Consider the following 72089-nt stretch of genomic DNA (forward strand, 5'->3'; position numbering starts at 1 on the left):
AGTAAACGTAAGGAAACTGAAAGAACATTGCATGTGTGCTCCCCTGTACGGCTGGATAGGAGGAGAGGCGGGGAGGCCACACATAGAGGCACCGATCTCTCCATGTTCCTCCTGCAACCACTGAATGCCTGCTTCTCTTCCTCTCCCTCCTGCAGGCATTGAGCAGCTGCAGAAGGAAACTGGAGAGATTGATTCTATTTGGAGCAGCCCCTCTTATCCACCTTCCTTCTGCTGCCCCCCCTGCTCTCTTCGGCTTCCCTTGCTCTCCGCCCCACCATGCTCCTTGGCCCCCTCCTGTGCTCTTTCCCGTCCCTCCTCCCCTGCAGCACTGCCGGGTTCCCCACTCCCACCAGCTGCTGTGGGGAATCTATCACGATGTAGAGCAAATGTGTAATTTACTGGCCCCATCCTTTTCTGAATGGACAGTCATTGATTGGTACTGATCACTGACTGTTCATTTATAACTGAAACATAGTAAACTGTGTTTACTATGCTTCAGTTTATGAATGGACAGGAAGCTCTGTACAGAGCTATTCCTGTCCATTCATTCAGTGCAGCTGAGGCTGCAGAGATGGAGATTGAGGGCTCTCCTTTCTCTGTCCCAAAGGTGGAACATAAGAGGTCTGCTTAGACCCCTGATATTTCACTAAAGCCCCCCCAATGGGGCTCCTAAAAAATTGTAAAAAAGTAATTAAATAATAAAAATATTGTAAAAGAAAAAAAATAGTAAAAAAAACAATAATAATAAAAAAAAAATAACTACACCAATGTCGGAACTACCAGGTTGCACTTGCGACCGGGCCCTGGCATTCTGCCACAGGGCTAGGAGGGAAGGGACCCGGATGGGAGGTCAGATGGTCCCTTCATGGTTTCTTGCACCAGGGTCCTAGTTCTAGTTATGCCACTGATTAATACTGTTCTTTTCTGCATTGTCTCAGCCCAATACTTCTGCCCTTTCTTGCAGTAATGGCCGGAATCTCGTGCAATCCAAGCCTCATTTTCAGTCCAGGATTACTATGGCAACAAAGCCCGGCATGTCTATGATTTTCTGTGCACAGGGCTCTATTCTCACGGGATTTCAATGAGAAAGAGAATAGATACCGGAGACACTTCATTGGCCGGAACAGACTGATGGCACACAGAACGTGCCATAAATAGCCACAGATATGCGCATGCGCTGGTGACATCATGAAACTGCTCCTGCCCCGATTGCAAGAAAGAGCAAAAAGTCAGAAGAAAAACAACTATATACATTGATTATTAAAGAAGAACTCCAGTATAGGCAAAAAAAATAATTCATTAGTACACCCCCCTACACAAACCGCTAAACAGTTGCCCCCGGTTCACATATCTGCGGGCATGTGGGCCGCGTTTTGCGCAGGCACGACAGCCCATTCCTTTGAATGGACTCCTGTGCCCCGGGACACGCAGGGAAGAAATCCCTGCACTTCTTTGGAAAACACAGCCAAGGTTCCCAGCACGGTTGCGGTTTCCAGTGCAGGTGGTGTGCCATTAGAATTAATGGCACCCGCCGGTCCACATGCCCCTGTGCAGGCGGTGCGGCTGCACGTATTTATGTGCGGATCAGCAACGGCACCACCCGCACAGATGTGAACCTAGCCTTATTAACATTTTGAAAATCCTGACCACTTAGGAGAAAAGTCTAATTGAATTGCCATGATCTCATCTCTGTAATTCAAAAGATAATAGCATCTGCTCTGCCAAGGAGGAGGTGTAACAGCCAATATTACATCAAATCCTCTCCTCTCTTTCTCTCTGCAGTAAAAGGAAACTACAGTTCCCATCAACCACAGGGAATTGTAGTGAATGTGGGCGGGTACACTAGGCCTGCACATGTTGAATTATAAATTTGAATTCACTAAGCTCACTTGCCTTTCATTTCAATGCCTTCACTCCGACTTCTGCTGCCTGTGCTCTGACAGGATTACTCAGAAAGTATTAAAGCCAGAGACATCCATTGTCAGAAGGGCTGCAATGACAGATCTTATCTGAAAGTTTCCCTTTGTATAATGCAAGAAGTTAAGATGTTGGTTTATTATGAAAACGGGAATTGTAATATATGAAAGTCTCCATTTTCCTGCTGATAAAGTCATTTAATATTTGCAGAGAACAGTATATACAATGAACAATAAATACAGAATACATGTGGTTACAGTTGAGGTACAGAATGCTACATCATTACATAGCCCCCCGACAGGCATGTACAGACAACGGAGACCTGTCTTTGGAGAACTGAGGCCCAGTTCACACTAGTGCAGGCTGTGCGCACCGCGCTTGCGCCTGTACGGCAGCCCATTCATTTGAACTGGCTGCTGTGCCCGCATTTCAAACAAAACACATCTGCAGGTTTCAATGCGGTTCCCGCGATTGTGCTGCGGGATGAGATGCGTGGTGGTGCCATTTAGACTGAATGACACTCCCACACGACTCACAAAAGAAACGCGGTGTGGCTGCGGGTGAGAGTGAACCAGGGGTGAAAATGGTCTAAAAATATTGCTTCCATCATGAAAACAAAAATGTAGCAGCATCTCCTGCACATGTGTTATTATAAAACTAGAAATCTATTGGTACATGAATTTGGACTAAAGTAGAACTCACAGCAAAAAAACACACATTTACATATTATATCTATGAGCCAGTTCACACCATGCCCACACATGAATCGTAAAGGAACTCACTGTGCGTTCCTGTGCAATTCAGACCGCATGCAAAACGCACTCCATTGCAATCAATAGAAAGTTAAGGACACCCCAAACGCAGTGCATTTGCCCGCATCGGATCACATGGTGCTTTCTTACCATGCGATCTGTTTACAGTGCGTTTTAAAAAGTAGTACATACACTACTCTTGGTGTGGTGCAATTGTAGCCCATTCAAAATGAATGGGTTGAAATCACACCACACAGAACTGCATGTGATTCATGTGCGGAAATGGTCGAACTTAACTTAAAGAGTACCTTTCCATAACAGTCTACATAATTTCCTGACGTGTCACAAAATACAGGAACAGTATCATTTTCTTTCCCAAAAAAACCTCAAACATTTTATCATAGAGAAAAAACCCCAGTCATCAGTCTGCTGCAGGCAGAAGGAAGCATTTCCTAAGTCCCCTCTCCCCGAATGATCAGAATGTAACATTATAACTCTATGGCTGCAGAGGGGACTGATTTGTGTCAGACATTTGTGAACACAGCCGTGAACTGCAGAGGCAGCAGAATATACTGTACATGCTTGTGTTATCTGTGAGCCAGCAAGTATATGGTTAGCGTGGGCGATACCTGAACAAAGATGGCTCAGTCTTTCTGGATTGAAAAAGCAGAATGAAACATATTCAGGAGTATGTGATTTTTTGAGAGTTAATAAAAGCAGGAAGTGTTATGTCGCCACAATACTTCGCATGCAACTACCTACTATTAAAATTATATAGCCAATGAGATATATATATATATATATATCTATGTAATATTTTTTTCCCTCTGTTGCTGGAAGCACCCCGGCCAGCCCACAGAATTCCGCAGTTTATTTAAAGGAAGCTTGTGGGCATTAGCTCCTGAGAAAAAGGTTTTACCCCAAAACATGTATGTGTCTATGTGACTTTTATGTATTTACCCAATATTACCTGATACCCTCTACTGTATGCTGAGCAGTTCTTGTTACATCCTGCAATACATAATATATACATATTAGATGAGCACAAATGGTGGTGTGCTAGTCCTCTCATTATTCGTATGGATTCTCTGAAGCGTATGTGATTGAACCCCTATGTAGGGATATTAGGCACCCAAATACCTTTTTTAATGTTCTTCTCTACTTGGATTATTTGAAGTATGCAAGGGATTTTCTCATTATTTCTACTGAATAGAGAGGCTGTATTCTCCGTGAATACATAACATACAATTTTAGAGGTGTCAGTTGTTTTTTCCCACTGGTATCACTGGTCTCTAGTGAATGGATAGGCTGCATTCTCTGTGATGTCACTGGTCTCTAGTGAATGGATAGGCTGCATCATCAGTGATGTCACTGGTCTATAGTGAATGGATAGGTTGCATTGTCAGTGATGTCACTGGTCTCTAGTGAATGGATAGGCTGCATTCTCAGTGACATCACCAGTTTCTGGTGAATGGATAGGCTGCATTCTCGGTGATTTCACTGGTCTCTAGTGAATGGATAGGCTGCATTCTCAGTGATTTCACTGGTCTATAGTGAATGGATAGGCTGCATATTCAGTGATTTCACTGGTCTATAGTGAATGGATAGGCTGCATTCTCGGTGATTTCACTGGTCTATAGTGAATGGATAGGCTGCATATTCAGTGATTTCACTGGTCTATAGTGAATGGATAGGCTGCATTCTCAGTGATTTCACTGGTCTCTAGTGAATGGATAGGCTGCATTCTCAGTGACATCACCAGCTGAATAAATCAGTTGCATCTTAGTAATGACATTAGATTCTAGTAAGTGGATATTCTGCATTTTTAGTGTCCTCATTAGTCTCTACTGAATGTATAGGCTGTATTCGTAGTGTTGTCACTGGTCTCTACTGAATGTATAGGCTGTATTCGTAGTGTTGTCACTGGTCTCTACTGAATGTATAGGCTGTATTCGTAGTGTTGTCACTGGTCTCTACTGAATGTACAGGCTGCATTCTTAGTGTTGTCACTGGTCTCTAGTGAATGTACAGGCTGTATTCGTAGTGTTGTCACTGGTCTCTAGTGAATGTACAGGCTGTATTCTTAGTGTTGTCACTGGTCTCTAGTGAATGTACAGGCTGTATTCGTAGTGTTGTCACTGGTCTCTAGTGAATGTACAGGCTGTATTCTTATTGATGGCACCAGCCTCTACTAAATAGCCTATATTCTAAGGGGTGAACTGGGATACACCATGATATATACTAACATACATATCGCTTTGGTGGCAGAAAATGGGGTTGGTATGAACACTGAGCCTAGGTTCACATCAATGCAGTGCGGGAAAAGCTGCAAATCCTGTGCATTTCCCGCACCACATTGCAATTGTATCATGTTCATGCGATCTGGTTCGGGTGTCAATGATAAATTAATGACACCCCGAAAACAAAATTGCAAAAAACGATGTGATTGCCAGAAACACCCATGCAATGCGATTCAGGTACGGATTTAAAAAGAGTCTTGCACCTTTTCGGTGCAGATGCGATGCAATTTGAGCCATTCAAAATGTATGGCTCAAATCGCACCGCAAAGACATTTGCATGTAATTCATACAGGAATGCGGTGCCATTCCTCTGTGAATTACATCCGGTGTCCCGCACCGCATAGTGTGAACCCGCTGTGATGGGAACCTAACAGCTGTATCTGTACATATTTATTAAAGTGCCTAGTGAAAAATGTAAGATAGGACACACACAAAAAAAAAATCCGCTCATAGTCCACCACATAGCACTGAGTTCTCCAAGGTGAAATCGTAGTGGAATCGGGAAAAGCTCTCATCCAGGTTGTAGACGGGCACAGGCTCTGGAAGTTCCTGGCAGATATTCTGCACTTCTAGAACATGAGGGGCGAGGATGAAAGGGATGTCGTTCAGTAAGTCTGCCATCGCTGGATTCCCGTCTGAAAGCTGACTGGTCAACTTGGTGGCTGCAGAATCACCTCTGTTCAGCTGCGGGGGGATTGCCGGCGGCATCTGACAAATCATACAAATATCACATTACTTCAGTGTAAAGTCAATATAAATGAACCCTCTGCTCTGCATTCTAATCAGTAGATTCAACTTCATTATTAAAGCCGACTCCAGACAGCCTTGTATTTATTAATACTTCATTAAATGTATATTTTTGATGAGATACTCCCAAAAGGTTAATCACTTCCATAGGAATGCAGACTAGTGGTGCACCGAAATGAAAATTCTGGTGCCGAAACCGAATTCAAAATGCACTTGGCCGGAAACTGAAACGCGCAGTTTTTAAAAAAGAATATATTTAAAAAAAAAAAAATACACTTTGATTAAAAAAAAAAACAATATATACCCTAATTTGTAAACTACGAAAGAGGATATGATGGCAAGTAAATAGATACCCAACATGTCATGCTTTAAAATTGTGGAATGGCGTGAAACTGCGGTACTTAAAAATCTCCATGGGTGATGCTTTAAACATTTCTACAGGTTAGCAGTGTAAAGTTACAGAGGAGGTCTAGTGCGAGAATTATTGCTCTGACGTTCATGGGGATACCTCACATGTGTGGTTTGAACACCATTTACATATCTCGGCATGGCCTACATATGCGTTCACCACTACGTGCGGGGGGGGGGGGGACGGAGGGCGCTTTATCTATTTAATGTTTTGTTTGTTTTTTTTTTGGTTTTTTTGCACTGTTCCTTTAAAAACGTTTTAATCACTTTTATTCTTATCACAAGATAAGAATTGTATGTTAGTGCAAATAAAAAAAGTATCACGGACAGTACTCAATTTATTCTTATCACAAGAAATGCATACACCCCTTTTGATAGAAATAATTAGTGACAGGTCCTCTTTATGGAGAGATATAGGGTTCAATAAGACCCCACATCTCTCCTCTGCAATGTAAAGCATTGGATAAAACAAAAAAGCATTGATCTAGTGCTTTAAAAAAAAAAAAAAAAAATTGCCGGAATGGAAAGTGACCGCTCCGGTCCTCAAAGGGCATAGAGATGAGTGGCGGCCATCTTTCCTTCACTCATCTCTATGCCCAGAGCCAGGATCGATGGTTTCTTAGGTAAGGTTGAACTACCGAGCAGCGGCTGGCGGGGTTTTTTCGGCACCTGTATCGGTGATTATTTTCACTTTAGCCGACGGCCGAAAGGGGTGTTTTCGGCCAAAATGTTTCGGCCAAAATGTTTCGGCCACCGAAATTTCGTTGCATCCCTAATGCAGACCCTGCCACTTCCCTTATTAGAGCCCAACATCAGCCGATTAATAATGAAAAAGTCACTATCAGTATCCAAAAGACATAGAAGAACAAACAGTTTTCAGAAATCAGAAATAGGTAGGAATCTGCAGCAAAGTTTGTGAAAATCCTTGCAATGTACATAGACCACCCAGAGGGGAATGTTTTTCTTTTTTTCTCAACAAAAGTGTGTTACTCTTTAAATGCAAACAGTGTGAGTAGCAGAATATGATTTGAAGTCATCAGTCCCTCTACAGCAGAGCTCAGACTGGGAGAGGGAGAAGCAGCAAGTGCCAGAAGCATACTGAGAGAAGTAGAGAGAAGAGTGACAAAGAGATGACCTCATCAGTCTGCTGCTTCTCCTTTCACTGTCCTGTCACAGGCCAAGATCTGTGATACTTAACCATTTCCTGCCTATAGGATGTCATATGAGTGTAGATATAGCTGCAGGCATCATCCAGGCATCTTCTTTTTCGGCCAGCGATTCCCTGTGTTGTAAAAGCCATCGTAGCGCCTGATTAGCCGCTAGATTTCTTTTACAGACAGCCTGAGGGGATGTCCCCCTCTTCCCCCCACCCAAAGGCGCCTCTCCATGCTCCTGGGGAGTCGAAGAACCAATGTGGTGGTGGGTTACCCTAGATCTCTATGATCCTGTTCCATGGGCGTATCCAATTTTAAAGTGTGACTTGTTAGGTATCAATTTACCATAATCTTTTATATTTTAACAAAAAATTAGGTATTACATTGAGGTTGCTTTACTAAAACTGGAGAGTGCAGAATCTGGTGCAGCTGTGCATGGCAGCCAATCAGCTTCTAACCTCAACTTGCTCAATTAAGCTTTGACAAACAAAAAACCTGGAAGCTGATTGGTTTCTATGCAGATCTGCACCAGATTCTGCACTCTCCAGTTTTAGTAAATCAACCCCATTATGTTTGTATGCACTACAATTCATTAAAGTGTATTCTTTCCAAAAAAATAGCGTTTGAAAAAATGCTGCACAAATACTGTGTGACATAAAAAATCGCAACACCCCCCATTTTATTCTCTAGGGCCTCTGTTTAAAAAAATATTTAATATTTGGGTGTTTAAAGTCATTTTTTAGCAAAAAAAAAAATCAGATTTTTACATGTATGTGAGAAGTGTCAGAATTGAACCAATAAGTTGTTGAAATAGCGAAACCCTAAACAAAGACCTGAAATACATCTATATTTACAGTTTTACCTGTCAAAGGATTTGTAATTCTGTTCAGCTGGTCTTATTTATGCACCTCTACTGCAGCGTACAGCCAGGAAACAAAAACACTTCCTGGTTCAGTTTATTCAATTGATTGCCCAATCAGCAGACTAGTAGTAGAATGAAGGAAAAGGATTTTCTGAAGCTCAAAGTGGAGTTCCAGTCACACTGTAAAAAAAATAAAAGTCAGCAGCTACAAAAACTGTAGCTGCTGACATTTTAAAAACAGCCACTTATCTGTCCCATGATCCTGCAGTGTCCTCACCACAGCCTGTTTCACCAGCCACCCAATGTTCTCAGTCCGGCATCTCCAGTGTGTGACAGCTTGTGGCTTCACAGCCGGGTGCCCAGAACGCATACGCAAATAGCGCTGCGCTTTCTGAATGGTCCCGTAGTCTTCTGGAACCTGTCACGTCAACTTCGCTTTCAATCGCCTAGACCAGTGGTGGTCTGCAAACTGCAGCCCGGGGGCCAGATGTGGTCCTTTCCTCGCCTTTATCAGGCCCTTGGGCACTATTTCTCCAACTAACACCAACAATGGGGCACTATTCCTCCCACTGACACCAATGATGAGGCACTATTCCATTCACTGACACCAATGATGGGGCACTATTCCTCCCACTGACACCAATGATAGGGCACTATTCCTCCCACTGATACCAATGATGGGGCACTATTCCTCCCACTGACACCAATGAGGGGACACTATTCCTCCCACTGATACCAATGATGGGCACTATTCCTCCCACTGATACCAATGATGGGACACTATTTCTGCCACTGATACCAATGATGGGGCACTATTCCTCCCACTGATACCAATGATGGGGCACTATTCCTCCCACTGACCCCAATGATGGGACACTATTCCTCCCACTGATACCAATGATGGGACACTATTCCTCCCACTGATACCAATGATGGGGCACTATTCCTCCCACTGATACCAATGATGGGGCACTATTCCTCCCACTGATACCAATGATGGGGCACTATTCCTCCCACTGACCCCAATGATGGGACACTATTCCTCCCACTGATACCAATGATGGGGCACTATTCCTCCCACTGATACCAGTGATGGGGCATGGTTTGCCTTTTCTACTCACAATAACCACAGTCCAGCCCCCTCAAAGTCTGAATGACAATAAACTGACCCTTTGTTTAGAAAGTTTGGAGACCCCTGGCCTAGGAGATCACAGCGGAAGAGGGAGCGGGTACCTGTGAATTTTGGGTACCCGCTCCACCTCCCCCGCTCCCCAAAGGTGCCAATCCTTAATGATGAGTGGGGGACCCGTCTTTAAAGTGGACCTTCCCCTTCTGGGTGGAGCTCTGCTTTAATCAGGAAAAGAAATGCAGCACCTGCCTGTCTAAGCAGGTGTGTAAATCGTAAGACCTGCTGTACCCAAATCCTGTGTTTGGCAAGCAATACAATTTACATATGTGTATTTCAAATCCATATTTACCTGTTTGCATGTCTATCTGACACCCTGTCCACCTCTCCATAGTGCCGGAGCAAAGGCAGACATAAGAATTTCTTGAATTTGACATGCTTGGGAAAGGCTGGCGGCGGCAAGGCACTTCTTGAAACACACACTTCCATTATTCATTGACCTTTCTTGGATTCCAAAGCTTTTAAATTCTAAAAGGCTACAGGAAGCTGGCTGGAGACCAAAGGCAAAAAGCACCGGTTGAGTTCCCCAGCAGGGGGGGGGGGGGGGGGGGGAGTTCTACATTACCTGGTAGGGCAGACTGTAGGGCAGATCTGACGCGGGATATGACGCTGGGCCGTTCTGCCTCTCCGCCGCAGTCTGTCCTGTAGAGAATTAGTGTAAGGTTACTCATCTCACCGAGATATCTGGAAGACTTTGAAGGCAGCTTACCCTCCTGCATCAGGAATGGATACAGCACTTATTTCCATATACACACAGGCTGTCCCTATATAGAAGCTCTGATTTACATCAACATGAGAACATTAAACATCGCCCGCCACTTCTAACATTAACCAACTTACCTTCATAATCCCAACACTCTCCCTGCAAAAACGCAGCTAGAGCAAGAAAGGAAATTGAGGGTCACCGTCAAACTTGATAATTCTATTGAATGGGCAGCACATTGGCTAAGTGGTTAGCACTTCCGCCTGGCAGTACTAGGGTCATTGCTTCGAATCCCAGCCACAGCACCAGCTGCCTGGAGTTTGCATGTTCTCCCTGTGCCTGTGTGGGTTTCCTCCGGGTACTCTGGTTTCCTCCCACACTCCAAAGACCTGCTGGTAGGTGAATTGGCTCCTGTCTAAATTGTCCCTAGTATGTGTATGTATGAATGTAAGTTAGGGACCTTAGATTGTACACCCCTTGAGGGTTAGGGACTGATGTGAATGTACAATATATATGTAAAGCGCTGCGTAAATTGACGCCGCTACTGTATTTAAGTACCTGAAATAAAGAAAAATAATAAATAATAATATTTATTATAAAATAATAAATAAATAAATGCTAATATGTATAATTCAGGGATAAACAAGTTCACACACACTACAATGTGATAGGCATTATTAAAGTGGACCTTTAAGTATCCTTGCAAGTCTGCCTCAATAAATTCCTGACATGTCACAATATACAGCAACCCTTCATTTTTCAAAAAGCTGTTCTTGAACTTTAGTTCAGTGACTCTGCCTAGGTTAACATGCTGACAGTCTGCTGCAGGTAGGAAGAACCATTTTCTCAGTCTCCTATCCCCCCAGTGATCAGGTGGCAACATTGTAACTCTGTGGCATGCAAGTCACAAGGCTCAAGCTTTGAACTTTAGTTCAGTGGCTCTGCCTAGGCTAACATGATGACAGTCGGTCAGTCTGCTGCACATAGGAAGATCCATTTCCTCAGTCTCCTATCCCCCAGTGATCAGGTGGCAACATTGTAACTCTGTGGCAAGCAAGTCACAAGGCTCTCACCTTGAACTTTAGTTCAGTGGCTCTGCCTAGGCTAACATGATGACAGTCGGTCAGTCTGCTGCACATAGGAAGATCCATTTCCTCAGTCTACTATCCCTCAATGATCAAGTTGCAACATTGTAACTCTGTGGAATGCAAGTCACAAGGCTCAAGCCTTGAACTTTATTTAATTCAGTGACTCTGCCTAGGCTAACATGATGACAGTCGGTCAGTCTGCTGCACATAGGAACATCCATTTCCTCAGTCTCCTATCCCCCAGTGATCAAGCTGCAACATTGTAACTCTGTGGCAAGCAAGTCACAAGGCTCTCGCCTTGAACTTTAGTTCAGTGACTCTGCCTAGGCTAACATGATGACGGTCTGTCAGTCTGCTGCAGGTAGGAAGAACCATTTCCTCAGTCTCCTATCCCCCAGTGATCAGGCAGCACCATTTTAACTCTGCAGCAAGCAAGTCACAAGGCGAGAGGCTACAGCAGTGGCTGATCTGTGTCAGACATTTGTGAACACAGCACAGAGCTACGCAGGCATCAGGATTTACACCATTCTGTCATCTCCACGTTTGCATCTCAGTCCAGGAAGTCAATGGTGACCCTGGATGATGCCTGAACATATATGGTTCTGATCTTCTGGAGAGAAAAGCAGATGAAGGCATTGTCAGGGACAGTACTGTGAGAGGTAAAGAATACTTAGAAGTGGTAAACTTGCATTAGCCGACTGAACTTGTAGTGCCGCTCAAAGCCAGAAAGCTCACAATAACCCCGCTGGTAACAGAGAATGGGAGCCAGTGTCCTAATATTGATTCAGGGCAATGACAGAAAGAAGCGGACACCACATCAACCCCCCCATCCCATTAAAGATAGCAAAGTTGGCCTCAACTGCCGCCCCAGCCACAGTCACCGGCGCGTTTCGCCCCACTCACCGGGGCTTGGTCACCAAGCCCCCAGTGGGCAGGGCAAAATGCTCTGGAAGCATGGCTGGAACGTTGACTGTGGTAAACCTCATTTGGCTGTACTTGTCCTGTGGATCACAGTGGGGATTGCAGTTTGTTGTGCACTCCTGTGATTCGTTTTCAGTTGACAACAGGCTAAAGTGGGCAGTCAGCTGATGCCACAGAACCAGTCCAGGTTCAGGAAAGAGGGGGGTTTGTGAAAAGAGATTCACAGAAAAGCGGCTACATTATGAACAGACCGTGACACTCAGAAAATTTTCCAAAAATTATGCTTTATTACACAGATATAAATATGACATATGGGCATTCGCCCTGGTTTACCATCACCTCAGTATGAGACAATAACACACAGACCTAAAACCATATAAAATGACATCAAGACCGGTCTAAATGTATGTGCAACAGAAAAAGTGACTGCAAGAGTCTAATATCTCTGTAGTACAAACACATAGGTAAACACTTCCCTAAAGAGGTGTATCCAAAAATTATACCATAGGTATACCATAATATTAAATAATGAATTTACACCAATATCATAATGGTGAATCCCGAACAGGGAATCCAAAAATTATACTATGGATATACGTATATCACATGTATGAAATGCAGTAAGCACAATAAGCGTGAAGAGGGGAACAGTAAGCCTCAGGCCTGTTTGGAAAAAGACATAAATGTCAAATATATGATGCAATACACTACACTACAAAAAGAAGTAGAAGTCGATCTAAACGAAGAGGTTTTCGTTCACATTCTAGATCAATGGGAGAAACCATGTCTAGTGAAAGTGAGTCTGAAAACCTTGGAAAATCTGTTTCTTTTTTAGACCAACAAAATGGAGAACCTCCTCATATCCATCAATCACAGATGGGAAGAGGATCCAAAAAGAAAGTAGAGGAATCCTTAGGAAACAAACATCAGGAGGACAAGGGCAGAACAAGAAGTCAGAGGAGGTAGCAGAAGAGAACATTCATGACAAAAAGGTAATTAATTTGGCCAATTTTCCACTCAAAAGGGAACATATCTCTCTATTAAACAAAGGTATGTCCTTCTCACCAGTGACCCCCATGGACGAGTTCGAGGTATTCAAGGATGTGAACTTATTTCTAAGAAAAGTCTTCTTGAGAATGATACATGGTAATCCTACCATTTTGGAGGATATGGCCTCCGACTCGTCCATGGAGGACCGCAAGATACTGGATATGTTGATATCTCTCATAGAGGAAAATGAGGATGGTGATGAAAGTATAACAGACTTGGATAATTCCAACAATATAACTAGAAAGGTTGATCTAAATATTAGATCGACAAAAATGCCGAAAATTCGTTCCAATATGAGGATCTCGACATTTCTAGATTTTGTTGCTGATGACCTTAAAAATCTTGAGTGGAAAATGCCAATTGGCGATAACCTTACCAAAAAAGAAAGAAAAGCTCTTAAAGAACTAAAAGAGACCAAAGATATTGTCATTAAGAGAAGTGATAAAGGGGGCAATGTAGTGATTTTGAATGAACAAGACTATGTTAGGGAGGTGAAGCGCTTATTGAGTGACTCATCCACATATAGGAAAGTGACTGCGAATCCTTTCCATCTGGTGGTTAAAAAATTAAATTCCATTTTGACACTAGGAAAAGAAGTGGGTTTGTTAACTAAGAAAGAATATGACTATTTGAGAACTGAAGAATTCAATCACCCTACGTTTTACATTATCCCTAAAATACATAAAAACCAAGAAAACCCTCCAGGTAGACCTATTGTTTCAGCCATTAATGGTCCCCTAGATAAAACAGGGAAATATATAGATTTGTTTCTTAAGGATATGGTTCCGAATCTCCCCTCTTATGTGAGGGACACTAAGGATGTGTTGGCTAAGATTGAAAATATGACCATTAAGGATAACTCCATTCTAGTGGGAATAGATGTGGAATCACTTTACACCTCTATCCCACATGAATGTGGCGTGAGATCAGTGTCCTATTTTCTTGAAAAAACATATCCTACCTTGGGAGGACAGAATGAATTCATTAGTGAGTTATTGGAGTTTGCTTTAAAACATAACTTTTTTCAATTTAATAATACCTTCTATCAACAAACTAGAGGTACTAGTATGGGAGCACCGTGGGCTCCGGCCTACGCATGTCTCCATTTGGGGTTTTGGGAGGAACAGGTTGTCTTTAAATCATCAAGATTTCTTGCTAATGTCCAGATCTGGTTAAGATATATAGATGATGTGTTCCTTGCGTGGCAAGGAACATCTGAGGAATTAAAATCATTTTTGGGAGAGTTAAATCAGAACTCCTTCAATATTGGACTTACATATATATGTGACGAAAGATGTATTTCTTTTCTGGATCTGGAGATTAGACTTGAAAATGGAAAACTCCTCACTAAGACATATAGGAAACCTACTGCTGCCAATACCCTATTAGAGGCAAGAAGCTACCATCCACGTTCACTGATCTCAGGGATTCCAGTGGGACAGTTTTTGAGATGTCGGAGAAACTGCTCAAACATCAATGATTTTAAAATGGAAGCTCAGGATCTCTATAGAAGATTTAGAGAAAGGGGGTATTCCCACTCCCAAATTAGAAATGCTCGGAGACGGGCATATCAAACTGATCGTGAGGATTTATTATCTACCAAAAAGGAAGTGAAGGCTAGATTGAGTGATCAGCCTGTGAGAATGATTACCCAATTTGGAGCTCAATGGCAAGATGTTAAATTAATATTGGAAAAACACTGGAAGATTCTTACTCAATGCCCCAGGTTGAGCAAGATTGTAGGTGAACGTCCCCAGATGGTAGCAAGAAGAGCACCAAATCTTGGTGACCTCCTTATTCATTCAGATTATCAACCATTAAAACGAACAACATGGTTAAAATCACGTACCAAGGGGATGTTTAAATGTGGAAAATGTCAAATCTGCAAATATGTGGATCGCACGGATTCCTTTTATGATTCAGGAAATAACACTCACTATAAGATTCAGAGTCTTATAAACTGTTCCACAGTAAGGGTATTATATATCTTAACCTGTCCCTGTAAAAAGATGTATGTAGGTAAGACTAAAAGACAACTTAAAGTAAGAATTGGTGAACACTTTAGAGATATTAGATCAAATGATCCTGATAGTAACCTTGCCCAACATTACGCTAAATATCATGGAGGTAAACTGGACGGCACTAAAGTAAAAGGTTTCTATGCACTGCACTTCCCACAGAGGAGAGGTGATTTTGATAGAGAACTGCTTAAAAAGGAGAAACATTGGATATATAAACTTGATACACTGTACCCTAAGGGGTTAAATGTGGAATGTGATCTCCAAGTGTTTTTGGAAAAATAGGTTTATGGGACTATGTACCGGTGTTGGGAATATTAATGAAAATATGGATGACCTTACGATATGAGTTTTTTATATAGCTCTAAACAATGCAAAAGGACTTACTATCTGGTTAAATGTCCCTTAATACCTTCTGTCTCTGAACAATGACCATACCATAGGATGGATGTTAAAAAATTGGGGTATTTCTGTTATTATGACCCTCATGTGAATTTTCAGATTATATTGCCATCTTGTGGTATTTGTTGGTATTTTCTGATAATTGATATTGTCTCCCCCAAAAAACCCGACTCAGTAGATGGAACTGTTGATTCTCTGATTTACTGCCATGTGGCGGTTAGTTGATGGCATTTCTCAGTTTCTCTTAATGGCTGGAATTGCGATAAACCTGTCTATATTGGGAATATTAACGTAAATATGGATGACATTACGATATGAGTTTTTTATATAGCTCTAAATAATGCAAAAGGACTCACTGTCTAGTTATATGTCCCTTAATACCTTTTGTCTCTGAACAATAACCATACCATAGGATGGATGTAAAAAACTGGGGTATTTTTGTTATAATGACCCTCATGTGAATTTTCAGATTATATTGCCATCTTGTGGTATTTGTTGGTATTTTTTGATAATTGATATTGTCTCCCCAAGAACCCGATTCAGTGGATGGAATTTATGACTCTTTGATTTATATCGCCATCTCCTGGTTAAAGTGTGACAAAAGCCTCAACAGACTGGTATACGTAATTTATGACCTTTGATTAATATATGTTTTGGTTAAAATATTAAGCCTCTCCCCTCCCTGTGGACTCCAGCCGCCTGCCTTTGTAATTTTAATTAAGACCAGTAGCTGTGCTAAGTATTTAGCCCCCCCCCTTGTTTTCTTCCATTAGGAACAACTGCAGGTCACCTCTTTTGCATAAATGGGTGGGTCTTTACCCACTATAAATAGGATATTGAAATGCAGCTGTCCCATTGGTCCTGACGAAGCTGAGTGAGATACGCCCATCGGCGAAACGCGTTGACGTCATACGTCAGATACGTCACTTCCGGTCATGCGCACTAGGTGGAACGCACGCTGACCCATAAGGAGGAAGCCATCTTCACATGCCATGAGGCAAGCGTGAGCAGTACAGGCGCTGAGAGGGGGCTGGAACCCGCGGTATATCGGCGGATGTCAGCGGTGGTTCCTGGGCCTCTGTAGCCGTGTTTGGCAATATCCATGAAGGACATTTCTTTCATTCCCTTTATCCACGGCACAGGTGGTGAGTGGATTGTTACAGGACATTAGATATACGGTCCTCTGTGATCAATATGACCTACATATCTTATTGAGTGCAAGCTCTGTCAGTGACTTCCCACATTATTTGTTTCACTACAGGATGGGGACATTATGGTGCTTTGTGTAGGATACAGGACATACCGCATATAGTTCAACAGGCAGAAGATTCCTTGGGATATGTCTTGCTTTTCCTACAAAGGGTGGAGTGTAGTCCACATACAGTGGTGAAGACACCATTTCAAGCAGAGTGCTGCAATCTGCACCTTTTCTCCCATCCTGGGAATAAATGGGGCTTATTTCCATTCAAGAGCTTTATGATACAGCTGTTCACATAACAGATGAACGGGCCCCAACCACGTGTGCCGGCACAGGAATGTATTGCATCATATATTTGACATTTATGTCTTTTTCCAAACAGGCCTGAGGCTTACTGTTCCCCTCTTCACGCTTATTGTGCTTACTGCATTTCATACATGTGATATACGTATATCCATAGTATAATTTTTGGATTCCCTGTTCGGGATTCACCATTATGATATTGGTGTAAATTCATTATTTAATATTATGGTATACCTATGGTATAATTTTTGGATACACCTCTTTAGGGAAGTGTTTACCTATGTGTTTGTACTACAGAGATATTAGACTCTTGCAGTCACTTTTTCTGTTGCACATACATTTAGACCGGTCTTGATGTCATTTTATATGGTTTTAGGTCTGTGTGTTATTGTCTCATACTGAGGTGATGGTAAACCAGGGCGAATGCCCATATGTCATATTTATATCTGTGTAATAAAGCATAATTTTTGGAAAATTTTCTGAGTGTCACGGTCTGTTCATAATGTAGCCGCTTTTCTGTGAATCTCTTTTCACAAACCCCCCTTTTTTGAATGCCTTTTTTGGCTACTGAATGGAAACCAAACATTGGGTGACACGATAACTTAATTAACAACCTCTTAATAACTATCTATAATATACAGGTTCAGGAAAGACCCTGGCCATATGGTCAGGATACACCCAGGAGCCTAGACTGGCACCTGGCTCAGCCTCTCAGCGGCTGAGCCAGCAACTCCCGCCCCCTCCACAGCCCAGTGCTCCAGTGAGCACTGGGGGGGGGCAGAGCAGACAGGGCTGCAGGAAGAACTGAGTGATCAGCAGTGTTTGGTCGCTTAGTTCTCACCCTTCTATCCGATGGGGAACAGATGCAGCATTGGATCGATGCTGCATCCACCTAGGTAAAAAATGTCTCTTTTAACAAGATAGTAGACTTAAACTCATCACATGAAGATTTGATATTTTATGAATAACATCTAGAAATTGTGCCTGGGCACTACTAAAGACTTATATTTTGTCATGAAATCCTTCTGATACACAGCTGTGTACTTTCTTTTTCTAGGCACACTGTAGCCTCGTATCTGTATATCTAAAGTGTGAGATCATCTAAGGCACCACTGCTGCTTATGACTGCTAGTCTCAGGAGATTTGAAGGGAGATATGGTGGTCACTACTGTGCTGCTCACTGTTCTTACTGGAGAGAAAAATGTATCTGAATACTTGCAGCGCAAGGATCTCCCTGCTTCTGTTTCATGAATTATGTGGATTCATGCTTTCTCCATCTCTGCTATTGTTCTTGATTGTTACTACCAGTCATCAAGGGCAACCCAACCAATATGGCTGCCTCCAGCCAGAGAAACAGAGGGGACATGACATGTTAGAAAAATGGAAAAGATCAGCTATAAGAAGCCTACAAACAATAATGATGACGGTCCTTTTTCTTCCGCTTGCTCTTTATGGGTACAGTCTCCCAAGTACAGGTCCTCTTTAAAAATTGGAAAAAAGATCTAATACTTGGGCCACTTTAAAAAAAAAAAAAAGACACCGTGAATGTGCTTCCACTAGAGCAAAATGTTAGCTGAAAGTGGTTAGGAGTATGGGGAGTACCACATGGGACAGTGGTCTCCAAACTGTTACTCAGGGGTTGGATGGGGCCCTTTGCCTGCCTTTTATCCGGCCTTTGAGGCATTATTCCTGACACCAACAATGGGGCATAATTCCTACCAATGACACCAGAAATAGGGCATAATCCCTGCCACTGACACCAATGTTGGGGTATAATTCCTGCCACTGACACCAATGTTAGACACTATTCCTCCCACTGACAGCAGTACCAGTACACCTTAGAAAGTACCCAGGATTCCTAGACTAGACATTCTTGAACATGGTTCCTCTAGAGATTGCTATGGGTTCCTTGAGATGGCTCCCATCCAATGGTGCCTGCATAGCTCCAAGTCATAAACCACTTGGCACAGCAAGTGGCATGACACCAATTATTTTTTTACCTGGCTGTAAGGGTGGCATTCCTCCCACTGGCTACCAATCAATGTAAGGGGTATTTCTCCAATAACACCTCCCCCAAATGGACTGATTTTAGAAAGGGTTCCCTAAAACCTGAACATTATTTCAAGGGTTCCTTTGCGGTAATAAGGAGAAAGGCTGCACTAGACCACTCAATGATATCCATTGTGAACATTTTCTTCCGAGTATTTAATGGCAGCTCACTAAATACAGCAAGTGGTGGACAACGGTTCCTGTATCATGGTTCCAGCTCTGGTAGTCATTTCAGTTCACTTCCTTGATGAAATACACTATGAAATACTACTTTAATATCTCCAATTATTTGAAGTATTTCACATGTTTCAGCTTTGTAAATCACGCCACTGTACATATTACAATGTCTCCAAAATATATTCATTATAACACATGGTATTCCAGGAATTTGGGAAAAAGAATACAGTCTAAAGGGAAAGAAAAGCTGTTTTTCATCAGCCATTCATTTATCAATATCAAAAGCAACATTTTTATTATACACATTAAAAAACATGTAAATCAGTTTGAAAATAATTTTAGGGTTCCAGTCAGTTATGAAAATGTTTAGTTTAATCTGATTCAGAGGATATGAACTACCCGCAGATTAATTCTAATTTCTACCACGACATTCATCTTATACACTCATCTGCCCATCTAACCAAAATCGGATGCTTTCAGGTATTCTCATGTTTTGAATGGCAGGTGTTCCCATGTTCTGAATGGCAGAGGTTCCCATGCTCTGAATGGCAGGTCTTCCCATGCTCTGAATGGCAGGTCTTCCCATGCTCTGAATGGCAGGTCTTCCCATGCTCTGAATGGCAGAGGTTCCAATGTTCTGAATGGCAGGTGATCCCATATTCTGAATGGAAGAGGTTCCCAGGTTCCAGCACCACCCACAATGACTCCACTACTGAAGCCTATAGACTAAAGTTGGCAAGCACCGGGGTTAACAAGTATTCCGTGCATCCCCATGCAGGCAGTCTCATTGGTGTCAATTGGGATGCATGGGCACAACGCTGCTCCCAAATTGACATCCATATTGGTGCACGGCCCTAAAAGTGTGACTTCGGGGACACGCAGTTATCATAGAAAGCTTGTGGTGCCACTCCAGAAAATCATCTAGAGCTCCAGTGAATCCTACTCTCGGGTGCAGGTGAATGAAGAGCCCATTCAGGCTCTGTTGACACACCCTGGGGAAGAGAAACAGAAGCCACCACACACCAACCCAGCCCAAAGTGTAAAGTCAACAAACATGTCTTCAGCCTGGCTCCTCCAACTCATTTCACCATGCCCTAAACATGTTGGGGTGTGGCCTGGATGGAGCCAGGCTGAAGCCGTGTTTGTTGACTTTACACTTCGGGCTGGGTTGGTGTGTGGTGGCTTCCGTTTCTTTTTTTCGGGAACACATACCCATACAGGTGTCAAAGTAGGAGCAGCCATAGTGTCCACTGGCTGCCTGCATGGAGATGCATGGAACACCTCTGTGTGGGTACAGGCATACACTGTAGTATGTCCCATGTGAACAAGGCCTAAGCATGATGAGGTATATTTGCCAAACACTGACTAGGCTAAAGTGAACCTTTCACAATAATTTTGCACTTCCAACTTGTTTAGAAAGGGCTTTTGTTGCTTTTTAATAAAAATATCCTGCAAATAAAAACTATTTAAATATACCTGTCCTGCTGCCCGTTCCTGGAAACTTCACATTTCCCGCAGTGCAAAGCTGCTGCAGAACCTTTCCATCCGGATACCTACATCCCTTGTTTTGTGCTGTGGATCCATCTGCTGCCCTCTACGTCACAACAGGGCATAGTAGTGAAGTGAATCTCTGTGGAGATTTATCCTCTCTATTTTTCCTAGGGCCTGATGTCACCAGCATAGAAAATGGCAGATCCATAGTTATATGGTTGTCACTGTGTGGAAATGTTCCAATGGGGATTTCTCCTTACTTTGGAAAGATTTCCTCTCACTTCCTGTTGTGTCTTTGGGGCAGGAAGTGAAGGGAAATGTACCTTAGGCTACGTTCACACTAGTGAAGGTCGAGAACATGTGCAACACGTTCCCAACGCACACAGATACTCATGTTCTGTGGAGGTGGCGTATGTCAGTGGTAGCAGGCAACACTGCCGTATGGCTATGGTTTGGGACCTTTGAGATTTTGGGTACCGCAACGGTACAATGCATACTTAAGCTGGATACTACTTCAGTATTGCATGAGAATTTTTGGGACACACTAGTTTTATACACCCCCCTTTTTTTACACCCTTCTTGCCTTACAAATGATTCGTTGTTGGACAGACTCGTTATGGCACATCTGAGCCTGGCTTAGCATTTTAGTTTCTGCTTAATTCTGCTCCCACACCAACGTCTCCCCCTTGAGTTTGTGGACCTCCAGGTGATTTCTGTGTTATAAGCGCTGCCCTACACCTCCTGAAGAAGCGGGGTTCCCCTACAAACACGTTGAGGCACTTTACCCACGTTGAAGACACCCCAAGCAGTCTTAGAATTCATCTGACTCAATACAACTTGATATTACCTAATATTTGGGTCTGTATGTTCCTGTGTACTAGACTAAGGGTGGCATTGTGAAGTAGTGGCTATTGTATACAGTTTTTACATTGTTTTTTAACTTTCTGACTATTGTAATAAAATAGTACATTTTTTTAAACTATACTCTGATTGTGTTCCGGCATCTGAAAAAATCCATCTTTTTTTCTGTTCTATTACCTCTACCAGACATGCATGGGTGCCACTAATTCGTAATGGCAACCCTACGCATCTGCTAATGTATGTATTTTACTGTAAGTGTTTTGGTGTGGCACGATTTTGGAACTAGTTCAAGGATTTCTTTTCCATGTTTCTCGCATGTAGGACAGCCTACTGAAATGAATTGGCTGCTCTATACACGATGCAAGGAAACGCCAGCACTCCAGTGTGAACCAAGCCTACGGGTATAGGGCAGCCTCTCTTAACCCATTTACCCCCAGAGGAACCCTTTACATAATTTTCAGGTTTTAGGGAACCCCTACTAAGATTAGTCCATTGGGTGGGGGGGAGATGTGTGTGTGTGTTGCCCTTTACGTTGGTAGTAAGTGGGAAGAATGCCACCCTTACGGCCAGATCATAAAAAGATCATTGGCGTCATGCTTTGCCGAGCACCATCGGATAGGTGTTCAATTTGCCACAGCTCAAGACACTCCGAGCAACCTCTTGAGGAACCCTAAGGTTTCACAGAGCCCTGGTTGAGAATGGCTGGTATACAGGTTTTCACTGTCCTGTACTCTACCCAAAAAATAAGTCTTTAGATAAAAAAATTTAAGCTAAGCATTGGCCTAACTCTTCGCAGGCTATCCCCTCTTCAGTCTATCATGAATGCTGCTGCCAGACTCATCCACCTTACTAACCATTCTGTATCCGCCACCCCTCTCTGCCAATCCCTCCACTGGCTTCCATTCAGTGTCCTCCACCCCTCTCTGCCAATCCCCCCACTGGCTTCCCATTGCCCAACACATAAAATTCAAAACATTAATAACGTATAAAGCCATTCATAACTCTGCCCCAAATTACATCACCGATCTTGTCTCTAAATATCACCCAAACCGTACTCTCCGCTCCTCGCACGACCTCCTGCTCTCTAGCTCCCTTGTCTCATCCTCCCATGCTCCTCTCCAGTACTTCTCCAGAGCTTCCCCCATCCTTTGGAACTCTCTACCCCAATTTATCAGACTATCGCCTACTCTGCTCACTTTTAGGCGATCTCTGAAAACCTCTCTCTTCAGGGAAGCCTATCCTGCCCTCAGCTAATAATGGAATCTTCTACTCCTCCAACCAGTCCATCCCCCACAGTTATTACCTTTTGTACCATTGGCCCCTCCCTCTTAGATTGTAAGCTCCCAGGATCAGGGCCCTCCTAACCCTCTTGTATTGAACTGTATTGTTGCTGTATTGTCTCCCGTTATATTGTAAACCGCTGAGCAAACTGTTGGCGCCATATAAATCCTGTATAATAATAATAAGCCGATTCCTGTGAATTGGCTGACAGTTGAGCAAAGCCCTAAGAAAACAAAAGAGTTTGGCAAAAAGAAAAACAAAGTCAGCCAAACAGTGAATACAGTATATCAGCTGCAGTCATTGTTCAGATATACTGACAGCTGCTGGTGCCGGCTGTCAGAGTACAATAGCCGGCAGCGGGAGAATCCTGCATTCATGCTGTTTAGTACAGATGGGAAATCTAAAGATTTCTCTCATTTAGCCTTTATGCGCATAGCTATCTTTACACTCTCTGCCCAAAATCTTATAACACAGTAGTAATGAACTATATACACACCTATATACAGATTATTACATAATTCCATATCTCTTAGTTCTGTTTCTGTTAGAAAAGAACACACATTACAACAATGAAGCTGCTATCACTTCCTATGAATCAGGAGAGACAGGACTAGCCTGAGTTCTATCACATCTGTACATACAGTTGTGTTCAAAATAATAGCAGTCAGACATCACTAACCGGATCAATCACTGTTTTTGGTAGCAATGATATTTCTACATGGCAAATAATTTACTAGCAGATGTAGTAGAGTAATAGAAATCCAAGAGACCCAACAGTCATGACATGCATGCTGCTGATTCTGTGTAATTGAATCACTCATTGAAAGGGGCATGTTCAAAATAATAGCAGTGTGGAGTTCTATTAGTGAGGTCATTCATTCTTTGAAAAACAGGTGGCAATTATTGCCCTTATTTAAGGAAGGAAGGAAGCAAATGTTGTACATGCTGGTTACAGTGCATTTCTCTCTGAAATTCTGAGGGAAAATGGGTTGTTCCAGACATTGTTCAGAAGAACAGCGTACCTTGATTAAAAAGTTGATTGGAGAGGGAAAAACATATAAAAAAGTGCAGAAAATGATAGGCTGTTCAGGTAAAATGATCGCAAATGCTTTAAAATGGCAACCAAAACCTGAAAGACGTGGAAGAAAGCGAAAAACTACCATTCGAATGGATAGAATAGCCAAAATGGAAAGGACTCAGCCAACAATCAGCTCCAGGAAGATGAAAGAAGGTGTAAAGTTCCCTGTGAGGACTGTTACAATTAGAAGACGCCTATGTGAAGCCAAGCTATCTGCAAGAAGCCCCCGCAAAGTCCCACTGTTGGAAAAAAGACATGTGCTGAAGAGGTTACAATTTGCCAAAGAGCACATTGACTGGCCTAAAGAGAAATGGTGCAACATTTTGTGGACTGATAAAAGTAAGATTGTTCTTTTTGGGTCTAGTGGGCGGAGACAGTTTGTCAGACGACCCCCAAACACTGAATTCAAGCCACAGTACACTGTGAAGACAGTGAAGCATGGTGGTGCAAGCATCATGATATGGGGATGTTTCTCATACTACGGTGTTGGGCCTATTTATCGCATACCAGGGATCATGGATCAGTCTGAATACATCAGAATACTTGAAGAGGTCATGCTGCCTTATGCTGAAGAGGAAATGCCCTTGAAATGGGTGTTCCAACAAGACAACGACCCCAAACACACCAGTAAACGTGCAACATCTTGGTTCCAGACCAACAAGATTGACGTTATGGAGTGGCCAGCCCAATCCCCGGATCTTAATCCAATAGAAAACTTGTAGGGTGACATCAAAAATGCCGTTTCTGAGGCAAAACCAAGAAATAGAGAACTGTGGAATGTCGTCCAATCATCCTGGGCTGGAATACCTGATCACAGGGGCCAGAAGTTGGGTGACTCCATGCAACACAGATGTACAGCAGTTCTCAGAAACAGTGCGACTACAACCAAATATTCATGAAGTGATTCAAAGGAAAGCAAAATCTTCAAACATTTTTCAGTTTATATAGTGAATGTTTGAGTTTGTAAAGAAGAATACAAACACTGCTATTTTTTTTGAACGGTCTAATATTCACTTTTCTTCAATTTTTTAGAGGAACAACACAAATTTGATATATTTTTCTTCATGTTTTGATTTGGAATAGAATGTGTCGTGTTCCCAATGCATTTGTGTGGATGGAAATAAAAGCTATCAGAAGGATTTTGAGCTTTATTAACTTTTTTCAACACACTGCTATTATTTTGAACACAACTGTATAAGCAGAAAACACCAGACTTCTCTATAAAATTGGCAGCCACAGTTCTGAGAAACTAAGCAGCTAAAGAAAAAAAGAAAAGCATTCCTTATTTTTATTTGAATAATAAAAATGCGTTTTCCTTGATATAAAGCATATGTATATGAGAAGGGAACCAACAAATTAAAGCTCTCTTTAGCTGACTCATTTGTGTCATGAAATCATTTTTCAGTTTTGCTAATAACTAAAAAACGGATTTCGGACGGAGCTTCCACATGTCAGCTGAAGGCTGAAATCAGGCTTGCAGTACATACAGTCAGGTCCATAAATATTGGGACATCGACAAAATTCTAACATTTTTGGCTCTATACACCACCACAATAGATTTGAAATGAAACAAACAAGATGTGCGTTAACTGAAGACTGTCAGCTTTAATCTGAGGGTATTTACATCCAAATCAGGTGAACGGTGTAGGAATTACAACAGTTTGCATATGTGCCTCCCACTTGTTAAGGGACCAAAAGTAATGGGACAGAATAATAATCATAAATCAAACTTTCACTTTTTATTACTTGGTTGCAAATTGTTTGCAGTCAATTACAGCCTACAGTCTGGAATGCATAGACATCACCAGATGCTGGGTTTCATCCCTGGTGATGCTCTGCCAGGCCTCTACTGCAACTGTCTTCAGTTCCTGCTTGTTCTTGGGGCATTTTCCCTTCAGTTTTGTCTTCAGCAAGTGAAATGCATGCTCAATCGGATTCAGGACAGGTGATTGACTTGGCCATTGCATAACATTCCACTTCTTTCCCTTAAAAAACTCTTTGGTTGCTTTTGCAGTATGCTTTGGGTCATTGTCCATCTGCATTGTGAAGCGGCGTCCAATGAGTTCTGAAGCATTTGGCTGAATATGAGCAGATAATATTGCCCGAAACACTTCAGAATTCATCCTGCTGCTTTTGTCAGCAGTCACATCATCAATAAATACAAGAGAACCAGTTCCATTGGCAGCCATACATGCCCTCGCCATGACACCACCACCACCACCATGCTTCACTGATGAGGTGGTATGCTCAGGATCATGAGCAGTTCCTTTCCTTCTCCATACTCTTCTCTTCCCATCACTCTGGTACAAGTTGATCTCGGTCTCATCTGTCCATAGGATGTTGTTCCAGAACTGTGAAGGCTTTTTTAGATGTCGTTTGGCAAACTCTAATGTGGCCTTCCTTTTTTGAGGCTCACCAATGGTTTACATCTTGTGGTGAACCCTCTGTATTCACTCTGGTGAAGTCTTCTCTTGATTGTTGACTTTGACACACATACACCTACCTCCTGGAGAGTGTTCTTGATCTGGCCAACTGTTGTGAAGGGTGTTTTCTTCACCAGGGAAAGAATTCTTCGGTCAACCACCACAGTTGTTTTCCGTGGTCTTCCGGGTCTTTTGGTGTTGCTGAGCTCACCGGTGCGTTCCTTCTTTTTAAGAATGTTCCAAACAGTTGTTTTGGCCACGCCTAATGTTTTTGCTATCTCTCTGATGGGTTTGTTTTGTTTTTTTCAGCCTAATGATGGCTTGCTTCACTGATAGTGACAGCTCTTTGGATTTCATCTTGAGAGTTGACAGCAACAGATTCCAAATGCAAATAGCACACTTGAGATGAACTCTGAACCTTTTATCTGCTCATTGTAATTGGGATAATGAGGGAATAACACACACCCGGCCATGGAACAGCTGAGAAGCCAATTGTCCCATTACTTTTGGTCCCTTAACAAGTGGGAGGCACATATGCAAACTGTTGTAATTCCTACACTGTTCACCTGATTTGGATGTAAATACCCTCAAATTAAAGCTGACAGTCTGCAGTTAAAGCACATCTTGTTCGTTTCATTTCAAATCCATTGTGGTGGTGTAAAGAGCCAAAAATGTTAGAAATGTGTCGATGTCCCAATATTTATGGACCTGACTGTATATCAGCTGACAACATACACATAGACATTATGGGATTGATTTACTGAAACTGGAGAGTGCTATAGCTATGGTATTTTGACAGCCAGCCCCACCAGCTTTCAAAATACTCAACAGTGCTTGTGTCTGATTGGATACAGGTGCTGTTTGGTTGCCAATTTTCCAACGGGCTCCTTCAATTTTTCAAGGGATGCCAGGCAGGAGGCCACGGGGCCACTAAAGCTAGGTTCACATCTGTGCGGGTGGTGCCACTGTGGATCTGCACGAAAATGCGTGCAGCCACACCACCCGCACAGAGAAATGCGGACCCGCGGGCGGGTGCCATTAGTTCTAATGGCACGCTGCCCACACTGGAAAACGCAACCGTACTGGGAACCGAGGTTCTTGTGCAGGCTGCGTTTTCCAAAGAAGTGCAGGGACTTCTTCTCTGCATGTCACGGGCATGGGAGTCCATTCAAATGAATGGGCTCTCGTGCCCGTGCAAAACACGGCCTGCCCGGCCACATATATGTGAACCGGGGCTTACTGAGCAAATTCTCTCTGTATGGCCAGTGTAAAGAGAAACTTCAGTTTTCAAAATAAATATTAAAGTCAGGGTTTGTAGCTGCTGGCTTTTAATACAAAAAAACTCACCAGCACAGGGATCCAGGGCCATCGTTGCCTGGACCGGTTGTTCGCCAGTCTTCAAGTCCCCAGCCCCACCATGTTGACTTCACACAGCGCAGCGTGGCTTGAGCATGCACAGTGGGGAGCTGTATGTGAAGATGCAGAGAGTCACAGCCAGCTTCCCACTGTGCATGCGCTCTGTAAATAGTCCCACAGGAGGTTGCACGTGGTGAGGGGCCAGGTGATCTGAGCAGAAGTAGGAGTGGGTACATGTCAAAAACTAGGTACTCGCTCCCAGAAAAAAAAAACCATCCAATGCACATGGAGGAAGAAATCAGCAAAACTTCCTGTAGTAAGTTCCGCTTTAAGTCGGTGTGAGGCACAGTCAGACAGCTCAGAGTGGGTGATGCCAGTGTGGTCATGTTTCCTAGCAGACCAAGGAGTAAGTATGGGGCAGGGGCACAGAGTTTACAAAAATACAGGGTTAAAAATGTGTTGTCACCCGACATATGCTATACAACCATGTAGCACAGCAGTGATGCGGATCACAAGAGTTTATGCTTTACTCTACAGGTAAAACAGCCTCTATATTTTTTAAAAGAGAAGTATGGACACAGCTTTATTTTGCCCATACTTCTCTTGTGGGTCACAGGAGTGCACTAAGTTTTGCTCTCCTGTGACCCAGAGTCAGCTTATAGTGGGCTATAGCCTGCAGTCAGCTGATATGGCAGAGCCACTCCAGGCTCTGGAGAAATCCTGACAATATTGTCGAGATCCACCCAGCTGCCCGATTATCAGTTGGCTCTGGCTGGCATGCGGTTCACAGCCGAAGCCAGCTGTGCCCATCCCTTCTCCAGCTTCATGCTACACTGACAGTTTCTGCACTTTGTTTCAAGCAGACAGAGAACTGAGCAATCAGCGGTCATATGATAATTCAGTTCACGGTCTTAGAGCAGACATGGGATCACACCGATGCTGCAGCATAGGGAGTATGAAAGGTTTATTTTTTTTTTTTTAAACATCTCCTTTAAAGCTGAACTTTAGACTGATAAAAAAAGGCACAACTCTGTAATTATTAATGCATCAATAAATGTATTTTTTTTAATGCAAGCAGTGCAAATACCTGCATTTGATTCAGTATCTGCCTACTGTAGAGTCTGTACAGCAAAGCTCAGAAAGGGGAGGGGAGAAGCAGCAAAAGTAGTCACTAAGTACTGTTGCACTGCAAGGAGTGCTTAGAGGAGATGACAGCAGAGTGACAGAGAGATGAGCTCATTAGTGTGCTGCTTCTTCTTCTTCTTTCACTGTCCAGTCACAAGGGGGAATTCACGAGGCTACCTGTGTGTAAAAGTGAAACCACAGCAAAGAAAGATCAGGTCCCTTCTCGCAAACTGAACAGGACTGTGCAATGTGGTCAAGCTGTGTAAATTCCCAGAAATGGATACACAGAAATACAAATCCTTTGGTAGGTCAAACAGCCCCAATATACTGTATGTATTTCAGATTCACTTTAAATTCTCCCTCCCGAAAAGCAAATACAGTATCTCACAGAAGTGAGTCCACCCCTCACATTTTTATAAATATTTGATTCTCTCTTTTCATGTGACAACACTGAAGAAATGACACTTTGCTACAATGTGACATAGTCAGTGTACAGCTTGTATAACATGTAAATTTGCTGTCCCCTCAAAATAACTCAACACACCACCATTAATGTCTAAACCGCTGGCAACAACAGTGAGTCCACCCCTAAGTGACAAGGTCCAAATTGGGCCCAAAGTGTCAATATTTTGTGTGGCCGCCATTATTTTCCAGCACTGCCTTAACCCTCTTGGGCATGGAGTTCACCAGAGCTTCACAGGTTGTCACTGGAGTCCTCTTCCACTCCTCCATGACGACATCACAGAGCTGGTGGATGTTAGAGACCTTGTGCTCCTCCACCTTCTGTTTGAGGATCCCCCACAGATGAGGAGAGGACTCACTTCCTTCAGAAACTGTACTTCCCTTTTCTCTGCTCCCTTGTATCTCCATTTATCGAGTGAGCATTAGGAGCACTTTGCAGACTCAGGGTCACTCTAGTCAAAGCTTAAAAAGGTTTGAAGAGCCTCTCCCTGACCCAATATGACAGCAGTAGGCCAAACACCAAGAACCAGAGCAGTTACAGGAGGAAGGGGAGTGAGTCGCATAATCCCCCATACCTGGAAGTACTGTATATTTTGATCACTCCCAGCAGCTGAATAGAGTGGTAGGGGATTTAAGGGAGTATATGCTGCTGGGAGGGGGGTTAAGGTTTGGGGGGATTAAAGTGAACCAATTTTTCCCTGCTTTTGTAAATCACAGGTTTGCTTTAAGGTCATCACATACACCGATCAGCCATAACATTATGATGACCTTCCTAAAGTTGAGTAGGTAGCAGTAGCAGATCCTTTAAGTCTTGTAAGTTGTGAGATGGCGCCTCTATGGATCAGACTTGTATTTCCAGCACATCCCACGGATGCTTGATGAATTGAGATCTGGAGAATTTGGAGGCCAAGTGAACACCTCAAACTCGTTGGTTCCATTCTTGAACCATTTTTGCACAGTGGCAGGGTGCAATATCTCGCTGAAAGAGGTCAACCATTTCCTTGAAGGTGTGTATTTGGTCACCAACAATGTTTAGGCAGGTGGTATGTGTCAAGTAACATTCACATGAATGGCAGGAGCCAAGGTTTCCCACCATAACATTGCCCAAAGCATCACACTGCCTCCGCCGGTTTGCCTTCTTCTCATACTCCATCCTGGTGCCATCACTCCCCCAGGTAAGTCATGCACATGCATTTGGCCATCTACATAATATAAACGGTAACTTATTCCAATGACCAGGCCACCTTCTTCCATTACTCCATGGTCCATTTCTTATACTCATGTGCCCATTGTAGGTGCTTTTTTCTTTTTTACGTTTATCTGCTTTACTTACCTTTTTTGTCATGTGTGTCCTCGTTTTCCCTGAAGGCAGTGGTGATATAGCCCTGGCCGCACTAATGCCCCCTGTGAAGACAACGTCACTACTGCCTTCAGGGAAGTCCTATACCTATAGGGCAAGGTCTCACAGTAACATCTTACTGCACAAGTACAAGATGAAGTGTATGGAGTCATGTGCTTCATCTCACGCATGTGACGGACATTCGTTTGCAGGGAGAAAAAAAATCTTCTCCCCAAGAGGAGGTTATATGGAGCTTTATCCACTTCTGGACCAGCGTCTCTTCCATGTACCTCACCGGACTTTTGGTGGTTATACCGGACTGACACGTACAGCTATGGGCATCACCCGATACCGTTTATTAGAGCCGGGAGTCAGCTCTCTTGTACAAGCAATCCGAGTGGCTAACGTGCAGCTCGATGGCTTGTACAAGCAGCAGGAGGGGAGTTCCCTGCCTCCCTTCTGATGTCTCCTGCCGCTCTCTTGGGATCTCCCGTCTCACCAGGAGACCCAAGCTTACAGCCGGGACGTCTGCCGGCTGACCAGACAGCCAAACATCAGGATTAGCTTTCATCGGCTTTCTGTTATAGTAAACCAGAAGCAATGACCTGACATCGCTTCCCATTTACTTAGAAAAAAACGGCACCATTTAAAAAAAAAAAAAAAGTATTAAAAAAACTGATCTTGTTTTCAATGCTTTAAAGTGCAAAGGAGTGATTTGGGATCTTATAGACCCCAGATTCCTCCGTAAAGAGTACCTGTCACGTGCCTATTGCTATCACATTCTTTGTGGCAGCAATAAAAGTGATTAAAAAAAAAAAAGTAAAGTGACCCCCCATGCTCGTGTGCAAAGGCGAATGCACACGCCGGTTCCACACACACGCAAACAGCAATCGTCTCATACATGTGAGATATCACTGTGAACGTCAGATCATGGGCAATAATTCTAGCACCAGATCTCCTCTGTCAATCTAAAGTGGTAACCTGTAAAGGCTTTAAATCCTCGCCTATGAATAGTAAAACGTACATTGTTTGTTGCTGTTGTGCAGGAGTGTGTAGTGTTAAAGCGTGACATGCTCAATATCTAATTACTCGGTTTAACATCATCTTTTATATTTTACAAAACAATTGGGTTTTTTTGTGCTTTTTTTTGCGCTAAAATGTAAAAAAACAAAATTGAGTTTGCAAACCGCTGACTGAATACCGTGTGACATAAAAAAATGCAAAATCAACCAATTTATTATCTAGGGCCTCTGCTTTAAAAAAAAAAAAAAAAATTATAATGTTTGGGGGCTGTAGGACATTTTCTAGTAAAAAATACAGATTTTTAACATGTAAACAAAAAGTGCCAGAAATGGCCTGGAGCTGAAGTGATTATAGTCCAAACACTACAACTATCCAGATATGTGAGCAGTCTTGGAGTGATGGTTAATAAGTAGTGTAAAGTCTGAAATACTTATCCTCCTGGAGAAAATGCTGGTCTGGCTTTCCCCCTGTGCTTATCACATCAGCAAAAGCCTAGGCACTGCATCACATGATCTCTGCTGATAGAGGGAATCATTCTTTTCTGCACCGTACACTAAGATTATAATATCAGTCACAGATCAAAGACAGAAACTGCACTAAAGTGCTGCTTTACTTGAAGGGAATTTGTAATGAAATACACTTGGTTTGCAAGGTGGAAATTCACAGCATACAATCCCATGTTATTTTATAGATCAGTCATGCAAAGGAGCCTCCAGAGAAGCAGCTCAACTCCTCTCCGATTTGAGATCCACCCTAAACACAGTTACCCAGTTCCAGCTTTGGGCTGTCTCCTGAGCTCCAATCCAGCTCCAGGCCTTAAATCCATCTCCAACGCTCCAGGCTGCCTCCAACTGTTCAATAAACCTAAAACTTGATGCGTTTGCATTTATTCTTCATTGAGATTAGTTGCAAGGCTGCCCTCTACTGGCCAAAATATAATATGCAAATAACCTAATCCCTGTCCTTTATGATCTAACATCATGTGTGTCGAGCACAAGGCCCATGGGCCGAAACTGGCCTGCCAGGCCATTTCATGTGGCCCTTGCACCTTTACTGCAACTGCAGCACCCCCCTTGTCTCCCTACCACCACCCGGAACAGGATGGATGAGGTAAAGGTATCTGATCTAGCCTGCCCATGCTGTCCGCAGTAAATGTACTATGGGCGGTCTGGAAGTGGTTAAAATGAAAATGACTGACCCTCCATCGGTGAATGTTTGTAAAAGTCCCATTCACTGCTTTATACATGTACCCCAAAATGATAAATTTTACCCAAACAGATACAATTATATAACAAGTACAGTGCAGGGGCGGACTGACCATTTGGAAACTCAGGCACTGCCCAAGGGCCCGGGGTCAGTAGAGGGCCCCATGAGATGCCCTTGGTACCTTTTTCATAGGCTTTTTTGAGTTTGGGCAAGGATACAGGGGCCCCATGATCCCCTATTGCCCGGGGGCCCCATGAGTTGACAGTCCGCCCCTGGTACAATATACTACCAATACCTAAACAGCTAATATAGTCCCCTTCGCCTGGCATAGAGCTGGATTGGCCTGGGAATCAGACAAGTCCTGTAAGGAGAGCTGAAAGGAGAAGTCCTTTTGGTCATGATTCCGAGTCTCTATTTGAGGAATCAATATCATTGCTACTATATCAGTAGCTTTCTGGATCCACAAGAGGACCAACACAAGGAATCGGCAAGGGACCGGCAATTTCAGTTGGGCATCATAGAGCTGAATCTTTGGTTCCACCCACCCAGAAAAAGCAGTGAGAAAACTAGAGGGAGGACTTATGAGTATTTCTGGCTTTACAAGAGCAGTTCGATGTGAGGAATTCGTTTGGGTGAGCCCGCAGCCGTCCATATCCTTTGATATTGCTAGCATGGATGTCAGTGTGGAATCTGAACACCGTCTGCTTGTTTGATCTCTTGATTGGAGATCAATGTGTCTGGTAAGAGGCTGATCTGTCAGTTGTGGCGAGCACTTGTGGACACCATAGCACTTTGTTGGAAGAATTTTTTCAGCACACAGCACTTTCATATTGGATTTGGGACTTTTTGCTAATTTACATTATGTACATGGACTTTTTAGCACTTTAGATGCATTTTTTCCACATTTTGTATATACACATTTATTTATGGTCTATTTTTGATATATTGTGTTTAGCTATTGTGTTAGATTGGTTTAGTGTAAAGCGCAATCATTTATTTTTTGTTTTTTCATTTTCTGGTATTCAGGAAGAGAGTAGCAGCAGTTCACTTTATTTATTCATTTATTAATTCATTGCTATTTATATCATATTTTGTCATTTTTATTATTTGTTGGGTGTAGAGCAGGTTTTCTCTTTTCACATAGAGCTGGATTGCATATACCACTGAAATATAAAACAATGCATAGAGATTTGCACTACAGGAAATTCTATATTAGATTTATTGTGTACGTTATGTATTTATACTACAATGTTATTTCTTGTTCCTTAGATAGTTCACATTGAATAATAAACCTTTATAGTCTGCTATTAAATTCTCATCTGAATCAAACAAACTGCTGCTCATACACCCGGCATTTTTTTACTTCTTCAAACCACTTTCAACCAGCTTCCAAATGCAAAAACTTAGTTCTACTGTGGAGGGCAGTCACTCAAAGTATGAGTTTGTTTGCAAATATATGCACGGGGTTGATTTGGGAAAACTGTCAAAAATAAAACAAAGAATACGTATATTGCTTGCCAGCAGTAACAGATGTTTCTATTTTCTGAACTAGACAGACTTGTGTCATTTTTCAACCTAACTAATTAATTTGATAAAACCAGGTAGGTCACTATCCTCAAAGCAGTGGTCCCCAAAGGACAGTCCCTTGCTTGCCTTTTACTGGCCCTAGGGGTCACTATTCCTTTCATTGATATCAACAACAGGCACTATTCCTCACATTGACAATAGGGTACGATTCCTCCCGGTGATACCAATGATGGGACACTATTCCTCCCACTGATACCAATGATGAGGCACTATTCCTCCCACTGATACCAATGATGGGGCACTATTCCTCCCACTGATACCAATGATGGGGCACTATTCCTCCCACTGATACCAATGATGGGGCACTATTCCTCCCACTGATACCAATGATGGGGCACTATTCCTCCCACTGATACCAATGATGGGGCACTATTCCTCCCACTGATACCAATGATGGGGCACTATTCCTCCCACTGATACCAATGATGGGGCACTATTCCTACCACTGATTCCAATGATGGGGCACTATTCCTCCCACTGATTCCAATGATGGGGCACTATTCCTCCCACTGATACCAATGATGGGGCACTATTCCTCCCACTGATACCAATGATGGGGCACTATTCCTCCCACTGACACCAATGATGGGGCACTATTCCTCCCACTGATACCAATGATGGGGCACTATTCCCCCCACTGATACCAATGATGGGGCACTATTCCCCCCACTGATACCAATGATGGGGCACTATTCCTCCCACTGATACCAATGATGGGGCACTATTCATCCCACCAATCATGAAGCAACTGAAACCAACAATGGGTCTTTTTTCCTGAAACTATCAGAGACTTCTGAAAATATTACTTGCCTGGCAATCTCTGGTTTTGCGGCTTGCTATGGTGGTTCTAATAAAACTAGAGCATACGAAATCTGGTGCAGCTCTGCATAGAAACCAATCAGCTTCCAGTTTTTATTGCCAAAGCTTAATTGAACAAGCTGAAGTAAGAAGCTGATTGGCTACCATGCACAGCTTCACCAGATTTAGTAAATCACCCTGTATGTCTCCAGCTCAAAATCAGCATGCAACCAGCGAAGCCAGAACTCCTGATCAATAAACCTTCTCTGGGTCAGTGCCTTAGAAAGCTTTGAAGCAGTGGATCAGCATGATAACTATACACACTGAATACATGTAGACAGTAACAACACATCATCAGGTTGGATTGTACATCTGCAGTGAAGTGTGTACGCCCATGTGCAAAAAGCCATAAAGGTAACAAATTACATCAGCCCAATATGGCCGTATAGGATCTACCTACCCAGGAAGACAAACCCATCAGACTCTTTGTCCTGTGCCGGGCTCTTCTTAGTGTCTTGACTTTTCCTGAAGAAGCTGAACATCTCTGGGATGTTATAATGGCCTCTTATCTACAGTGAAAGGGAAAGGAAGGCTGTTATTTCTCTTCCATGTTAGTAAAAAATTTTCAAAAGCCAGACAGTGGGAGCCACTAAGGCAGGGGTAGGCAACCTTAACTCCTTTGTGCCCAAGGTTAAAACAAATGTTAATGCCTAAGCAGAATTTTGCAACTTTGACATGTGTTAGTAAATCCGTCCATATCATCACAACTTTAAAAAAATTAATATTTTAAAAAATTAGCTGTATGTTTCTTGCTATTACCACAACCTACCACCAAAGAGCAACCCAAAATAAATTCTCCTACTCCTAACTATTGCAGAGATACCACATATGTGTATGTTAGTTGTTGTATGTATCCGTACTACAGCCCAAAAACAATAGTGCACACTATTTTTCTTTTTTTCCCTACCAAAAACACACTGACATTGATACTAATTAAAAATAAAAAATCCTGCCCAAGCAAATACTGACCCTGACCCAAACACTAATCCTGGCAAAGACCTAGATCAAACGTTGATCTAGGTAATTTATTATTATTTTTTTTTATACACACTGTTGATTTTTTTTTTCTCTGAAAGGAGAGAGAGAGAGAGAGAGAGAGAGAGAGAGAGAGAGAGAGAGAGAGAGAGAGAGAGAGAGAGAGAGAGAGAGAGAGAGAGAGAGAGAGAGAGAGAGAGAGAGAGAGAGAGAGAGAGAGAGAGAAATACAAGGTATCTCTCTCCTCCATTCAGAGAGAGAAAACACGAAACACGGGGACAGTGACTGATTACTATTGATAGCTAATGAGAGGCTATCACAACCATCAGATGATCTGAAATGGGAGTTCAGGGTCCTGATCGTTAGTACAGGACCCGGGGCTCTTGGTGAGGCCCCGGTCTCTGTGCTGGGAGTGTGACGCGCGGGGTGCTCCCAGCACAAAGACAGATACGCAAATATGCTGCCCCACAGAAAAAAGCCCAGTTCTGTGGGGCTGCATATTTGTGTACGCTTGGCGGGAAAGGGTTAAAGAGGTGGAGGTCTACCTGAATAACATGGGAGAAGTCAACTTTAAACCTCTAATTGCCCTACTACCATACCGCAATCGCATGCATTACACGGCAATCATGGGTTTAAATCAGGTGCTGAGGAGGCAACATATCACCTTCTCACCACCTGTCAAATGCACTTGGATCACAAGCGACAGCGACACCCTTAGGGCTTGTTCACACATACAGTTGGGGGGGATGGAAAAACCCTGTAGTTGAGTAGTAGTTTAACAGCCTTCAGTGCCTACCCCCTTTAGCAGCTGAGGCAGCAGCCAAAAGGTGTACACATGCCACAGCAGGAATTAAACCCCTATGTTCCTTTTGGTGGGTGCTACCGCCTGCCAGCCACGACCCACTCAAGTTAGATAGGGCCACTCTGCAAGCACCCCGCAACTGTATGCTTCTGCGGGGTCCAAGGGGTTAAAACTTGTATAGAAATACAAAGCACGAAAAACGCACCAAACACACATAAACCTGCCCTAAGCCACGTCTCTGCTCCTCCTCTAATGTGGAAGTGATTGAAAGTAGTTTGTATGTGGCAAGCAAGGTGCTATGAATTATGGGACATGTGGTCCAGAGGAGGCTGATCAGGTTACTTTGAAAGACGTTACGAGTGTGCACTCCCTGAGCGGAAATTTGGGGAAGCTGCACAAAAAAAAATGAATAATAACTGTGTAAAGTCATTTTAAAAAATATGAGTGCTTCTGGACTTTTTGGGATGGACACATTTATCATTCTGTGCTGAAAAGGTCTAAAAAAAAAAAAAAAAAAAACACAAAATCTTTAGTACTACAATAAAGTTATCACCATAACAGAAATAAAGGAGAAATCTTCTAATGTGGTCACCTGTTTCAGTGACAACAGTGTCTGAAAGGAGATTTCCCTCAGTTTGGAGAAATTTCCTCCCACTTCCTGTTGTCTCTATAGGAAAGGAAGTAAAGGGAAATCTTCCAAATGGGACAGAGATGGTAAACAAATGTAGGGGGTTTTAACACTTTGTTACAGATTTTTAATTACAAAACAAAATGTTTTTTTTCACCTTCGGATGCAATTAATCAAACAACAAATTTCCTAACTAGAAGATGTCACCGAATTACAAGAATATGTCATCACCAAACCAAAAACAGAGACTTTTACCCTTGGGGCTGCAACATTTTAACAATATTTACCTGTTTATATTTTCTATCACTGTATATCTGTATCTATTGTTCTATATATCTATTTATTGGCAGTATTTCACAGAACAACCATACAGTCAGTATTTGAACAAAAATACTGATAACTCAAACCTTTTTTTGTCATTTTATTAGTAGATTGATAAGAAAGTGGAGAGAGTCAGGAATGGATTTTGGCTTACTCATCTCAAAATATATTTCTTTGTGATTGGCATTTTCTATATCTATCCATCCATCTATCTATTAATCACGCTATCCATCTATCTAGATGTTTACCTATCTACTTCTATTTAGATGTTTATTATCACTCTATCCATTTACTGTATCTCTTTATCACTATACCTATCTACACTATATTGCCAAAAGTATTGGCTGGCCATACATTATACAATTTTCTTGAGAATTTTGCTTTAGATTTACCAAAAACCATATAATAGGAGGTCAAACCCAAACAACACTTTCAAATGTATCCAATTAGGCCAGCCCTTGCACTACATAGTTGAAGGTAAATCTAAAGGAAATTGTACAGAAATTGTATAGTGTATGGCCAGCCTAACTATATATCTTTTAGGGTTGCACTGATACCGATACTGGTATGGGTGCCGATACTGAGTACTTGCACAAGTACTTGTACGCTTGCAAATGTTCCCAATACTGATACCTTTGCAGTGCAGTTTGAGCCCATACAAAATGAAAGGGCTCAAATCGCACTGCAAAGAATTGCAAGCGGTTTGAACAGGAATGCTTTGCGATTCCTGTCCGAATCGCATGCGGTTTCTTGTACAGCTCCTTTGTGAACCCAAGCTTGGTATAGTGACTTTGAGCCCGAGTTCACACAGAAGCGGTGCGGAAAACCTCCCTGCATAAAGGGTTCCACCAGCTCCGGCTCCCGATCCCACTGTGGACATCAATGGCTGAGGCCTGAGCTCCTCCTGCCTCTCCCATGTGATGGTGCTGACCAATCGTAAGCCATCTAGCCTGTACTGTCAGCACTGCAAGAAGAAGAGAGAAAGCAGTGGGGATTTCAAATCCTCGGACCAGTGAAACAGTTTTTCTTTCTCTTACAGCAGGGATCGGCAACCTGGTATAGCTGGACCGTGGGGGATGGGGTCCAGTGGACGTCTGGAACCGCTGGAGGCTGAGGGGAGAGAGCCGCTGGAGGCTGGGGTGAGAGAGCCATGGGAGAGGCAGAAGGAGCCCAAGCAGCAGCCATTGATGTCCACAATCGGATCAGGAGCCGGTGGGACCCGTCATGCAGGAGGTTTCCACCACCGCTCTTATGTGAACTCAGGCTCAAAGTCACTATGACAAGCCTGGGTTCACACAGGAGCTGTGCAGGAAACCTTCCTGTATGATGGGTCCCACCAGCTCCGGCTCCTGATCGACTGTGGACATCAACGGCTGCAATTCAGGCAGGAATTGCACCACAGTCTTGTTCAAATCGCATGGAATTCTTTGCAGTGCAATTTGAACCTATTCCTTTTGTATGTGGCCAAATCGCACTGGAAAGATATTGGTACTCGAGATCAGTGAGTACTTGACCGGAAGTATCGGAACTCCTACTCATCTGTAAAAAATTAGTATTGGTGCAACTCTAATATCTATCTATTGAAGAGAGAGGGTTGTGTGGCGTGTCCCTCCCTGTGCAGTTAACCACTTCATTACTACGCACATCCAAAGTGTGAACCTTTAATCACAAGCTGAGGGCTGCACTAATAGTCATCAGCTTGTGCTGGGTTTGTTTAGCCGACTCCTGGCTTGAAAGTGATGCGGCAGTTCTATAGCTGCTGATCACTTTCACAGAGCCGGCAACACAGTACCCCCCCTTCCTTACGCCAGCGGCTCTTTCCTGTCTCATGGTTCCCGGCCTCTCCTGCTTTTTCCAGAGCCCGGGAACACAACCGCTGGCTTAGAGGAGGGAGATCGCTGTGAGACGAGGCAAATCCACGCTTTGATCTCACATGCAAACACTGAGACCAAAAGTGATGTCACTTCCGGTTTCAGATGCACCTTTTCCTGGCCAGTACAGCCAGGGGACACATCTAACCAAGCCGATATATGATTGGTTGGATGGTGTAAAGGGGAGGGGAGACGTTGGGGTCTATCAGACCCCTAGGGGTTTATTTACTAAAGCTGGAGAGTCCAAAATCAGACTCCCTTCTGCATAGAAACCAATCAGCTTCTAACCTCAGCTTGTTCAATGAAGCTTTGGCAATGAAACCTGGAAGCTGATTGGCTTTTATGCAGAAGGGAGTCTGATTTTGAACTCTCCAGCTTTAGTAAATAAACCCCCTAATGTCTACATAAAGAGTAACTGTCACCTGCCCAATGCCATCACATATGGATTTATTAACCCCTTGTGATAGCAATCAAGTAAAAATAAACTTAAAAAAATCAAAGAAAAAAGTTTTAAAACATAAAATTATAATGAAATATTTTTTTTTTTTAAATTGCCGCAACCCTGTTGCCCCAGACACCTGAGCGAAGGAAAGCCCAGGATGTGCACGTGTATGTAAACCCCCAGTCACTCCACAAGTATTACATCTAGTCGCAATTGTCAGAATGAGAACAATAATTCTAGCACAAGAGCTCCTAGTTCACTCCAAACTGATGAGCTGTAAAGGCTTTTAAAGCGTCACCTATAGTGATTTTTTTGGGCACAGTTGTTTTTGGCGATATTGCAGGCGCAATTTTAAGACATGGAATGTTTGGTATCTAGCTACTCGATGCAAACTCATATTTTATATTTTAACCAAAAATTGGTATTCTATTGTATCTTTTTGCACTAAAATTAATTTTCTTATAATTGTAGTTTCTGAAAACTTACATTTAAAAGGCAGTTGCACAAGTATCATATGACATAAAAATTTGCAACCATCACCTTTTTATTCCTCTTATTGCCTCTGCTTTCAAAAATTATATAATATTCTGGGGGTTTAATTCATTTTATTGCCACATATTAGGATTTTTACATGTGTGCAAAAAGTTTAAAAAATTGTTCTGGCGCCAAACTGGTTAATGAAACCCCATGGATGCACACAGTGAGAATGGGATGTATGCAGCATAGAGCCAGCGGGCCCTCAGCAGGAATATTGGGAATGTATCAAATGTCATCACTGTCAGCCATCTTCCATTCCTCTCCAGGCCGGGGACATCGGATTAGACCCTCTGATGGCGGGCACTGATGTGTTTACTGTAAAGTGTTGCAGGAAAACGGCCCATGTTGGATAAACATGTAAAATAAAGAGGCTGCTACAGGCAATGTTCCTAAAGGGAGCAGCTGTTACCGTGGAAACCGCTAGTCCCTCCATACACCACTCAGTCCTTGGAGTTTGTCGCAGTTTCCAGGGCGCTCGCAATTTTAACCACTTGCCTACTGGACGCTTTCACCCCCTTCCTGCTCAGGCCGATTTTCAGCTTTCAGCGCTTTCGCACTTTGGATGGTAATTACACATTCATGCAACATTGTATCCAAACTAAATTTTTATCATTTTTTGAGATAGATAGAGCTTTCTTTAGGTTGTATTTAATCACCGCTGGGGGGTTTATTTTTTGCTAAACAAATGAAACAAAGCACTGATGGGCACTGATACAAAGCACTGATAAGGTTACACTGCTCATCAGGGCACTGGAAAAGACCGAACATTTTGAAAAAAAAAAAAAGAAGTTTTTCTTCGTTTCTCTTATACAGTTTTGTAAATAAGTGATTTTCCTCCTTCACTGATGTGCGCTGATGAGGAGGCACTGCTGGGCAATGATAAGGCTGCACTGATATGCAGCACTGATGGGTATTGATAAGCGCCACCGACAGCCAGCACTGATACAAAGCATTGATGGGCACTGATACAAAGCACTGATACGGCTACACTGCTCATCAGGGCACTGATGATCAGTGTACATGTCCCCTCTGAGAAATGCCGCTTACCGTCTCTCCTCTTGCACTGTAAGCGTGAGGCAAGGGCTGCCAATAACTGGCATTTCATACTTACACTGTAATCAGCTATGATTGGACACAGTTGATCACATGGTAAAAGGCAGCTCTGATTGGCCCTTTACCTGAACACGTGATCAGCTATGTCCAAATGACTCAGGGATCATAGCTTGCGCACGTTGCGCTCTCCAGGGGGTGTGGTTCTTGGAGAATGTCCGTAGACGCCCTCCCAGAACTAGCTGACCGCAGTGTAGCGTCTTTCAGCTGTAGCGCAGTCGGGAACTGGTTAAAGCTTGACGTGTTGGTTATCGATTTACTCGGTGTAAGCTCATCTTTTATAATTCACAAAAAAATAGGTAAGAGATCGCCTCTGTGTTCCCTCAAATTAACTTTAGCGTGTTTTTTATTGAAATTTGCGTTTGCAGAAGCATTGCGCTGATATCGTGTGACACGCAGAGTTAGAACTACGGTTATTTTATTCTCCAGGGTGTCTGCTCTTAGAACATGTTTGGGGGTTATGTAATCTTCAGGCCAGACTGATGTCAATGTACAATATATACAGTCAGGTCCATAAATATTGGGACATGACACAATTCTAACATTTTTGGCTCTATACACCATCAAAATGGATTTGAAATGAAACAAACAAGATGTGCTTTAACTGCAGACTGTCAGCTTTAATTTGAGGGTATTTACATCCAAATCAGGTGAACGGTGTAGGAATTACAACAGTTTGCATATGTGCCTCCTACTTGTTAAGGGACCAAAAGTAATGGGACAATTGGCTTCTCAGCTGTTCCATGGCCAGGTGTGTGTTTATTCCCTCATTATCCCAATTACAATGAGCAGATAAAAGGTCCAGAGTTCATTTCAAGTGTGCTATTTGCATTTGGAATCTGTTGCTGTCAACTCTCAAGATGAGATCCAAAGAGCTGTCACTATCAGTGAAGCCATCATTAGGCTGAAAAAACAAAACAAACCCATCAGAGAGATAGCAAAAACATTAGGTGTGGCCAAAACAACTGTTTGGAACATTCTTAAAAAGAAGGAACGCACCGGTGAGCTCAGCAACACCAAAAGACCCGGAAGACCACGGAAAACAACTGTGGTGGATGACCGAAGAATTCTTTCCCTGGTGAAGAAAACACCCTTCACAACAGTTGGCCAGATCAAGAACACTCTCCAGGAGGTAGGTGTATGTGTGTCAAAGTCACCAATCAAGAGAAGACTTCACCAGAGTGAATACAGAGGGTTCACCACAAGATGTAAACCATTGGTGAGCCTCAAAAACAGGAAGGCCAGATTAGAGTTTGCCAAACGACATCTAAAAAAGCCTTCACAGTTCTGGAACAACATCCTATGGACAGATGAGACCGAGATCAACTTGTACCAGAGTGATGGGAAGAGAAGAGTATGGAGAAGGAAAGGAACTGCTCATGATCCTAAGCATACCACCTCATCAGTGAAGCATGGTGGTGGTAGTGTCATGGCGTGGGCATGTATGGCTGCCAATGGAACTGGTTCTCTTGTATTTATTGATGATGTGACTGCTGACAAAAGCAGCCGGATGAATTCTGAAGTGTTTCGGGAATATTATCTGCTCATATTCAGCCAAATGCTTCACAACTCATTGGACGCTTCACAGTGTAGATGGACAATGACCCAAAGCATACTGCAAAAGCAACCAAAGAGTTTTTTAAGGGAAAGAAGTGGAATGTTCTGCAATGGCCAAGTCAATCACCTGACCTGAATCCGATTGAGCATGCGTTTCACTTGCTGAAGACAAAACTGAAGGGAAAATGCCCCAAGAACAAGCAGGAACTGAAGACATTTGCAGTAGAGGCCTGGCAGAGCATCACCAGGGATGAAACCCAGCGTCTGGTGATGTCTATGCGTTCCAGACTTCAGGCTGTAATTGACTGCAAAGGATTTATGATTATTATTCTTTTGGTCCCTTAACAAGTGGGAGGCACATATGCAAACTGTTGTAATTCCTACACCGTTCACCTGATTTGGATGTAAATACCCTCAAATAAAAGAAATGGACAGTCTGCAGTTAAAGCACATCTTGTTCGTTTGATTTCAAATCCATTGTGGTGGTGTATAGAGCCAAAAATGTTAGAATTGTGTCCATGTCCCAATATTTATGGACCTGACTGTATGTACAGAGCTGTGTCAACTGATGGCGCTATAGAAGTACTTGTAATATTTATTTACTTCAGGTACTTATATAGAGCTATCAATTTTCACAGCGCTTTACATATATATTGTACATTCACATCAGTCCCTAACCCTCAAGGGGCGTACAATCTAAGGTCCCTAACTCACATTCATACATACACATACTAGGGTCAATTTAGACAGGAGCCAACTCACCTACCAGCATGTCTTTGGAGTGTGGGAGTAAACCGGAGATACCCGGAGGAAACCCACGCAGGCACAGGGAGAACATGCAAACTCCAGGCAGGAGGTGCCGTGGCTGAGATTCAAACCAAGGACCCGAATACTGCCGGGTGGAAGTGCTAACCATTTAGCCCCTGTGCTGCCCATAAATAAATAAAATGATCTTTGTAAACAAACAAAAAAAAAGCAAAGATGTCCCTGGCAGCGACAAGGTTAAGCGGTACCCCATAATCACAGATATATGTGGGGGAGGGGTGCCCCCACATTCACATACCTGTGTGAGGGGGAAGGGGTGCTGTGTTGCCATGGCTGTGAGAACACAACACATACAGGTAACTCCTCCCCTCATGAGCTCCGAGGGGCGGGATTTACCCCACCAGTACCAAATACTAGAATCCCCCCCGGAACCTCCTACTTACCTCCCAGCCAGGTAGGTCAGCTCCTCTCCACTATGTACTATCAGGACTACAACCCCGCCCCTACACTTTCACTCACATGACCCACCACGACGTCACCTTTCCCCTTTGCGGCGCCCCGCCCAGAATGTCCACCGTCGAAATTCTTCCCTAAACGCCGTATCGCACTTTCCGGATCTCTATGGTTCCTACAATAAATACTCTTTGTGTTTTAATTTCCCAACTAGCCTTCCGTCCTTATACGTCTCCCCTATTAAATGCCGCCGTCACTTTTGTGATATTTCTATGAAAGACAGACTCCTGTTTGCCAGGTGCAAAGAAGGCGTTTATGGCTTCACGCCCGTACATGCGCACTGATTGGTGGTTGGCCCGAGGCGACTCATAGTTGGCTGTGAATATTGGCTCCCCGCTTGCTACAGTACGCGCTCGCTGATTGGCAGGCTGCCATAGTCGGCTGTGAGTGGTCCAATATTGTGAGGCAAAACACTAAGAGAGTTGCTGATTGGCCACAGCGGAGATCACGGTCCAGGCTTCGTGTTCCCGCCAGAGTCTGTCAGGCAGTGTGAGAGAAAGTGTTGGAGAGCGATGGGGGACATCTATGAGGTGGCCAGACCCCGGATCAACACCAGCATGCTGGCCCGGTACATAGGGCAGCCCGTGTGCTTCGTGGGCCGTGTGGAGAAGGTCGGTTCCCCTCTCCTGCCTGTATGTCGTCCTATACATTCCCAGAGAGGCCCTGTCCTGGGTTCTATACTGGCGGGGCTGTGTGACACACTATACGGGGGTCTGCGGCTCATTCCCTTCCACCGGGGAACCCCCCCCTCCTTCCACCGGGGAACCCCCCCCCCCTCCTTCCACCAGGGAACACTATCCTCTTCCTCCCTTTCACCAGGGAACGCCTCGCTTCCATGGAGTACCCCTCCTCCTCCCTTCTTTTATGGGGGGGGACCCCTCCTCCTCCCTTCTTCTTACCTCTTCTTCCTCCATCAAATTTGTGGTTAAAAAAGAGGGGGGTGGGGGGGACTGACACCGCCCTCTACTGCCTGTTCCATGTAGCCGGAACAGCAAGCTGGCCACACACACGATCACTGTTGCGGTTTGATGTGCGGATAGTTTGAGTGGGCGCTTACTGTACCCTGTGCGGTCCCCCCCCCCCCCCCCCCCCAGCCCTTCCTGACTGCAGCCTGAGGCCCCCTTGTACATTGCCTGTATTGGGGGCAGTCTCGGTGGCTGGTTGTCAGGAAGCATGGGCCCTATACTGTGTATTCCAGAACCAACCTGACAAAGGCTGCAGGTCCTTGATGTGCTGTGGTATAAGTGATCTCTCCCAGAGAGTCCAGGTCCCTGTTATGGCGTCCTGACCACCTGCCCTGCCAATGTAAAATGTGTGAAAGCAAAACAATCGGCAGACGATCCAATGCGGGGAAGTAAACCATTTGTTGTTTCATCACAGGTCCATCCTACAGGGACGTCCTTTGTGCTGTCCGATGGGGCAGGCAAGAGCACAACGGTGGAGTTATCAGAACCAGTAAGTACCCAGCGTTATGGGGAACATGTTCATCTTCAGTCATTTGGTATCGCTGGGTTGGCCTTTACTGCTTCTACATGGATGTCCATAGCTTGTGATCTGAGTACGATCTGTTACAGTGGTTGTACACCTCAGACATGAAATATGAACGCAGCATTTCCCTCTATAGTGTGTACTTCGCTCAGTCCAGAGCACTAAATGTCATTTCTTTCTGCAGCTTCATTCCTCTGCTATTGGCATTAGTCACTTTTGAAAAGTTTTCCTGACTCCAGGAGGTAAAAGGTGACCGGGGAGGGAGCTCCAGCGCACACCTGTGTATGACAGTCTCCGCTGTATGAAGGGGGTGTGTCCCTTCTTTTCAATCAGCTCTCCTCACTAAGTTTTTTTTACTTCAGATTTCCACCCCTACTTTCTGAAAGCTCAGACAAGCTGTATACATTGTAGGCTTTGGGTGGATGTAGAGAAGAGAATACTGCAGATAAACTGGTACAACTGGTGTAGGAGGATTTGTTTCATCTGTGAATCACTTTAGGACTGTCACTTCACTGGACACACACACACACACACACACTGAGCCGTGTGTGTGTGTGTATATATATATATATTATGGTTTACAACCACTTTTTGCATCACACTCCATATACCATTTAATTGCCAGGACAGTTTTCAGCGCCGATAGTTTGACCATTACCCTGTCATGCTGCATTGTACAAAAAAAATGTAACTTTTTTTCTGGTAGTTATTATCCACTGAATTTTTATTTACCATATAAAAAATATTAATTCCGCTTTTTAAGCACACGCTCCAAGGTGATTTTATATTAACCACAATTTATTTTGAAAATCGACATTATTTCCCATACTTTTTTTTTTTTTTTTTTTCTTCTTCAAAGCTGGATGAAGAATTATCTGGAATTATAGAAGTTGTTGGAAAAGTTACCCAGAAGGCAACAGTATTGGGCGTTTCATACGTCCCATTTCGGGAAGACGTTGGTTCTTTTGGTAAGTGGATGACTGATTTTTTTTTTTTTTAACGTATACAAACCTCTTATGCTGTCACGGCACCCCTGCATTTCTGTCAGATAATGCACCACTTTGCCCAAAACGTTGATGCAATTACAAATGTTAAGGCATTCTCATGTTTTATTAAATAATTTTGTTCAGTCCATTTTTGGAGTTGTGTGTAATGTCAGATTTGGCTTTTTGTTCCCCCCCCCCCTTTTTGTTTTTTTGGTTTCAGACCAATACAAACAAAAGAAACATGAGCATGCCCAAACATTTGTAATTGCAACAATTTTCTGTCAGATAAAGTAGTAAATCTGACAGAAATGCAGGGGTGCCAATAGTTTTGGCCGTGACTGTAGAAATCCTCTTCCAAAATATCTGTTTCCTGTTTTGGAATGGTAAAGGTATAAAGCCTCGGCCTATTCCGCACACTGAATTGTGGCTGCTGTAGAAGCTGTAACACTGCAGTTTGTGAATGGTCTTCCCTGCTCATCGGATGTAAGCATGACAGGACATAGACATTCCAGGGTTTCATAAAGCAGGGCTCTCCAGCCTTTCTAAAAAGGGCCAGTTTACTGTCCTTCAAACTTTGGGGGGGGGGGGGGGGGTTGCAGGCTGTGGCCACTGGGAGCAGAAAATATCTAGGTGTCAGTGGGAGTAAACCCTGCCCCATTGTTGGTCAGTGGGAGAAATTATGCCACACCTGCTGATAGTGGAGGGAATAATGCTCCGAGGGCCAAATACAAGCGAGCAAAGGTCTGTATTTGGCGCGTATTAGCGAGTTACTGCTTAAGTGAGGATGTAAATCTTTACCTGCACGTTAAAAAACAAGTGGTACCTCTGACGGGTTCTTTACTGTGTTTTGGGCACTGTGAGGCTAGAGTTTTGACAGCGAAGGAGGGAGGTTATCCTGTGACCTATTACATTGCAAGGGTTTGCCCTGGAAGTGTCTGTAGGTGGGGGCAATAACTTAGCTGCAGTAGTGAGTGCTAATATCACCTTTTGGGTTTTACAGGAATGACTAGTGTACCTCATCCATATGCCAAATGTTTGGGTGCCGGACTATCCTATCTATAGGGGATCATTTCACAACAGTAGCTGTTCATATGGAGGTAGTCATTCTTGTTTGTGTGTGGGTTCCCCCCCCATGATTCTAAGAAGGCATACCACGTGGTTTTTGGATTAATGGGCACTGATACATGAGCAGATCTGCCCCACAATCACTATTTCAGTTCTTCCTAAATGTGTTCAGTACAGTTGAGATTGGGGCTCTGTGCAGGCAGCTTGTGTTCCTCCACACTAAGCCCCTCAAACCAGGTCTCTGGAGATGGTTTTGTAAACATGGGTACAGTCATGCTGGAACAGAAAGGGGTCCTCACCATACTGTTACAAGGCTGGAAGTAAATGAACAAAAATACCTTTGTATGGTATGGAAAGCCACAGACTGGCTGCTTCTTGTGGTCTGCTCATCTTGCAGAATGGCACCTTTGCTTTCTATGAAGGCCAAGGGAGAGTACCTCACACACCCGACCGATGGCAGCTTGGGCCCCAGTACCTCCCCTGAAACGGGGGACATTGAAAGGTCTGACAAGAAAGCTCAGCCATGTATTCTAAAAATGAGTTATACAAGTTTTTATATACAGTAGATGTGATGAGTGAGATTTTGTCAATCTCTTGTCTGCATTTCTCCTCCAGATCTGGGGCTTTATGATGAAGCACTGAAGATAATTCATGAGTATCCACAACATTATCCATTTGGACTTAAAGGAGCAGAATAATTTTCAATATTTGAACAAAGCAACATATTTCCTGTCTCCTATATGCTGCATCCTCCTAATTTGCTGCACGTTGGCCAAACCAGGTTGTCTGCTTATCCAGAGCAATATTATCCATGAACGCCAGACCCTCTGAAGGATGATTAACAGGATCTACTGGAAAATATCACCACCCCCTTGTTTCTAGTCCAGCCTGCAATGTAGATGGATTGATTTGTAATATTTACAAATTGCCCACAATCACTATGGGATGTGTTCCACAAATATTAAGCTTTATCTCTTGCCAGGTACATCTTTGTATAAACATGCCATTCTTTTTTTCATTGATGTTTGAATATGCAACAAGCTTTGCTGATACTGAATTTAAGTAGTTTGTTTTTTTTTTTTTTAAATAAAATGAAGTAAATGGTTTGTTTCCATGGTGCTGCTGTGTTTTGTTTATCTGAAATACCATAGAAGTGTCCTTTTATGCATTAGAGGTGAATGATGTGAACCAGTAATGGGAAATGTGTGCTGTTCAGGCTACAAGGGAAAAACAATCCTGTGTCCACCACTATGAATGCAGGCCAGGGAAGGAGCTGCTCTCGGCTCCAAGCAACTGTGCACCTTTTTTCAGGCGGAATTTTAGTTTTCATAATAAATACAGGTGAAACTTAAAAAATTAGAATATCGTGCAAAAGTTCATTTATTTCAGTAATGCAACTTAAAAGGTGAAACTAATATATGAGAGACTCATTACATGCAAAGCAAGATAGTTCAAGCCGTGATTTGTCATAATTGTGATGATTATGGCTTACAGCTCATGAAAACCCCAAATCCACAATCTCAGAAAATGAGAATATTGTGAAAAGTTGCAATATTCTCTGCTGAAAGTGTCCCACTCTAGTCAGCTAATTAAGCCATAACACCTGCAAAGGGTTCCTGAGCCTTTAAATGGTTTCTCAGTCTGGTTCAGTAGGAATCACAATCATGGGAAAGACTGCTGACCTGACAGTTGTGCAGAAAACCATCATTGACACCCTCCATAAGGAGGGAAAGCCTCAAAAAGGTAATTGCAAAAGTAGTTGGATGTTCCCAAAGTGCCGTATCAAAGCACATTGATAGAAAGTTATGTGGAAGGGAAAAGTGTGGAAGAAAAAGGTGCACAAGCAGCAGGGATGACCGCAGCCTGGAGAGGATTGTCAGAAAAAGGCCATTCAAAAGTGTTGGACTTTCACAAGGAGTGGACTGAGGCTGGAGTCAGTGCATCCACAGACGGATCCTGGACATGGGCTTCAAATGTCGTATTCCTCTTGTCAAGCCGCTCCTGAACAACAAACAACGTCAGAAGCATCTTACCTGGGCTAAAGAAAAACAGACCTGGTCTGTTGCTCAGTGGTCCAAAGTCCTCTTTTCTGATGAGAGCAACTTTTGCATCTCATTTGGAAACCAAGGACCCCGAGTATGGAGGAAGAATGGAGAGGCACAAGGACCCCGAGTATGGAGGAAGAATGGAGAGGCACAAGGACCCCGAGTATGGAGGAAGAATGGAGAGGCACACACTGCAAGATGCTTGAAGTCCAGTGTGAAGTTTCCACAGTCTGTGTTGATTTGGAGAGACATGTCATCTGCTGGTGTTGGTCCACTGTGCTTCATTAAGTCCAGGGTCAATGCAGCCGTCTACCAGGAGATTTTGGAGCACTTCATGCTTCCTTCCACAGATGAACTTTATGGGGATGCTGACTTCATTTTCCAGCAGGACTTGGCACCGCCCACACTGCCAAAAGCACCAAAACCTGGTTCAATGACCGTCGGATTACTGTGCTTGATTGGCCAGTAAACTTGCCTGACCTGAACCCCATAGAGAATCTATGCGGCATTGCCAAGAGAAAGATGAGACCGAACAATGCAGAAGAGCTGAAGGCCGCTATTGAAGCATCCTGGTCTTCCATAACACCTCAGTAGTGCCACAGGCTGATAGCTTCCATGCCACGCCGCATTGAGGCAGTAATTGCTGCAAAAGGGGCCCAAACCAAGTACTGAGTACATATTCATGCTTATACTTTGCAGAGGTCCGATATTGTTCTATGTACAATCCTTGTTTTATTGATTGCATGTAATATTCTCATTTTCTGAGATTGTGGATTTGGGGTTTTTATGAGCTGTAAGCCATAATCATCACAATGATGACAAATCACGGCTTGAACTATCTTGCTTTGCATGTAATGAGTCTATCTCGTATATTAGTTTCACCTTTTAAGTTGCATTACTGAAATAAATGAACTTTTGCACGATATTCTAATTTTTCAAGTTTCACCTGTAGAAGTGTTTTCCCTTCCTTTTTGCATCACAGAAGAGGGTGTGTTCACTCTGGACCACACCTCCCTCATTACAATGCTACCTTCCTCCTATCAGCTATATAATACAAGGGCCTGTCTGATTTGATACCAATTGAATGGATTATTAAGGTGTGTCGTCCTATTCCATAAATCTTAAGGAAATTGTACAGTCCGATTTGCATAGTGTCACATTTCCATGTAGCGAAGACTCGCATTCCTGCACACGGTTTTTTGTTTTGGTGTTTTTGGAGTGTTTTCAATTGTCATGTATAGGGCAGCCCATTCACTTGAACGGTGTGCCATACACGCTACAAATGCCCCAGAAAAAGTCCAGAAATCAAATAATTGGGACTGCGATTTACTCCCTTGAAAAGATTGCAGCACAAGGCTGCAAACAGTCACATTGAGCATCGACCTTCATAAGTCAGTGTGTCAAAAGACATTATGGCCCTGATTCACTAAGATGTGAGTCTATCAGCAGAGACTGACCATTCAGGCAGACTCCGGTCAATCAATCAGTCGTCTGACCAGCGTCTAGCAAGCTCATTAACGAGCGTCTACTGACTACTTTGCTATTACTAAATGTGGTATCCCGTCTGGCACATGTTTAGGTGCAATACCGGATGTTCGCTAGATGGCGCACAAGCGCGGGCTTTATTAACATTGGCGTTTTTATGATGGCAAAAGAGAATCCTTAGAATGTAATAAATAGTACACCTGTATTAGAATTTTCTATTTTCTTCTATTTCTTTTTTTTGCTGTGTCTCCAAAATGATCAGGAAACTAATGCATTTACTAATGAATGTCATACATTCTGTATTCAAATGTTAAACATTTTCACACTTATATCTCAAATAATTTATATACTTCTAATTTCCCAATATAGTTATATATCTTCATTCTCTTTAATCACGTAACTATTCTATGGTAAAGACAAGTGCAGCGCTATAAATGCATGTGATCAATAATGAACGCATGTAAAAACCAAAAAGTGCAAAGAATTGCAACAATGATGTAATATTGTAAATGGTGCTAAAATAAGTTCATAGAATCATTCCTGAATAATGGAATGTCCTTCGTGTGAGAGTACCAACTCAGAGAGTGCCTATGAATGGCACGTGTGGTCTCTCCGTGACGGACAGTAGTGCATGAACTCGTGAAAGGTAAACCACCCTTGGGACTGGTCTACACTCACCAGAACAAAAGTATTAATGTGCATGGGTTATACACATCGCACATCTGGGGGTGCAGCGATATGCTGGCAGCTATGGGTTAGTCATCCAGCTCAATCCATCCATCAGGGTGGGTGCCCAAATGGTCCTGGGGAGGAATTAGCTCAGCCACAGGAGCCAGAAAGGTGCTCAATAATGTAGTACACTGTCACAGGGGTGGATGACCTTTCACGAGTTCATGCACTACTGTTCGTGGTTATATTTATCTTGTGTAATACCATTTTACTAGTCTATATCATTTGACCAGCGCTCGCTCTATCATTTTTAAACAATGTAACTATTCTACATTATAGCTCAAACTGTGTCTTCCACAGTGGTTTAGTGGTTAGAGCTCAGAACTTACAGCACTTGGGTCATGGGTTCTAATCCCAGTCATGGCTACATCCTGTTGTGGACCTTTTGAAATTATGTCTCAAAAACATGATTTATCAAGACATAATCCTATATAACATCAAGTCAGCATAGCCGGATGTTAAGGGTTAATTTGTCTTGGTTGGAAAGTCGAATGACCATCTAGCTAGAGAAATGTAATGGGTGAAGGGACAATATACTATTTTGAAGTTCTACAGGTGGTCAAACACCATTATTCAGACTTCAATAGCAGGTAAACATATACAAGGTCTGGACATGACAATAGAGGAACCAAACTGATTGTCTGAGAGCTTACCCAAACCTTGCAGAGTGTGATAAACCAACAGACCTCTGAAACTATCACAATATACTATTGTCCACCAAGGGTGAAAGTATTAAGAGTTGTTTACTGTGACTCCAATACAAGAGCCAGGCAAACAGAGAGTTTTTCCCTACACATAGAAAATGTTGGTTCTAAAACAAAGAAGTTAAATTCAGGACATTTAAAGCTAAAAAAAAATTGAATGTATCTAACTACAAAGATATACTACAAAAACATGTTATAAAAGAGATGTTATAAAGAATAGGTTTCACACACCACCAAATATTCAGCAATGGGAACTATATATCACTAACTTGAGTATTGAGATGATGGAAAGTAAGATGTATTATAAACTAGCATTAGTTACATGTCTTATCAGGAAACAAACAGGATGGTATTTCAAGAAGGAATAACTGAATATACACCTATATTCCATGGTCCCTATTTAGAATATTATAGGTATGATCACTTCTATATCTGGAAAAAGCCGTATATTTAATCCCTGAAATTACCTTAAAATTCCACCCGAGGTATGAGTCATCTCAAATACTCAAATTGTTCTGTGATACATGACTGCCATCTGGCGGGCAGGTGAGAAATAGCTTATGTACACACATTTCTCAACTAGCCAATCAGGAAGCCTGGTGGGAAGGTATCTTAGAACAATGGATTAGTGGATATAAAAGCCCTTGTACCTTTCAAAAGGAAAAAACTCATCAAAAGAAAAAAGATCATCAAAAGAAAAGACCTCATCAAAAGAAAACCTGACTGAAGAAAGACCTGATTCTGAAGACATCTGAAGAGACCTCTCTATAACCCCTCTTCCATCCTTTCAAACTTCCTAAAACTTTACTAAATTTCTAAACCTCTGTCCTTATAACTTCCTACATTCTCCCACACTATTGAACTCTATCTCAATTTCCCCTGTGGTCATCATTCTAAAGGCGTTCCACTGCCAGCTAAATCCACGGGAGAGTTTCCTAGTCTGAATGCCGGGTGCGGTGAGATTGTTTATTTGATTTTGCATTACCTATTTTCTCTGTTGTGTGGAATCATAAAATTACCTTAGTGTATCACAACAATATTGGGTAGTTCGAGATATATGTAGAGAGATCCTGTTTTCCTGTTTCGAAATTGTGTGGTGTCAAATTATAATTTTTTTTATATTTCATAATTTATTGAATATTAATAATCAAAGTATAATATATCAAGGGCTAGCTTCTTGCAATCCTATGGCCACGGCTTGTGAGAATATAACCTTTGAGATACTCGAAATTATTAATAAATTTAATTAATAATCAGATCATTTAAAAATTGTGATATTGATGTAATTAGTTAGAAACCTTATTATTATGTATTACATTGGTAGGGTATATTTTTGATTGTGTGTACCAATATTCATTTATCACCAGTCTTTTGCGTTTTGTGTTAATATATATATAATTTTTGTACATAAATAAATTTTTATATTTATCTATTATAAGGCAAATTTTGTGTGTATGGTACGAAATCATATTGGCTAAAAGAATTCAAGGTATAATAATAAGTGGTGATAAAATTATCAAGGTGTCCAAATTATTGGTTCACTAAATATTTGCCGTATTTTAACGGCTGGAGGCACTGTAATATTTCATCTAAGGGAAAGGGACACGCCCTTTATAAGTAAAATATATCCTTACATAAACCACCACAATCCTAAAAAATGGAGATCAATTTTCTGGGTTGTGTCAGTGCCAGGAATATTGATCAATCAATTATGATTTTGCCTAATGACTAGAAAGTGGATGAATGTTACCTATGTACTGTTCTTCTGCCAGTTAGGAAATGTGCAAGTTTCATGCCGTGTATATTTCATTGTAACATTTTTCTCTTTTAAATCTGTCTCCTTATACAACTTGACCCCCTCCCCCACCCCGTCATCACCTGTCCCATATGCAAATCTATGGATCACCACCCCACTCTTTAACTATCTATTTACTGATCAAGTGAATGTGTCTCATTTTCTATCAGCTACAGCTCAGATCTCACATTATTATACAATTGCTGATTGTATTTCACCACTAGTCTGATTGAATTCACAATTCCTGGTCAGTCCTGTTCCCTGACCTCTAATAACCTTTAGGGCCAGTTCACACTACATGTGTTTCAGTTGCTTTTTCAGCATCACAAACGCACAGAAAGAAGGTTATATGGTTGTCAATGTCATAGTTCACATCAGCGCTTGCATTTTCAGTGCATTGCAGGTGCTGTAAACAAAGCTGACCACGCTGCATTGTTTCTGCACAGAACTGTACTGGAACACATTGAAACGTCCTTGAATGTACTAAAACGCACATGTCCCTAACTACATTGAATACAAAGAAAATAGAAAAAAATAAGTGGAAGGGATACAAAAATGCAATGTAAACATATCCAAAACGCATCCAAAATGTACTGGAACACACTAAACATGCATGCCAAAAGGGCATGAAAAAAACCCATCAGGAACACATCTAGACTGTTTCTATAGTGTGAACCGGCTCTTAGGACTTGTTCACACCATTGGTGGTGCAGAAACGCATGCAAGAACACACATTTTCCAGCACAGCAAAGAAATGCAATGCCCTATGTAGATGTGCGCAGGTACCATGATGAAAACGTTGTTGCACCTACACACGTCTATTAAAAACAGCCCCATTCACAGCCACAAATACGCATGGCACCACACTACTGTGCGGTTAGGTGCGACACACTTGGAAAATAACATAAAAATAAGCCAACATGGCTAAAACATATCTTGAAAATATGGGGACTCTGATATCCGGCGACAGTCCGTTCACGAATGAGAAGCAATTCTGCACCCCTAAAACCAACATAGAGGAAAGGGATGGTCAAATTGCTGTGCTGCTTCCAAACCACCTCTGGCATGCCAGGGTCATTATGCAGGTCCTCGATGCCAATTCTTGCCTGCGGCCACAAAATATCCACTGGCCACAAGTGAAGGTGAGTGGAGGACGTGAAGGTGGATTTCTACCAGCTTCAACCGCAAGCAGTACCACTCCTGAAAAATGAGAGCAAATAATCATTGACACGTCATCATGACAGTCAATTCTCAGTGCAGGCTATCTAGAGTGTCTTTCCTTTTTAACCATTTCAAGAGTTCAAGGAAACATTCTTGGAGCATCTACAGTGTTTGGAAAGGCCAAAGGTCCCCCCCTCCCCCAGGCACACTAATGCTTATGCAGGCCATAGGTGGGGATAAAAACAGCCGATTTTTCTTTTAAAAAATGAAAAATCGGTTGTTCAAGCGGCCGACGTTACCAGCAATGGTAAAACAAAATCGGCCGATTTTCATCCCGTCTACAGCCGGCAAAAAGTGTCCCTGCAGAGAGCTCCGCTATTTCTTTGACAGTTCTTTGACATTTATAGCGGTTGCAACAATGTATTTGTATCCATTTAGGATACAGATGTTTTTATTCGGAAACAAATAGATACAATGTTGCAACCGCTGTAAATGTCAAGGAACTGTCAAAGAAATAGCGGAGCTCTCTGCAGGGACACTTTTTGCCATACTGGAATTCCTCTCATTTTTCATCCTTCTTCTTCCTCTTCTTCTTCATCATCATTCTCTTCTTCTTCTTCATCATCATTCTCTTCTTCATCATCATCCTCTTCTTCTTCATCATCATCCTCTTCTTCATCATCATCCTCTTCTTCTTCATCATCCTCTTCTTCATCATTATCATCCTCTTCTTCTTCATCATCATCCTCTTCTTCATCATCCTCTTCTTCATCATTATCATCCTCTTCTTCTTCTTCTTCATCATCATCCTCTTCATCATCATCCTCTTCATCATCATCCTCTTCTTCATCATCTTTTTCTTCATCATCCTCTTCATCATCATCCTCTTCATCAACATCATCATCCTCTTCTTCTTATTCATCATCATCCTCTTCTTCTTCATCATCATCCTCTTCTTCTTCATCCTCATCTTCTTCTTCACCATCATCCTCTTCTTCTTCTTCATCATCCTCTTCTTCATCATCATCATCATCCTCTTCTTCTTCATCATCATCCTCTTCTTCTTCATCATCATCCTCTTCTTCTTCTTCTTTTTGTCTTCCTCTTGCAGGTCACTGCTCATGTGCAGATTTTTTATCAGTAAAAAATCGGCCGATTTGCCCATCATTGCCGCGAAAATCGGCCGATCGGCAAATTCGGCTGTTTTTTTTTCCAACTTTACCGAAAAAAAAAATCTGCCAAAATACCGAAAAACGGCCGAACAAATAGCCCACTAACGATCCGAAAATCGTCCGATTTTATTTTCGGCCGAAAAATCGGCCGATTTTCAACCCATCTATGGCCTGCATAAGATATGGTGTGGCCCTAGGGTCAATGTGTGTTTAGAATACTTCCAAAATGCACATACAAAAACACTCCATCCAAATGCATGTTGCATTTCTATAGCATGTTAAACAGAAGAATAACGCACTTACATAATGTTAACATGCGCAAGTAAAAGTAGACAAAATCCACATCCTTTTATTCTGGCTTCACATACATGCATTGTGGTCTAACACCGCACTCCTGGGCAAATCACATGCAATTTGTGTGCGTTGCAAATAGAGACAAACATTTTGCACACCTCAAATTGCACCGCATCCGGGCCAAAAATGTGCAGGACCCTTTTTCAGGGTATGCACATGGGTGTGAATAGGCATGCCATCCAATTTGGCAAATCGCAATACGCTTTGTGTACCAATATTGGTGTGTTGGTAACTTCACCTAGAAAGCCGCAGCAGGTGGCATGAAGGGGTTGCGGTTGTGATGCGGTGCAGCGCTTGCACAGAAAACACTGCAAATTTCACATCGCATCTGTGTGACACCAGAATGTGCCAATATGTGGCTTGACAAAGCACAGTGGTCAGTGCAGATTATTTTCAGTCCATGTTTTTTTACACTTTTCATTCACTGGTTTAACTCAGGTGATCGTTAATCACAATTATCTCCGGAGATCACATGCAGCCCCTCAACCATCTACACATATCTCTGGAAATCTATACAGATCTCCTTGAAAAAATGTCTCCTCTCTTCTTCGGAAAACAATTGTCCTCCACCTCATAAACAGGGGGACAGAGAAGACTTCTCCTTGATAACTAAAATCAGAGTAATTATCTGTGCTTCATAAACATACACCAATACTGCAAATGCATTGTACTGTCCAAGGCATTGCACACTAACGCATTGCACACTAGAAATGTCAAATGTGTTAGTGTGTACAGTGCATGAGTGTAAAATGCTTTAGTGCAGACTGCAATGTACAACGCATTGCACACTGTAATACACTGTACAATGTAATACCGTGTACACCCACAGATTGTAGACTGTAATGCACTGTACACTGTCATGCAGGATGGAGCAACGCATTGCACACTGTGATACCGTGTACACCCACACATTGAAGACTGTAATGCACTGTACACTGTCAGGCAGGATAGAGCAACGCATTGCACACTGTGATACCGTGTACACCCACACATTGTAGACTAATGCACTGTACACTGTCATGCAGGATGGAGCAACGCATTGCACACTGTGATACCGTGTACACCTACACATTGTAGACTAATGCACTGTACACTGTCATGCAGGATGGAGCAACGCATTGCACACTGTGATACCGTGTACACCTACACATTGTAGACTGTAATACACTGTACACTGTAATACCGTGTACACCCACACATTGTAGACTGTAATACACTGTCATGCAGGCTGGAGCTACGCATTGCACACTGTGATACGCTGTCCACTGTCATGCAGAATCCAGCAACGCATTGCACACTGTAATACCATGTACACCAACACATTGTAGAATGTAATGCATTATACGCAGTATACATGTCCAGATATTCAAAGATTAGCCATGAAGGCCTAGCTGGTTACTTATTTGGCGACCGCAGATAGCCGAATAACGCTACACTGCATCCAGGCTGCTCTGGGAGGGTGTCATATGACATCCTGGCAGAACGCGCTCTCCGTGATTGCTGTGTCCTAAGGACACAGCTGATCACGTGATGTGGTAAAAGGCCAATCACAGCGGCTTTTTACCATGTGATCAGCCATGTCCAATGACACGCTGATCACCGGGAAATGCATTTGCCGGGTCTTGGCTGCACTTTCATCACGCTGTCAGAATGTGTGGAAAGTACTGCCGAGAACCAGCAGTTATCAAAGCAGGGGTCGGCCCCGATGATCAGTGCCCACCAGTGCCACCCAACAGTTCCGCCCACCTGTGGCCAGCAGTGCCACCCACCAGTGCTGCCTCATCAACGCACATCAGTGTTGCTAAATTACCAGTTTACCAAATGTTATAATATAAACAGACTTTTATTCATTATGAGCTATTTTGTGGTTTATCGAGCAAAAAGTAAAACACACAGCAGCAAGTCAATACCACCCAAAGAAAGCTCTATTTGTCTGAAAAAACTGATACAAATTTAAGATGGGTACAATGTGGCATGACCGCACAATTGTCATTCAAAGGGTAACAGTGCAGAAAGATGAAAATTGGCCAGGACAGGAAGGGGGTATGAGTACCCAGTAGGCAAGTGGTTAATATCATTGACCCATCAATACCCAGGAGCTAATGTACAGATAAGTAGCATGTGCACCAAGTGAGATTCTGCTAGGCCCCACCCACAACATTACAATTACCTGTCCCTCACATGTTATAAACATATTTGCAATGGCCACACTTACTTTACATATAAGGATCATCTCCTCAGTTGAGAACTGTGCTCTCGCCATGTCCAAATGCCAATAAAGTTATCAAAATTTTCAACCAACACAAAACCTCCAACCACTTCTCATCCACTTACACTCCCCACAACCACTTCCGGGTGCGCGCGCACGTGATGACGGGCTTCCAGGATAGCCGTTCATGCGCCATGCGGACACCTCTTTGGCGCTTGTTTGCGATTGCGCATATCAATGCGCGGCTATGATAGCTTTCGCAAATGTGTTTCTTATTGATTTGTTTTTTTTAACCTTGGCTAATATTTGTTGCCAAAGGCCAAAAATCAACAAAGTGTGGACTATTTTATTACTGTAAATCGAATTGTAGAAAACCTGTAGCTGGCTGCACAGTGAATGTGACATTCATTAGTACATAATATTGTGGTGCAAGTGGGTTTTTTTTTTTTTTGGTTTTGAAAAAGCCAGTTTGCACACACTTGCATATTCACGCTCTTACAAGCTACATTTGAGCAGATTATATAAGTATACAAAGTAACTATTAAGGTTGTTCATATATTGAACATAAAATAAACACAAAAACATCGGTCAAACATTTATTGATCAAATATATCTTCATTTATTTGGTCAGCAGGAACAAGTAGGTACAGTCAATATCTTGGTGAGTCACAAAAATAGGATTGATGTGGCAAAAATAAAACATTCCTGCTCATAAGAGCTTACAATCTAAAGATACTTCTAGTGAACTGTGTGTGCTCAGGTTATAGCAGGAAACAAAGGGGAAGATGAATCAAGTAACATTTTCGTGCACATAGGATTTACTTACACAATCACTTAGTATGAAGATCCATTCACCAAAAAAGTCTACAGATCAAAATATCAAGAAAACAAAGCATGTGAAAAAAAACCCCTCCCACCTCTACAAAACCCCTCCCACCTCTACAAATCCCCTACACATACATTTGTCAGCAGGTTTGTCAGAAAAATGCATTGGAGTCTAAATAAGCAAGCAAAATTAAAACAAGAGCAGATTTTAAACAAAACGATTGACATGTGTGAGGCTTTCAATGCAAAGAGAAAAAACACAATCATTGTGCAATAACACGCAAACACTTTACAAGGCCAAAAATATGCAAACATTTCCAGCCCACTTCCAAACACAGCCTGAGTGGTGTCTGGGGCAATTCAGCACAAAATCTCTTCTTCCCCCCAAACCACTACAAGCAAGGACTTAGTCACAAACCACCCGGCCTAGTAACAGGCCAAATCACTCCCTACTGCACATCTTTATGTGAGCTAGGTTGTATTTGGAGCACGCCAAACAAGGCCCCACACCCAATGAAGCCACACCCACCACTGACCTTAATTTGGTCAGTGAAAGTGTTTTCACCTGATGAATCCGCTTCCTACCTGAATTAACCCTTGGTATACGGGCCCCACAAATCAGAAAGATATATACAGTGAAATGTACGTGTGCAGCATACAACAGAACATTGAGCAGGGATGTGAAAGGGAACCCCAATTGGAACCTTTATTGCTACTATGGTCACAATTCCCTCCAGATTCTCACATGAGTTAAGACAGTCACATGACCACATCTTGTATGCAATACTGAAAATGACAAATCGATTTGACTAGTATGGTGAATTTCCCATCAATTGGTAAAACACTCCAGAAATCAAACATCACCAAACATTACACTCTGGGCAAAGCTGATTTACAAATCCTGCGACTTACAGTAAAGTTGACCATTTCAATGCAATTTTCAAGACATCTGACACAGATCTCTATGCAAATTGCCACTAAAGTAGTACATGTACTACTATAGAAATCAGTGTTTGAAACGCACCCATGTGGTCACTCTAATAGCAGACAATAGGGTGCGACTTTGCAGACGATTTACAACTTGCATGTTGTGCAAATCACATGCCAAGTCCCACTCAATGTGCACGCTATTGGAGCATTCATATTGTTGTGGTTCAAACTTGGTCGGAGCCGCAAGTAATAACAGAGTAATGAATACACTACTTTTCATGCAATTTGCTGAGAGATCGGTGTCGATTGTCTTGCAAATTGCACTTGAAATCACCATGTACCCCGACTTTGAAATCATGCAACTTCTATGCAAGTCTCATGATGTGACTGTGGTGTCAATAACAGCACTTAGAAATCTGCTTTAATGTGACCGGGTAGCCCCCAGTAACATTGTTTGCAATTTCCATGCAATTGGCATGACAGGCGACTTGCAAATCGTAGACCAAGTCGCACCCTATTGGCCACTGTAGGCTCTGTTCACATCCAATTGGATTGTGAACTCGTGCAACTTCACTGTAAGTTGGGCAATTGCCGCATCGGATTAGATGTGACAGTGGTGTTGGACCCCAGTAACATTGTGTGCAATTTGCCATGCAAAGAGCAAGCTGCTGGCCATGCCAATCACATGACAAGTCACATCCAGGGTGTGCAATTTCAGGTGCGATTTGTGCATTGACATGGTACCTGATATTGGATATAATGAATGTGAATGTGAGTGTATTAACGTACGCCATTTGTTGCAGCGAGAGTTCAAAGGTATTTGAAGATTTTGGCCATTTATTAGCAATTTAACATCTAGACTCAAATAGAAATCGCAATGCTACACACAACTGAAAACACAACTAGTTAGTAATTCTCTAGAAAACACAGTAAAATTGGCAACTTAAAGAGTAATTTTCAATTGCATATAGTGTGAGCGAAGCAGGAAAATCAACAAAGGAAATAAATCTTTGAAGGCGTGCGGTACCTGCCTGCTGGGATAAGGGTCTGCTATGCATTTGGGGGAAAAATGCACGCCAGGATTTGTGACAAGTTTGATGTGTGGATTCACCAATCAAGTCTTTTCTCTCTCGCTCACTCTTCTGAATGTCTCTCTTTATCACTCTTCAGTATGTATATCTCGCTCACTCTTCTTCGTCTCACTGGCTCGCTCTTCTCTCTCTCTCCCAGCTCTTTGCTTGCCAAATCCTTCACAAAAGTGGGTGGAGTGTAAGCCATCATTATCAAATCTATTAGTGCTCCAGGCCCTTACCTTATCCCATTGTATGACATTCACATAAGGTGCAGCTTTGAAGGTGTTTCAACAGACAAGGCCTCATTCTAATTCACATTTTAGGGATCATTTAGACAGAAAGCAAAGATGTTGCCAGAACATCTATTTGAAGACAGCCACACACAGAGATCATGCTACTTCCTTGCCGTGGTGGGGATTCAAACCGACAACCCTAGAGTTGTGAGGCAGTAGTGCTAACCACTAATCCACGGAGCTACATTGCTAATCCAGCCTGTATTTCTGTGCTGTGAATCAATCCTAGGTCCCTGGGCAAGGTCAGTGTAACTACCAGATATCTCCAATGTGACACAAATGTTGTGCTATGTTGCCAATTCAGATGTATGTTGGTTTTATGTATCCCAATACAAAGGATTGCAATACTAATACAGGCGTACCTCGGTTTACCAACGCCTCAGGGAACGTCATATTTGGGGTACAAATGCCAAACCATTTCAGTTCATTGTTCTGTTTACAAATGTTTGAATAATTTGGTATGGGCATGTGGCCTGGTATGGTTCAGGAGGGGGGGGGCGCGCTCGCTCGTCCCCCCCCTTTTCTGACCTGCCGGGCTGCATGCTCGGATAAGGGTCTGGTATGGATATTGAGGGGGACCCACGCTGTTTTTTTTTTAAATTTCAGCGTTGAGTTCCCCCTTAATATCCATACCAGACCTGAAGGGCTTGGTAAGGATGAGAGGGGGGACCCACGCTGGTTTTTTTTTTTTTTTTTTTTATTGTGGACCTTTATTTTTACATTCAGCTGTCAAAATAAATATTATCTAGACCTTTGAAATAAGTAAAATCATTACAGAAATAATTATAAAGTATAAGAAACAAAAATAGAATCACTAGAACTAAGGAAATCTAGTTAGATTACATGAAGATATGCCGAGTGCTGTTTATTAAACACAGTAGTCACGACCGAGTGCCGGCTGTCAGAGGAATCCACAGTAAGATTCACTATTAGTCAGTGGCTAAAAAGCAAACGCCCATGGCAGAAGTCTAAAATGTGTTCTGCACATGCTCAGTTGTATCTGCCATAGACACTGCACGGGCGTCTAGATTTTTACTGTTTCGATTTCCTTGAAAATAGCGATTTTTAACACATTCTTAATTTTTTTTGAAATAGCAGATATTGTTTAAAGTGAAGTCCTGATATTTGGCAAAGCAAATTTCTAAGTGAACATGTCTCTGCAGTGATTTTTCATGGTGTTAGACGTGCTTCTTAGCAAATCTGCTTTTGTGAGTCTGATTCCGGGCGTGTGTCTTTTTGTGAATTAGATTGGGCATCTGCTTATGGGCTCTGGTCAATAGTGAATTAGGTTGCAGGGTAAAAAATAGACGGACGCCCATGAAAATTGGGCTTAAGCCCATAAATATGCGCCGACGCCCAATAGTGAATCAGGGTCATTGTGTCCATGGAAGATTTATTTTTTTTCCACAAATTTCTGGAAAATGACAAAAACATTTTTTTTTTTTTTACACAAAATTGTCATTTAAATGATTTATTTCTTGCACAAGCAATGGGTATATGTGGAATTACACTCCAAAATACATTCTGCTACTTCTACGGAGTATGAGGATACCACACGTGTGAGACTTTTTGGGAGCCTAGCCACATACAGGAGCCTGAAATCCAATGGCCACTTTGAAAGCCTGAAGGTGCGTAACTTCTTCATTTCACTTCCTCACTACCTATCACAGTTTTGAAGGCCCTGAAATGCCAGGATAGCACCAACCCCCCCAAATTACCCCTTTCTGGAAAGTAGACACCCCAAGGAATTTAAAAAGAGGCATGGTAAGTATTTTGCAGATCTCATTTTTTCCTCACAAGGTTTTGAAATATAAAAAAGAAAAGAAAAAATATGTTTTTGTTTTCTTTCTTCATTTTCCAAAAACTTGTGGCAACAAATGAGATCTGCAAAATACTTACCATGTTTCTTATCAAATTCCTTGGGGTGTCTACTTTCCAAAAATTGGTCATTTGGGGGGGTTCGGTGCCATTCTGGCATTCCAGGGCCTCCGAAACTGTGATAGGTAGTCAGGAAGTGTAATGAGGAAATAAAGCCCTTTAAAAGCCTGAAGGTGCTTATTGGATTTTGGGGTCCTGTACTTGGCTAGACTGCCAAAATGTCTCTCACCTGTGGTACCCCTATACTTGGGAGAAGTAGCAAAATGTATTTTGGGGAGTAATTCCACATATACATATGGCTTGTGTGAGCAATAAATTATTGAAATGACAATTTTGTGTAATTTTTTTTTTTTTTGTCATTTTCAAAAAACTGGTGGTAAAAAAATAAATTATTCTATTGATTCAACATGCCTCTCAGCAAATAGTTTGGGGTGTCTACTTTCCAAAAAGGGGTCATTTTGGGGGATGGGGGCATTTTATGCCCAGCATTAGAAGTTTATGCCACACATCATTCACTCTTCTAACCACCTGAAGACCAAGCCTTTTCTGACACTTTTTGTTCACATTAAAAAAATCAGTATTTTTGCTAGGAAATTAAAGTGAAACCCCAAACATTATATAATTTTTTAGATCAGACATAGATCAGACAAAATATATATGCCAAAGCATAGGGGCCATCCACCCACTGGCCACCCCAGGCCCCCATGCTTTGGCATATATTCTCTTTTTTTAAACTGCGGATGAAAAATCTCATCCGACAGCACTGCACACACCTACTTATGTCTATTCTGAAAGCAAGACCCTGTTGCTGTCAGAATAAACAAGTCAATGCTGCAGTTTGACATTCCTGCACAGAAATCAACAATGGTTAACAATAAAACAAACTCAATAAAAAAACTTTATAAGGAAAAGTGTGTGGTGGTATGCCCACCATTAGAAAACCTCCCTGCATCCACCCACTTCTAATGGTGGGCACACATGAAATGTGCAAACAAATATAAAATATATATGCGGAAGCATAAGGTCCATCCACCCACTGGCCACCCCAGGCCCCCATGCTTTGGCATATATTCTCTTTTTTTTAACTGTGGACGAAAAATCTCATCCGACGGCACTGCACACACCTACTTATGTCTATTCTGAAATCAAGACCCTGTTGCTGTCAAAATAAACAGGTCAGTGCTGCAGTTTAACATTCCTGCAAAGAAATCAACAATGGTTAACAATAAAACAAACTCAATAAAAAAACTTTATAAGGAAAAGTGTGTGGTGGTATGCCCACCATTAGAAAACCTCCCTGCATCCACCCACTTCTAATGGTGGGCACACATGAAATGTGCCAACAAATATAAAATATATATTCCGAAGCATAGGGGCCATCCACCCACTGGCCACCCCAGGCCCCCATGCTTTGGAATATATTCTCTTTTTTTTAACTGTGGATTAAAAATCTCATCCGACAGCACTGCACACACCTACTTATGTCTATTCTGAAAGCAAGACCCTGTTGCTGTCAGAATAAACAGGTCAGTGCTGCAGTTTGACATTCCTGCAAAGAAATCAACAATGGTTAACAATAAAACAAACTCAATAAAACAACTTTAAAAGGAAAAGTGTGTGGTGGTATGCCCACCATTAGAAAACCTCCCTGCATCCACCCACTTCTAATGGTGGGCACACATGAAATGTGCCAACAAATATAAAATATGTATGCCGAAGCATAGGGTCCATCCACCGATTGGCCACCCCAGGCCCCCATGCTTTGGCATATATTCTCTTTTTTTAACTGCGGATGAAAAATCTCATCCAACAGCGCTGCCCACATTGATTTATGTCTATTCTGAGAGCAAGTTCCTGTTGCTGTCAGAATAAACAGGTCAGTGTTGCAGCTGAAAGCATTCCTACAAACAGAAATGATTAACAATAAAACAGTAACAATAAAACAGAAAAAGTAGAAGAATCACAAAAAATGACAACAAAAAAAACTATTTTTGATTTTTAAATTTTTTTATTTTTTGGGGGGGATTTGTACTTTTAATTTTTTTTTTTAACTTTTTTCAAACTTTAAACATTTTTACAACAGATGGTCGGGTCTCTCCAAATGCGATAGCCAGTTTCCTGACTACCTAACATCTTTCGAGACCCTGTGTAAATGTGCCCTGAACTGTGCCGTGCTGTACCCTATACTAATAGTTCACTAGTGTATGGTAGAGGCGAAAGCATTGCTTGACGCAGAGGCTAGGTTGGCCAGGACAGGAGGGACAACAATAGCGGCTGTCACGTTTGCTACAGACACGACATCTTTTTTGGGGTCTTCTTTGGGTTGGGGTACCAGGAATGGTATCGGGAAAATGTCTCTCATGCAGACGGCTAACTGCATCTGGGATGGGGGTTTGGGGCGCAGCACCTTCTGGATACAAAAGGGCCCTGATCATCTCTAACTGGAATTTTAGGTAGGATTCACTATGTCCAGTTGCTTTGTAGAGAACAAAAGCGTTATATACAGCCAATTGAAATAAATAAACAGACACTTTTTTGTACCAGCGTCTGGCTTTTCGGGAAACTAAGTACGGCTTCATCATCTGGTCGTTGAAGTCCACCCCTCCCATGTTAAGGTTATAATCGTGGACACAGAGGGGCTTCTCAACAACACCAGCTGCCGTGGCAATTTGGACGGTTGTATCTGCGTGAATGGAAGACAGGAGGTAAACATCCCGTTTGTCCTTCCACTTCACTGCGAGCAATTCTTCGTTTCTCAAGCAGGCTTTGTCCCCCTTTCTAAGACGGGTATTTACAAGCCGTTGGGGGAAGCCCCGGCGATTAGGTCGCACAGTGCCACATGCGAAAATTCCCAGATTGAACAAATCTCTAAAGAGTGGCACGCTTGAATACAAATTGTCCACGTATAAGTGGTATCCCATATGGAAAAAGGATGACACCAAGTCCCAAACTATCTTGCCACTGCTCCCCATGTAGTCTGGGCATCCGGGGGGCTCCACGTGACTATCTTTTCCCTCGTAAATCCGAAACTTACATGTATAGCCTGTTGCCCTCTCACAGGTCTTATACATCTTGACCCCATATCTGGCACGCTTGCTGGGGAGAAACTGTTTGATTACAAGGCGGACAGAAATTTGAATGAGGGACTCATCGATGCAGCTGTTTATATGGGGAGTATACATATCTGCAAATTTTTGGTTAAATCGATTTACGAGGGGCCGAATTTTGTGGAGCCGGTCCAATTCAGGGTCACCCCGAGGACGACTGAGTGTGTTGTCGTAGAAGTGCATAAAACGTATTATCGTCTCATATCTATGCCTGGCCATGGCAGTAGAGAACATGGACATATGAACAAGCGGGTCTGTGGACCAATACAACCGCAATTGATATTTTTTATTAATGCCCATGTTGCAGGCAATCTGACGCTATCTGGGAGGGGCGCTAACTGGCGCTAAGACTATCGGAAGTCACCGGTGACAATAATACAGTGATCAGTAAAAATCTGTTCACTGTAATCAATGACACTGGTGAAATGGCAGTGAAGGCGTTAACTGGGTGGGGGAGGCGATCAAGGGGTTAAATGGGATTACTGGTGTACTAGCGGGCAAACTGGCGCTATCTGGGATGGGCGCTAAAACTATTGGAAGTCGCCAGGGACACTGATACAGTGATCAGTAAAAATTTGTTCACTGATCAATGACACAGGTGACAGGGAAGTGAAAGGGGTTAACTGGGGGGGGGGTGAATAGGGGGTTAAATGTGTCCTAGGTGTGTTCTGTCTGTGGGTTAGTGCTGTTTTACTCACATTTCTTCTGTCTTCTTCTCTGTCTGGAACGGAATGTGCCCAGGCAGAGAAGAATGACATCATATCCTGTCCTGTGTAACTGTCAACACAGGAAAGGATAGGACAGGGACCGATCATCCGTCTTAAAATATGGAAAGAAAACTTAGCCACTTATGTGTGCTCCGTCCTGTAGTCCAATGCAACGTTGTGTAAGAGTGATGGTTTCAGCCTCGTTGTCGAACTTTGGAATAATCCTCAGTCTTCAAAACCTCCTGGCTAACCTATGACAAAAAAAACACAACACCTATATACATATTACTGCATTAGGAGCAAGTAGCCAATCTACTTAACATAAATTACACTAAAAATGGAAAAACATGCATAGACCCACAACCACACACATATTAATATATAAAGTTATACACATGTATGTTTTGAGTCTTAAAATGTGGAAAGAAAACTTAGCCATTTTAGTGTGCTCCGTCCTGTAGTCCAATGCAACGTTGTGCAAGAGTGATGGTTTCAGCCTCATTGTCGAACTTTGGAAAAATCCTCAGTCTTCAAAACCTCCTGGCAAACCTATGAAAAAAAGAACACAAAACATATATACATATTACTGCATTGGGAGCAAGTAGCCAATCATCTACTTAACATAAATTACACTAAATATGTAAAAACATGCCTACACCCACAACCACACACATATTAATATATAAAGTTATACACATGTATGTTTTGAGTCTTAAAATGTGAAAGGAAAACTTAGCCATTTTAGTGTGCTCCGTCCTGTAGTCCAATGCAACGTTGTGCAAGAGTGATGGTTTCAGCCTCATTGTCGAACTTTGGAATAATCCTCAGTCTTCAAAACCTCTTGGCTAACCTATAAAAAAAAAGAAAACAACACATATATAAATATTTCTGCATTTGGACCAAGTAACCAATCGTCTACTTAACATAAATTACACTAAAAATGGAAAAACATGTTTACACCCACAACCACACACATATTAATATATAAAGTTATACACATGTATGTTTTGAGTCTTAAAATGTGAAAGGAAAACTTAGCCATTTTAGTGTGCTCCGTCCTGTAGTCCAATGCAACGTTGTGCAAGAGTGATGGTTTCAGCCTCATTGTCGAACTTTGGAATAATCCTCAGTCTTCAAAACCTCTTGGCTAACCTATGAAAAAAAACAACACATATATAAATATTTCTGCATTTGGACCAAGTAACCAATCGTCTACTTAACCTCTTGCCGACCGCGCATAGCCGAATGACGGCTTCACCGCGGCCGGCCAGTTCTGAGTGGACGTCATATGACGTCCTCCCAGAACGCGCTCTCCTGCGCGCCCCAGGGGGCACGCACCCGGCGATCTCCGTGATCGCTGTGTCCTACGGACACAGCTGATCACGTGATGTGGTGAAAGGCCGAGCCCACCGGCCTTTTACCACGTGATCAGCGGTGTCCAATGACACGCTGATCACAGGGAAATGCAAGTGCCGGTTCTCGGCTGCACTTTCCTCACGCTGTCAGATCGTGAAGAAAGTAATGCCGAGAACCAGCAGTTGTCAGAGCGGGGATCGGCACCGATCATCAGGGCACTGATGATCAGTGCCCTGATGATCGGTGCCCAGCAGTGACACCCGCAAGTTCCGCCCAGCAGTGCGCCCACTAGCCCCGCCCACCCGTGCCCAGCAGTGCTCCCACCTGTGCCCAGCAGTGCCCCCACCTGTGCCCAGCAGTGCACCCACCTGTGCCACTCTGCAGTGCCACCTACCTGTACCCAGAAGTGCCACCTACATGTGCCCAGCAATGCCACCCACCTGTGCCCAGCAGTGCCACCCACCTGTGCCCACCCACCTGTGCCCACCAGTGCCACCCACCTGTGCCCACCCACCAGTGCTGCCCACCAGTGCCGTCCTGCAGTGCTGCCAATCAGTGCCACCAGTCAGTGCCCAGGGGTTGTGCCAGTCAGTGCCGCCAGTCAGTGCCCAGAAGTGATGCCAGTCAGTGCCGTCTATCAGTACCCATCATCAGTGTCACCTATCAGTGCCGCCTATCAGTGCTGCATATCAGTGCCGCCTATCCGTGACCCCTAATTAGTGCTGTCTATCAGTGCTGCCTATCCGTGCCACCTCATTAGTACTGCCTATCAGTGCCCTTTAGTGCTGCCTATCAGTGCCCATCAGTGCCCATCAGTGCCGCCTCATCAACGCAAATCAGTGAAGGAGAAAAAATACCTGTTTGAAAAATTTTATAAAAGAAACAAATAAACTTTTTTTTTCAAATATTTTGCACTAATTTATAGCGCAAAAAGTAAAGCGCCCAGTGGCGATTAAATACCACCAAAAGAAAGCTCTATTTGTGAGAAAAAAATGATCAAAATTTCATATGGGTACAATGTTGCATGACCGCGCAATTGTCAATCAAAGTGCGGCAGCGCTGAAAGCTGAAAATTGGCCTGGTAAGGAAGGGGGTATAAGTGCCCGGTAGGCAAGTGGTTAACAAAAATTACAATAAATATGTAAAAACATGTTTACACCCACAACCACACACATATTAATATATAAAGTCATACACATGTATGTTTTGAGTCTTAAAATGTGGAAAGAAAACTTAGCCATTTTAGTGTGCTCCGTCCTGTAGTCCAATGCAACGTTGTGCAAGAGTGATGGTTTCAGCCTCATTGTCGAACTTTGGAAAAATCCTCAGTCTTCAAAACCTCCTGGATAACCTATGACAAAAAAAAAAAAACCAAATATACATATTACTGCATTGGGAGCAAGTAGGCAATCATCTACTTAACATAAATTACACTAAAAATGGAAAAACATGTTTACACCCACAACTAGAGATGAGCAAATCGAATCAGGCGAAGTGGAATTCGTTTCGAATTTCAGGAAAAATTCGATTCGCGGCGAATCCGAATTTTTGCCGACTTCGGATGGTAGAATCGAATTTTTCCTGATCGGCCGTTTTCATCCCTTCTACAGCCGGCAAAAATGTCCCTGCAGAGAGCTCCGCTATTTCTGACAGCTGTCTGACAGTTCTTTCACATTTCCAGCGGTTGAAACATTGTATGTATTTGTTTCCATTTAGGATACAGATGTTTTTATTAGGAAACAAATAGATACAATGTTTCAATCGCTGTAAATGTGAAAGAACTGTCAGAGAACTGTCAGAAATAGAGGAACTCTGCACATACACTTTTTGCTTTACTGGAATTATTCTTATTTTCATTCTTCTTCTTCTTATTTTCATTCT

The 72089-nt window shown here is 42.7% G+C and overlaps 2 protein-coding genes across 2 annotated transcripts; one reads left to right on the plus strand and one right to left on the minus strand.

Annotated features, from left to right (window-relative positions):
- Positions 1-2093: 2093 nt before the first annotated feature.
- UMAD1 (UBAP1-MVB12-associated (UMA) domain containing 1) lies at positions 2094-44905 on the minus strand. Its single transcript, XM_089664183.1, has 4 exons — positions 44777-44905; positions 35726-35834; positions 9892-9968; positions 2094-5677 (listed from the first exon to the last, which is right to left on the minus strand). The coding sequence occupies exons 2-4, from the start codon at positions 35805-35807 to the stop codon at positions 5417-5419; spliced, it is 420 nt and encodes a 139-aa protein (XP_089520309.1). The 5' UTR covers positions 35808-35834; positions 44777-44905; the 3' UTR covers positions 2094-5416.
- Positions 44906-45190: 285 nt separating this feature from the next.
- RPA3 (replication protein A3) lies at positions 45191-49491 on the plus strand. Its single transcript, XM_089664184.1, has 4 exons — positions 45191-45457; positions 46227-46301; positions 47194-47302; positions 49001-49491. Exons 1-4 carry the CDS (start codon positions 45359-45361, stop codon positions 49081-49083), a joined length of 366 nt encoding a protein of 121 aa, XP_089520310.1. The 5' UTR covers positions 45191-45358; the 3' UTR covers positions 49084-49491.
- The last annotated feature ends 22598 nt before the right edge of the window (positions 49492-72089 follow it).

Source organism: Staurois parvus, unplaced genomic scaffold, assembly GCF_062004578.1.
Source record: "Staurois parvus isolate SC_StPar_1 unplaced genomic scaffold, SC_StPar_1.0 ptg001847l, whole genome shotgun sequence".
Taxonomy (NCBI): domain Eukaryota; kingdom Metazoa; phylum Chordata; class Amphibia; order Anura; family Ranidae; genus Staurois; species Staurois parvus.

What these genes read in the sequence shown, in the direction of transcription:
- UMAD1 (XM_089664183.1), bottom strand. Translation starts at nt 35,807, where the DNA reads ATGTTCAGCTTCTTCAGGAAAAGTCAAGACACTAAGAAGAGCCCGGCA. An exon ending in TGATGGGTTTGTCTTCCTGG is followed by an intron (nt 9,969 to 35,725) that starts GTAGGTAGATCC and finishes AATTCTCTACAG; the next exon opens with GACAGACTGCGGCGGAGAGG. An exon ending in CCTACAGTCTGCCCTACCAG is followed by an intron (nt 5,678 to 9,891) that starts GTAATGTAGAAC and finishes ATGATTTGTCAG; the next exon opens with ATGCCGCCGGCAATCCCCCC.
- RPA3 (XM_089664184.1), top strand. Translation starts at nt 45,359, where the DNA reads ATGGGGGACATCTATGAGGTGGCCAGACCCCGGATCAACACCAGCATG. An exon ending in CGGTGGAGTTATCAGAACCA is followed by an intron (nt 46,302 to 47,193) that starts GTAAGTACCCAG and finishes TCTTCTTCAAAG; the next exon opens with CTGGATGAAGAATTATCTGG. An exon ending in GGAAGACGTTGGTTCTTTTG is followed by an intron (nt 47,303 to 49,000) that starts GTAAGTGGATGA and finishes TTTCTCCTCCAG; the next exon opens with ATCTGGGGCTTTATGATGAA.